General features: G+C 50.3%; 3 protein-coding genes across 3 annotated transcripts; 2 read left to right on the top strand and 1 right to left on the bottom strand.

The window, feature by feature from the left end:
• Positions 1-39343: 39343 nt before the first annotated feature.
• PRELID3B (PRELI domain containing 3B) lies at positions 39344-48586 on the top strand. Its single transcript, XM_037059991.1, has 6 exons — positions 39344-39459; positions 43106-43274; positions 44674-44763; positions 45164-45234; positions 45354-45456; positions 46840-48586. Exons 1-6 carry the CDS (start codon positions 39428-39430, stop codon positions 46957-46959), a joined length of 585 nt encoding a protein of 194 aa, XP_036915886.1. The 5' UTR covers positions 39344-39427; the 3' UTR covers positions 46960-48586.
• A 2162-nt stretch (positions 48587-50748) lies between these two features.
• Positions 50749-54713, top strand: ATP5F1E (ATP synthase F1 subunit epsilon). Its single transcript, XM_037059990.1, has 3 exons — positions 50749-50885; positions 53068-53194; positions 54563-54713. Exons 1-2 carry the CDS (start codon positions 50854-50856, stop codon positions 53189-53191), a joined length of 156 nt encoding a protein of 51 aa, XP_036915885.1. The 5' UTR covers positions 50749-50853; the 3' UTR covers positions 53192-53194; positions 54563-54713.
• A 5285-nt stretch (positions 54714-59998) lies between these two features.
• On the bottom strand, positions 59999-65103 carry TUBB1 (tubulin beta 1 class VI). The gene is made up of 4 exons (XM_037059988.1): positions 64946-65103; positions 62174-62282; positions 61405-61515; positions 59999-61311 (listed from the first exon to the last, which is right to left on the bottom strand). Exons 1-4 carry the CDS (start codon positions 65000-65002, stop codon positions 60233-60235), a joined length of 1356 nt encoding a protein of 451 aa, XP_036915883.1. The 5' UTR covers positions 65003-65103; the 3' UTR covers positions 59999-60232.
• Positions 65104-69710: the final 4607 nt, after the last annotated feature.

Below are 69710 nucleotides of genomic sequence, written 5' to 3'. Positions count from 1 at the left end.
CGATGACGCTCAGAGGAGGGGGGCCTTTGCCAGGGCTCAGGTCGTAGACAGGGGTGGAGCCCTGGCGAGCAGATTAGTGCCCTTATAAAAGAGGCCCCAGAGAGCTCCCTGACCCTGTCCGTCAGACGGGGACACGGTGGCCCACTGGTAGTCTGCAGCTCGGAGAGGGCTTTCAGCAGGACGTGGCCATACCGGCGCCTTGATCTGAAACTTCCAGCCTCCAGACCTGAGAGAAGTTCGCTGCTGCTGTTTACGAGTCACCGGGTTTGTGCTGCTTTATTATCACCACCCAATGGACTGTGACAGAGACTAGTGTCCAGCTCTGGCCCTTGAGCGAATCAAATTAGCCATTACACGTCCAGTGCCCAGAGCGGGTCTGCCACGGTGCGCTCCACACGAGGCTTACCTGCTGCTGTTACTCCACGTGGCGCAGCTTCCAAAGAGGCCCCTGTGACAGCTGGGGAACCGTCCACTGGGTTCCTATTAGAAGTTCTTGGTGCCCCCACCACGGGCAGTGGGTTTGAATGGTGACAAAAGCCAAAACCAGTCTGTGCTGGGGGACACGAGAAGGCGGTGAGGAAGGGAAGATCGCCAAGTTCATCGTGTGCCCCTGGTTCCTCCAAAGCTTAGATGCAAAGCACCGTCCAGCCACCCGCCTTCCCTGCACTGCCACTAACTGACCTGGCCACACGACCCACCACAGTCGTGCCCAATACCAGAGGTGACGCGAAGAGTGGACAGCACCAAGAAGTGCATGGAATAGGACAGCCAACACAGGGGCCTTGGGACCCGTCCCCATCGGGTCACAAGGGGAGGACATTAGGATGGGGAGTCGGACAGTGAAAGAGGGGGAGGAAGGAGAGAGAGGCGGGGAGAGAGGAATGGCCCCACCTGGCGAGTCATGGCTACCTGTGGCCTGAGAAAGGGTTTAATGACCTTAGAAATCACCGCCATGTGTTCATTTTTATTTGGAATTAATTTTACGCCTACACCAAAGTTGCAAGAACCGTGCAAATGGTTCCTGGTACCTTTTCTTATCCCAACCCACCAACTGCTTGCGTCGTGCTGCACTTATTCTTTGTCATTCCGTCTCCATCGGAAGCATTTGAGATAAAATTGCATATATCGCATCCCTTTATCCCTAAATACCTCAGGTCCATTTTCTAAGGAAAAGGACATTTTCTAATAGAGCAACAATACAAGTACCACCTTCAGAAAATTTTATGTCGCTCAAACACTCTGATCTACTCTACACTTAGGATCAGGTGAGAAATCAGGAAAGAACAGGTGCAGCTAGGGGGCGGGCGACTGCCGAGGCGTCGACTCACATGCTCCGGCCCGGCGTCTCAGCCAGCGACACCGCGCCCTTCACCCGCTTGTCCCGGGACAACTGTTTCTTCACTGACCTGAACATTTTGACTCTGGCGCTAAAGAGCCACCGGCCTGGTTCAAAAATGCCAGGAATCTCCTTTATGTGAAGGAGCAGGGATGCTAAGGAAGGCTCGAGAAGGTGGCAAGAGCCCACACAAGGTGTGACTGAGCACCTGGTGTTTGCCAACCGTAGTGAGAGCAGCAGGTGGCACCACCCAGCCCTGGGGGGCCTCTGTTCAGGGAGAGGGCGCTACCTGCTCCCCCACCTGACCTCTCTGTTCAGGTACCCTCCAGATAGTAGGGAAGCAAGACCAAAAAAGACTGGTCCCTGCCCAGGAAGAGGGGACAGTGGAATGGGGGTGGCAGACGTGCAAGCAGATGATAGCAACGTGGAGTGGTAAGTGACGGAAGACCCACACCCCTGCCTGCGGCGCCGCGGCGTGCTGCGGCCACAGCGTCTCTGGCCCTCAGAGACTCGGCCCCTGGCTGGGATCCCACAACATCACTTCTCTCACGACTTCCACCTCCACAGAACACTGACTTCTCATCCCAGAATCCAGAGGGGATTCTCCCTGTCCTCTCCCCAGCTGTGTGCCCCAACAGCCGGGTGAGCACCCCAACTTCTTCCTTCGGCCTGTTCTGGAAAACCCCTTCTCTGTATCAGTTTCATCTGGAGCAGGTTTTCTGAATTCCAGAGCTCTAGACCTATCCGTTGTACTTCCAACAAGGGGTGCAGTCATGATGGAAGCCCCTCCGTGGGGAGCAGTATCACAGGACACCTCGGGAACCACTTCAGCAAGGAGTCGGACAACTTCACAGGACAGTGCGGGCCTTCAGAGTGGAGAGAAGGAGTCCCAAAGTACAACACACAGGCAGTTGAAGCGAGTTCATAAGAGGGTGCATATTGCAGTCACTTTTTTAAAAAATAATTTTCCTTTGTCCTTTGAGAAATCCGGCAAGAACTATTTCTGCCTATGTCCTGCGTCGTTACAGGTTGCACGGGCGGTGACCGAGTGCCCTGGACCCCAGCGGGAGACTTCCCTCTGCCGTCCTCGTGGGCTGGGCCGTCAGTGGGGAAGCCGAGCCCGACACTCCCTGGTGGCCCTCCCAGAGGTCTCGACCCAAACAGTGTCTCCCTCGCAGCCAGGTGCCAGGAAAGAGTAAAGTCAAAATGAGACAATGTCAGCACTCAGTACAACCCACGCCGTGGACCTGGCACCGTGTGTGAGCTGCCCCACGGGGATCTGCTAGAGAGCTAACGTTTGCTGTGGAATGACAGAATTAACAAGCAGGTTGCCCCAGGAGGGAACTGCCTCTGAAAGGGCACAAGAGAAACTTGCTGGGGTGATGGATAGGTGACACCTTGATGGTGGCGGTGCCGACACAACATTTCCGTTAAACATCATGGCATGAATTTTATTGTATGGAAATTACACCTCCAGGAACCTGACTTTTTAAAAAGCGAAAAAAGTAATTAGGACATTACGAAGTGGAAAGACAATCTACAGAAAGCAGGAGGTTATTTGCAAATCACATACCTGATAAGAGTCCACTCTCCAAGATACATACAGAAGTCTCACAACACAACAACCCAACGACAACTGACTTTCGAATGGACAGTTCTACTCCAAAAGAGTTGAAACCAAAATGTGAGTGTGGATGTTCCTATCAGCACGAACACAAGAGCCAAAAGGCGCCAGTAGCCCCAGTGCCCAGGGACCAGTGGGTAAACCAAGTGTGACCAACACATGCAGCGGAATGGTATCGTCGACAAACCTCACAAACACACTGGGCTGAGAAGCCAGACACTCAAAAGTCACATAGCATATGATCCCCTTTATGTAAGATATCCAGAAGAAAAAATCCACGCAGACAGAATGCAGATGGGTGGTGGCCATGCCCGGAGGGCGGGGCAAATGAGGAGTGACTGGTTAATGGGCATGGAATTTCCTGGGCGTGGAGATAATGTCTCTCCGTGACCAGGGACCAGCTGCCCCATCGGCATAGCACATCCGCGAAACTCGGAGGCAGGCGTTCCTCCGCACTGCGCAGGCAGCCACCCAAGCTGCGTCTGCAGCCGAAACTGTCGTGTTCCACCGCAGCTCCCTTCAAATCCCTCTGGGCTGGAGCCCTGAGAAATTTTTTTTTTTTTTTGCAAGTTTCGTAATAGAAGGAACTAAAGAGCTTTAGAAATAAAAACTGTGTCTGCTGCCGGGCAGCCTACAGGGCTCAGGGAGCGCCCCAAAGCCCGCTGTCTAAGGTGGCAGGAGAGAAATGTGTTTACCGCCGGGACCAAGCCAGTCTCCAACCTGTTCGGGCGGCAGGTGACAGCAGCGGGGCGTGGGGGGGCGGGGGCGGGGGGACAGAAGGAGAAAGGTGGACGACCCTGGTCCCAGCTCCCCACTGTCTGCAGCAGAGGGGAAGATCAGAGCAAGAACAGCTTAGAATCGAGCCGCGAGGCCCAGAAGGGTGTTCACAGGTGACAGACAGACCGAAGTGAAGGAGAAGTCCAACAGCCCCGGGTGTAAGATCTGGGGTTGTTTTCTACCCCAGGGAACCGGGCAGCGGGGTCGAAGGTGCGCAGGCGCCGCTAGCTGCCGCCAGGGGACAGGCGCCGAATCGTCTCAGCATCAGACAGTCCTGCAGAGTAGCGAACAGGAAGACGGAGACCGGGGAGGTCAAGTCACTCACTCAAGCTCAAGGTCACGTGCAGTACCCGTGCAGCGAAGCTGGTCCAGGTTCCCCGAACTCCACCATCCACTCTCTTGTTTCCACCCACCATTTCCGGTGGAACAGTCTCACGGGCAATTCAGAGACCAAGGCCCGGTCTCCCCTGGACTCCAGATTTTTAAAATCTGTGCAGGTTGAAGACTACATGGGTCAAAATACTGGCTCCCAAATCTCGGGGACAGAACTGTCTCACTCTTCTTCCAGGGTCCGTCAGAGCATTTGGGGCCCGAGCTTGAGAAGGAACTGAGAGCCCCAGAGTCGACTGGTCGGTTTCAGGCTCGCTCTCTGATGATTCCGAGTGGGACCCTGAATCCAGAAATCTAAAGAGACTAGAACAACCCCTGGGAAAAAGCTTAGAAATGAGGCGCCCCCTGGTGGTCGTCTTGACCAGGACAACAGCCCATTCCAGAGCGTTCTACCCACCTACTGAGATGTCCCAAGTAATTCATTTCACGTTTTTGAAAAATTATGTCTTGATCATCAAAATTATTCTCATCTTAGCCTTTATACCTAAGGTCTTATATTTCAGAGAACATTTATTATATACTTATTTGCAATTGTACCCCAAGTTCAGAAGCCACTACTATGCACGTATAGAATTAAGATTTTAGCTCTTTATCATAAGTTTTTTACAAGGAAAAAAAAAAGCAAGAGAATAAAAGCCCATCTCCCACTCAGCACAGAACTTTTCAAGCTTTATTTAAATTAACATTGTCATGATGCCTTGGATGAGAAGTGATTATTTCAGAGAAGAGGGTGAAATATTCCGAGGAGGGTTAATCACTTCCTGTAAGTAAGTAATGTTATCTCAGCAGCCTCATGGTAGTCTTCAGCTCTGAATTAATATCTTATTATTTCTATTATCCATTGTAAATCCTATTTATTCTCTGCCTCATTTATTTTTATGAAAGTAACTTGCGGAGTATTTAGTTCAAGTGAATGATTTTGCTTATTTGCTTTTGAGCACTGTTCAGCCACAAGTTCTAAACTGCATAATTTATTTTGAGTGTAGAAAAGCAAAGAGAAGTAAAATTAATTAATTTGCCAATTTACTAGCATCAGTGGATCTTAATATACAGAAAGACTATCAGGATTCTTAAGGATCTTGTAAGCCAGGGGTCAACAAACTTTTCTATAAAGGGCCAGAGAGGAAATATTCTAGAGTTTGCACGCCAGAAAAGTCTCAGCCACAACCGCTAGACTCTACAGCGGCAGCACAAATGCTTCCAGAAATACCTTGTAAACAAATAGATGTGGCTGGGTTCCAATAAAACTTTATTGACAAAAACAAGCAGTGGGCCAGATTTGCTTAGAGGCCATTGATTGCTAACCCCTAATGTAGTGAACTGGTTTTCTCCTTTGCTGCCTTCCTTTTGCAAAACATTCTGCAACATCCACACTAAACCTAGTAATAGTATAACAATAATACAATTCTGTTCCTATGACACTAGTATTTATTTGGTTGTTCATTTTTAAAATAGTCATAAAGAAATGGATTCAACCTGAAAATTTTGATTGCATCCTGGTAAGTCACATCAGTTCTATACTTTGTCACATGGTACAAAAGTCACCTTTCTGTGCAGCATTGGTGGCAAAGTGGTGAGCACAGCTGCCTTCCAAAAGTCACCTTTCTAAATTAGCAGCAAAAATTTACCAGCCCATGGTTTTTTTTTTTTTTTGTTATTATTATCTGGCTAGCCTCCTAACATACGTTAAAATGATGAAAACATCAGTCTCTTCTACTTGTAGACATTCTTGCTCTCATTTATTATTTCAAAGTTTTAGACAAGCACATATTTTTCTATTTTCATCTGATGTCTGTCTTGTTCTATATCAAACCTCCTAAATAATTTCATGAATTTTATGAGAAGGCTCATACGCTTTCTGAATGACACACGCTTCCGTTACTTGACTTTCATTGCATGAGCGTGTCGAAGGAAGTGCCGTAAAATCACGTATTTATGCCGCTTGAAATTCGTTTCCCATCCATTTCGCTGCACCAGCAGTGAAGGGTCCTATTTTGAAAGCAGTTTGTGTAGCTGTATGTGGGTGTTTTGAAAATCGTCTAGAGAATAAGACGCCAAAAAAAATCAAGATTTGCGTCTTTCAGTTTCGTGTTTCATGTTTAGGTTAATGAATGTTTAGCTCAATCCTCATTCGGATAGAGGGTTTTGGTTCGATGCACCATACCGATCCCTCCTGACGAGTCGGAATGTCTTTATTTTGAACTTCCGTACTTCTGAGCGGCCCAACTTATTTCTGAGCCTCAGAGCGAAGCAGGGGTAGGGAAGGAATCTTGTGTACCAAGTGGGTTCATTTTTAAATGCCACGATGCATTCATTCTGCCGCAGGAAATCTCCATGCTCTCTCCTCTGTGACCAGACGGCCGCCTGATACAGCTGACCGCTGCTGGAGATCAAAAAGATACAGGCATAGAGGGTCTTTTTAAATCCTTTTTTCATGTATTGGGGTGACACTGGTTAATAAAATTATATAGGTTTCAAGTGCTCAACTGGGGTTCTCTTATTTCGATAGCTAATACTTCAATTGTGGAAGCAATTCGGACATGGAGTAAGAGAAGAAGGTGATTTACCCCTTTCGTGAATAAAACTTGATGTGTTAAGGCAGGTCCATACTCTCCCTTCATGTTAGAATTTTATTCCCAGCCCACGTCTATGACAGGCCCAGCTGACTGTGTGCCCCGTGGGTGTCCGAGTAGGAGGAAAGGGGTTCTAGGATGGATCGCTTTTTCACCTCTGCGCGGCGAGTATCGCCCGGTTTTCTAGACTGTGATGGGGAGGATCAATCAGTTGACCCAGGAGTCCACGGGCAGGTAAGAAGTCTAACAAGACGCTGGCTTTCGTCTTCAGGTCCCATTTATGTTGCAGTGACTGGAATCAATGTCACAACCGGCACACGCTGCAAACACTGCAAAGAGACACGGTAACGTTTCCCATCAAAGACGGGGCCACAGAAGACTCCACCGGCTGCCTTCCTCTGCTCCTCAGCCGTCAGAGCAAAGACTTCTCTGTGCTCCTTTGGAATGCCTTACAGTTATAGCTCGAGAGGAAACACATGTTGCCGTAAAAGGAGCATTAAGAGAATTTTAACCAGCCCTGGCTGATGTAGCTCAGTGGATTGAGCACGGGCCTGTGAAGCGAAGGGTTGCTGGTTCGATTCCCAGTCAGGGCACATGCATGGGTTACAGACCAGGTCCCCAGTGGGGGACACATGAGAGGCAACCACACATTGATGTTTCTCTCCAACTCTTTCTCCTTCTTGTCCTCTCTCTCTAAAAATAAAATATTTTTTAAAATTTTAATCAACATAAGTCAGGGTAGCTCGTTCTTTCTTTTCTTCTCTTTCTCTCTTTTTTTTTCTTCCCTCCTTCCTTCCTTCCACCCTTTCTAACATGGAAACTGTTAGGGGCACAGCTGCATGTCCACATGCCCTGGCTGTGCTGGACAGCTTCTTCAGACCACGGTCACTGCCACTGCCAACCTAGAGACCCTGCCAGGGACTCAGCCCTCTAGTCTCTGGGAAGGTCATTGGTTTCGGCTGAGAGATGGCACTGCCTCGCCAGTTTCCAGCCTTGCAGGTGAGTCAGTGAACGGTGCGTTTTCTTGAAACGTTAAGTGTTAAATGACTTTAACCAGAGCAATAACATCTGGTCTTCTCTCGCCAACGCCCTCACCTTCACAGTTTGCCACACCCCGGTGTATCATCTGTGCCCTCATTCATTTGGCATTTTTCCCATGGTGGATTTACTCATTTTCCCTAAACAGATGTGTGTTTAGAAGGAGCTTTATGAAACTACCTTGAATGGAAAAAACAGTGTCACCAGCCGGGAACAGAAAGCCACCTGGTGCGATGACTCAGTGACCATCAGGTGTGTGTGCCCGTCCCATGCACTCGGAAGCGTCCCGGCCCTCGGCCTCCCATCTGGCCTCGGGGCACGCTGCCTGGAGTTCACCCGAGATGAAGGCATCGGACAGGAATGGCCGGAACGCGTCCTTGGCGTGTTTCATGCCCCGGAGTCAGGACGGTCAGACCACGAGCCTGGCGCCCTCACCACGGCTCTGGGCCCAAAAGCCCCCGCTTTTCGCCCGTTCTTCTAGGAAAGCCTCTTCATTCACCTCCTCCTCACGCGCCTGGTTGTTCCTGGGTTCTGTGGCCTGCAGAGAGAAGCCGTTCCCGGCCCTTCGCACCGTCCCCTGGGCTCCCCAGCCTCTCTCTCTGCTCCTGTTGTCCTGGCCCAGAACTGTTCTTCCCCCGGTTCTCTGCCACATGCCCCCCACCCATTACTCCTGCAGAGAGGGGTCGGGCACGGTGACTTCATGGCCCAGAGGCTCTGCCCCGTCCCTCACCCTCTCCCACGCACCCCTTCCAGAATTGCAGGTGTTCCCAGGAAGGCTGAGATTACGAAACACCAGGGCTTCCGGGCCCCTGACTCCGTTTCGGCCCAAACCTCTCTTCAGCACTTGCCCCTGTGGGCCACGCCTTCCAGAAGCTTCTTCAGTGTGTGCCGAGCGCTCAGGAAGCCCCTCGTGCTCCCAATGCTGTCCCTCCTCCTTTCATCGTCCCCCCGATGGAGGAGGTCCCCAAGAACCGGCCCTGGTCCTCCTCCCCCTCCCACCTCCCCCTTGGTGAGCAGGTGCGATCTTGGGGTTTCACTGTGCAGGGCCCCCAAGGCATGTTGTTTACACCCCTGCAGCTCAAGGTGCTCGCCCATAACGTGGGGACGATATCGGTCCCCAGGTGGGTGGGCTGTTCCCAGGGGTGGACCACTCGGTGCAGGCCAAGCACTCAGAGCAGCGCTCAGAATTTGATAGACGTTCAGCTGATGGTAGCTCGTGTCCGCCTGCCGTTATGTGGGGCCCAAGTTTGCGTGAGCAATGCTCGACGGTGGGAGAGACCTTTCCAGATCCTTCCGGGCTGCTCCTCCTCAGGTGAATATTCAGCAGCCAGAGTGTCTGCCCTGAGCAGTTCCACACAGGGGGCCCCTCGGACCCCCGAGGGTGGGCCAGTAGCGCTGAGCAAACCGTGAGGACCACGGCTGGTGGTCCTCAAATCCTCATGGAGTGAGCAGCCTTCAGCTTTGCCGATAGAACAGGAAAGCAGATGGGATTTGGGGACCCTTCATGGCACCAGTAGTAACAACCTAGACACGGAACTGAATTGTAAATACCGACAGGACCTGAGAGTCGTGCTCAGTCTGCACAGGGAGAGACACCGAGAGGTTCAGAATGCATCAGAAGATCTCACTCTTCCAGTAATTCTGTCCCTTAGTAACGCCGTCGAGAGTCATGTGATTTCCCCGTTTTGTAAGTTTGCATTTTTAGCAAGTTTTCTGAACACATGACAATACAGATTTTTTTTTTCCATTTGAGTGGCTTTCTTCTCACAGCCATCAGAAATAAGAGTGGGAAAATTCTAAATAAAGCATACTTGATTTCACCCTCATTAAATGTATATACTTTGTATAGACTCTATGAATAAAAGAATGAGCTCTTATTAATGATTTTGAGTAAGTTATATTTTATTAAAGGGGTATTTAAATACAGCATGTGGTTTTATTTTCGCAACATGCTATTTCTTGTGAGCGTCTTTCCTCCGAGTGCATTCAAAAGTCACGAAATCTAATTGTGTTCCTGTAATCGCCTCAATATTATCTCAACTAAGAGGTTTAAGTCTTTGAGCAGTTTGGAGAGCCGAACTCGTGTGTCCAGCCTGCTATATTCGGTGTTTCCTCATGGGATACTGTTTCATGGGGCGTTGTTTGCTCAATAACACAAACGAGCCCGTGGGAGAGGTTTGCCCGGGTTATGGCGGGGTTCTGCGGGGGGACTGATCCTGACTTTTCCTTCCTATTTTCCTTATATTGCCTGTGCATTTTTTATTAACACAAATTATCTTAATACATGCTAGTTATGAGATATTTGGAGATACAGATGAGAAAAGAATGAAGTCACCCGTCACCACGGAATCCCCGCGATCGCCCTCCGCGGCTGTCAGCACCCTTGGCGTTTTCGTGTATTGTCAGAATGTACGTGTAATGTTCAGCAAGCACAACAGCGTGTCCTCACAGCCACCGTGTTCTCGTCTGCTTTTACATCTTTCCCGCTAAATAAATGGTGAACATTCCCCCTCTGCCCATAAGATATTCTTCTCCATCAGTATTTTTTTTTTATACTGAGGGATCATTCACGTAACAAAGTGTAACCATTAACCATTGTAAGGTGAGAGACTCAGTGGCGTTTCATACATTCACGATGCGTGCAGCCGCCACCTTCGTCTCGTTCCAGGGCATCTCCCTCCCGCACAAATACACCCTGGGTCCTTTAAGCAGTGTCCTCCCAGCCTCTGACAACTGCCACTCTGTCTCTGCCTCTGCGGATGCCCCTTTTCCGGAGGGTTCACCTGAAGAGCGTCGGACGGCATGCGACCCCTCGGCATCGGGCTTCTTTCACTCAGCGTGGTGTGTCTGTGGTTCGGCCACGTGGTAGGGTGCCTGTGTCAGAACTCGGTTCCTTTTCATGGCCGAATAATATTCCGCCACGTGGGTAGACCCCAGTGGTTTACGCCTCTGTCCGCGGGTGGCTGTTTGGGTCGTTTCCACCTACTGGTGACTGGGAACAGTCCTGCTGCGAACATTCGCGTCTTAGTAGCCAAGTCCCTGTTTTCGCTTCTTCGGGAGGCACACCTACAAGGGAAGCTATGGGGCTGTGCAATAATCCCTTGTTTAATGTTTTGAAGACCCGCCAAACTCTTTCCCACAGGGGCCAGCCTGCCGGGTCTGGAGTGGCCGTGGCCATCTCTCCTCGCTCGGACGGCGGACTATTCACAGTGCCCGTTCTTATAAACAGTGATGTCCTGACTACCTTCCTAGCACAACCTTTACTGAATTCATTATGACGTCTGGGACACGTGCCCTGAAAAGTGAATTTGTTGGGGCAGAAATAAAGCAAAGGCCCTGGACGTGTACTCACAAGTCACCTCCAAGAAATATTGATCCAGCTGGTATTTCCAGCCATACCTGACCTCTTTCTGGTAAGTCACTCGCTCCCACCAAAATACCAAAGAGGCTTTTACCCAAAACCACGACCTGCGTTACAACCTGTCAGGTACTTAGCTGACATAAATCTTTGTCATTTGTTTTCACATGTGGATTTTTTCTTCTTTTCTTGTCTTTCCTTTGTTGTTGTTGTTAAAAAGAAAACAAAAATAGGGTGCTTTAAAAGGGCCCGAGAGATTTAACTCTTTCGCAGTTGCCCATGGCAAGTGCCTCACCGAGGCTGCTCAGCCGGTCGATCACACGCAGCTCCTGTGTCGCTCAGGCCAGCCATTCAGCTACAGTGATGCCCCACTGCGCCGATTAAACGCTAAAACCGGGGATGGCATTTGCACAGTCAGATTCCCCTCCTTGAAACTGAATGGCTCCTATGCTGCGCAGACCACACGCGTGTGGCCGCCGGGGCACCGCTTTCTGAACCCGTTGTTAAGGGCAGACGGTTCCTGCACTTGCCACCGTGGGGCACGGAAACCCTTCTTTGGTGGCAATCTGAGTCTCCTCTGCGGGACGCAAAGTAAAATTATTCACGGAACTGATGATTTGTCTCGCTGTTTACCACATAAATGTCGTCTCGGGCGCCTTGCAAGTCCTACGTGTGATTAGGAATTCACGAAAAAAAATATTTCATGGGCAAGATAAACAGCAGCTTTCATTTTGTGAGTGTCTGTGTTCGTCATTTCTAGGAAATTATGAATAAATTACACAGCAGGCATTTGAATGTACCCACTTCCAGAAAAACTTAATAAGGGTGAATTGGTGGCATTTCTTTATTTCGGCGTGTTATTTTATCATAATAGCCTTCTGCGTTTCCAGAGCATGCCTCACAGACGGAGGACAGCACAAGTAACGCCAGACCCAATTTTTTTTTACAGGAAAGGGTAATTACAGCTTGAGGAGGGTGCAGAGGTCTCGCGTCAGCCGGACTATTTGGGAACATCAAAATAACTAATTCATGAAGCCGGGGAGAAAGTGGAAGATATTAATGAGGGGGACGTGGAGCCTGGATGCGTGGCTCTGACCATCACTATTATCTTAATGAACAAATCCTGTCTGTTCTGGGGAGAGAACTCTTGACTTAGTGCAAGAAAAACATAATGACTCATTAGTCACCCTGCCCGCCACACAAACACACACACACACTCTAAGGAGCCTGAGGAACGGCCGGGGCTGATTGGTAGCTCAGAACGCCACCAGGTAGAGGCACCACATTCTGCTGAAATTTGAGAAAACTTATCATACAGTTCATCACTCCCAACCACAGGGGCCTCATTAATAACCCTCTAGTTAATAAGTAATTTTCTGCTTTGGGTTCTAAAACACTTCTCTCTTTATTAACACAGAGATAAAGGACTCTGAGTTCTTTACACTTTGTCTCTATTAAACACTGCGAGTTTCCAGTAGCATACGTGGTTAATGGGGAATTTCTCACTTTGATTGCACAGTAACCTAAGCTGTTTCTGCTCACAAGAACCATTTAGATTTTCTTTTAGATAAATGCACTTAGAAAAGGCTCTTTAAATGTATTTAGAAAAGGCTCTTATGTTTTTGGAGAGTGTGTTCAATCTGTTTTAAAAACTAATGGTTAACAAAATCTAGATTTCTCCCTCTCTCTCGCTTCCTCCCGGGGCCCCTACCCCCTGCTTCCTCCTCTTCCTCCCCCACTCCCTCCTTTCTGATAATATCCTTCCTATCTTGGTGAAAGTCTCCACCGAGGGGTCCCTACCTCCCAGAAGAGAGCCAAGGCTGGGAGGCAGAAGCACGTCCCCACCCCCCACGTCCCAGCAGCCAGGATGCGGACACAGTGCTGGGCTCAGCCAGTGGCACTGTCCTCTCCATATTTTGAAATTCACGGAGACCCCCTAAAACAGGTGCACGCACAGGTTATCACGCAGGGTGGCAGCAGAGGGCGGAGCCCGGGGGTGGCACCGCTGGGGCACAGGCCACAGGTGCGTCTGGGGGACCCAGCCAGACCCCCTACAATGTACCCTTGCCATCTTAGTCCTCTGCTCCGCGGGTCCCGCTCACATTCCAAGCTTCTCATGGGTCCTGCGACCTGCTGGCACCCCCCCGGTAAATCCGTGTCCTCAGCAGCCCCCAGAACCCATTCCTGTCGCTGGGACTCAGAACTCTTGGTCTCTTGGCTTACACTTGAAATACAAATCTCGGGCTTGTCACCGACGGAGTCTGTTAGTAGAGAATACATCTGAAACCAAATTCAATCACTACGTGTTGAAGGCATTAGTCAGAGGGATGAAGACAGGCTAAAGACACCGCCGGTTTTTTTCTTCTTTGGGCCCAAAGTCCGGGGAAGGCACGCCCATCTGATGACACCACAGGGCAGCGGACACGCAGTCCTGGGAGAAAGGGGGCCAAGGCCCTTCCCCACAGACCCAGAAGGGCTCCATGGAGGAGAGGGGGCCCGCGCCGGGCCACAGCGCCCTGGCTTTGTCAGGGAGCATCACCGCGTTATCTCGTCGAGGGCAGTGATGGCCTGAGCCCCAGTGGAGAAGGTAGAGCAGAGACGCCAAGATCCGATGTCACCACGAGTAGAGCAGAGACGCCAAGATCCGTCACTGAAAGGCATCGCCAGGGGTGCGGTTAGAAATGTTTCCGGCGGGTTTAAAGGTCGCCCTGTCTCTGGGCGGGCTGATGGCAGGTTGGACCGCTGGCCCCTTCTTCCCATCAGCATGAACTTGACCCCACCACTCTCAGAACCCCCCACACCTGAGCATTCTGTGTTCATGATTTGCAGGCTCCAAAAAGTCAAAAACAGAAGTGAAAGAATCAGAAAGGTAAAACACACAAGTTTGAGTTTATTTATGACTGCCCTGTACTCTTGGACCATTAGGTGGTTGAAATAGTGAAAACAAGGAAAAGAGCAAGGTGAAAATGAAGGCGTTCCTCCACTTTCATTTTCTATAAAAAATCGGGGGATATTTGCAAATTGCTATTGTGGGTTACATGGGCCACGAGGAGGAATTCAATAACCTCTCAAAATTAAATACTCTGCATTTAAAATTCATTTGCTTGGAAAAACCTGAGATTTCTTTTGTATGGGTATTTTAAAAAGGAAAATGTGAAGTGTTTGCTTTAAAGAAATGTTGCCCCCACCACCACCAACTGAGAGCATGGGCGTGCAACTCCAGACACCGAGGATATGGGGAGGGGCCTGGGGACAGGAGTCTCCTTGCCATCGTCACAGAGACCTGCACCCCAACCAGGGGTCTCCTCCAGCTCCCCGTGTGTGCTGCCCACTTTACAGATGGCAAAGCCGGGGCTCAGAAGATGAAGGGAACCCCGACCGGTATGGCTCCCTGGATCAGAGCATTGCCCCGCAAAGTGAAAGGTCAGCGGTTTGATTCCCAGTCAGGGAATCCACCCCATTCAGTCCCAGGTGGGGGCACGTGCAAGGGGCAAACCATCACTGTTTCTCCCTCACACCGATGTTCCTCTCCCTGTCTTTCTCCCTCCCAGGAGGACAGCCCACCTGAGTGGTTGGAACACAGCACAGGAATAAGAGCCAGCCTGCGAACCTTGCCTGCATAAATCCATTCCTCTCTCTCTGCTCTCCTATACGTGAGGACAAATGCAAAGAGCCCTCAGTCTGTCTCTGAAGTTTGCTCCTTTGAAGCTGGGCTGCCGGAGTGAAATCTCCATCTTCCATCTTGGAACAGGGACCTGAACTGGAGGGGAGCTGACTTTTCACAAAGGTTTTATAAATTACTAAGTGTGAATCACTCTTAATTATTTAGGGCTCCACTTCTCTGTTCTGAAACCCTCTCATTGAACAGACACTGAAGTGAGGCATCCATTGTGTGATCCTCACTGCCAAAGGACAAATAACCCCAGTGTTTTCATTCCGAGACATTGACATTTTTAAGAAATACAGTATTCTTAAATTATCCCAAATGTCTTGAATGTACTTGGAGAATAAATGAGGCCATTTTCAAAATTACAGGAGAATAAAGAGTCCCGCTTTTTCATTAGAGCTTGACAATAGAGCTGCATTTAAAAAGATGTTTAAATGTACCCTGTAGCATTCTGTCAAAGTTAGGGAGGTAGTTCCGGTGTGCAGCTATCAGTCAGGGTTAGGTAACTGAGTGATTTATTTTGGGACAGACTGCTTGTCTCAGTGATTGCTAGCCCGATCATTGGTGACTGGCGATGGTCAGGACAGCTCTCTACATGGAATACCTACATCGGGGCAATTGTTGTCATTATGGAAACTCTGTTTGAAACTCCCTTGTCAGTGCTATTATGAGTCAGCCAAGCTGGATACTTTGTTTCAACAAGTGCTGTGAGTCATTTGAAATTATGTATCATTCATAAGCAGAAAACTTTTTAAATTGTTGTAACCCACCTACCTGTGACATTTTGATTCTCTATAGAGTGGGAAAAAAACAGTATACATTGTAATTTGGTGTCTATTTTTCAGGTAATTGACTTAATAAGTTGAAATGAAATCATGGGCCACCCATTTTGCATAAGAGATGTAGAATTAAGCAGTAACTTTCTGAAGTCGCATCAAAGTTCAGCCTGGTAATTCTGAAAGTTGCTTTTTTTTTTTTCCTCCTTGGTGTTTAAAAGCTGGGAGAATATCTGGCAAGTTTCCCTCTCTCAGAAGTGCTACTGAGTTGATCAGAATTAAGTGCATTTCGGATACATACTGAATTTTCAGTACGTGTTTAGGGGATGCATGCTACCTGGGGGGCGGGGGGCTACTGTGTGTCAGACGGTGGAGTGGACATTTCACGGGACCCTTCATTTCAGTGCATTTCGAGCTTCTTAACCTAAAGGATCGACACCCTGCGTCACCGAAACCGCATTGGTTTGGATTCTTATCTTTTAAGAATTCACAGGCTCAAATAATGGTGCCTTCTAGGCAGAGGCATGAGAGAAAGAAGGGCATTTTCTCCGCAGAATATTCCTAAACTGATCCGAGCTGCCTTCCGGTCGTTTCTGCAAGGTGGGAAGGTGCACACGACACTTTCATTCACTCTGCATCACTAAGTGACACGTTTACAGTTAGTGTCTCTGTGGTGTCGTCATCACCAACCCGAAGATCGGTCCCAGGCTTCTTACTGTCCATAACTTAAGGAATGAATGACTGGCCCCTCACGCTTGCCCCTTTGCGAACGTGTGCTGGCTCCCTGACCTAAGGGTTGCATTTTTGAGGCTCGTCTGTCCCTGCCCTGACCTTTCTCACCGGCCTCCCCGAGAAAAACATTTCAACAGCACCCCCGTGCACTCCACAGCCTGCTGTGAGATTCCACCGGTGCCCTGTTTTCTTTCAAGGCAGCCATGCAAAGCCACGTAGAAGACTAGGTCCTCCATGACCGAAACGTAAAAAAGTCCTCAAAGCCTGAAAACATCCTGTTTGGAAGAAGCTACTTAGTGAAATCAGAGAAAAAGACATTATTCTTCGGTTTGGTCAGGAAACACTTATGAAGCATTGTTCTGTACTGGGACCGCTGCCAGGCTGGGCCAGACGTGGACCCGTGGGGACACCCCACACTGTCCGGGAGGAAGAGTGGGGCTGGGAGCCAGTGGCCCCCGCGGTGATTAGCTGCGTGACCTCTCACCTGCACTTTGTTCAAGTCTCTCAGCTGGAAGAGTGGTGATAACCGAGCTCCAAAGCCAGTAACACCTTCACGCAGTATTGTTTAAAATACAAACGAATGCACAGAAGGAGTCATGGTGAACAAAAGCATCGCTATTTTAAATACAGGAGGGACACTGCTGGTTTTTCTTACAGCCACAGGGTCCGTCCAGCCTGGCTCTGGCCTGTCACCCAGAGACTGAAGTGGCTGAGCTGGTCGGGTATGACCCGCAGTTGCCGGTGGCCATTTTTGCCACCTTGTGAGGGCCGAGTAAGACTGAGACGAACAGTGACCAGGACAGACCCGAGCCACGCTCCAGTCCCCTCCTGCTTCAGCCAGCGTGGGCTGCCTTTCGGTCTCTCCCGGTCGGGAGCCAGGGACGGCTCGGGAGGGAAGCGGCTTCCCAGGGCCCACCACCCCTGTCTGACCAGATGGGAGCCCTTTCTCGTTGCCTTGGACGCCCCCCCAAACTTCTCTGGAGCATGTCAGTTTTCTCCTTTATTCTCTCTTTCTGAATCAACGTGGAAGGCAGTGGCCCCCACCCACTCCGCCTTCAACCCGCACCCCCGACCGTGGAGAGAGCCCAGGAGGCCTTTACAGTGGCCCCCAACAGCTCTTGGGAATTGTGACCTCATTAAATGTGGCTCCTTTGTAGTGACCTGGTGTCTTCTGCTTCCTCTGTAATTGTAAATACATATCCCCTTTACATTATGTGACAAATTACTTCTACGGATCGGCTGTGGCAGGAAGCAGGCTGCCATTTATCATATTTTCTGTGAGAAATGAGTTCTGAGTCCCCAAACCTCGTAAATAACCTTTGAGGATATGGCCCATTTGGGTTCGGGGGACTTCCCGTACATTCCAGCACTGCCGATTTTTATTTTGTCAGGCATCCATCCCACTGTCGTGAATTCACCGAGTCAGCAGGATTGAGCCCAGTTGCTAAAAGCACACGCCACTGGACGCGGCTCAGCTCCCGCCCTCAGGAAACCGGGGGACCGGCCAGGAGCTTGACCCTCAGAGCCCGCTCCCAGGACCGTGGGCTCTGGGCAGCTGCCCCCCACACCCCCTCCAACGGGGCCACGTGCAATCCTGCCGCTGCCCCCTTTCCGTCCATTTAGCCCTTGACCGTATCGTTTTCTGATTTTTGCAAGCAGGCTAAGGACAAATTCCATAAATTCACTGAGGTCAAAGTGTATGTCTCCATATATTTTTTCCCCATAGCACCAGAATCAGAACTGGGCATCTAGAAGGTTCTCTGTAAATCTTTCCTGTGATTATGAATTAGAGCCTGGTTTTTTGTTGTTGTCTTTTTTTTTAATGATAGTCGCGCTTTCAAGTGAAGCGCGACTGAACATGTATAAATCACATCATTTACGGCAGGATCCCAAAGCCCCTGGACTTATCTTTCATGCACATTGAGACGTTCCAATTGCCTTTCGTTAACAGCGTATACCTGTGTGGAACGCATGGCTTTCGCAGATGACACAGGCGGTTGATAAACTGTGAATAACTGATTGGGCCTCGCAGGCCAGGAGGAGCGATTGTCCGTCCACGAGGGCGATTTGTTTGCATCCAATGTCTTAACTGACACCTGTTTGGAAAGCAGGTTTGGCTCCCAAAACGAAACAGGGTTTGAAAGAGAGCCCGCAACACGTATCTCCTTGTTCTATTGTTTGAATCCAAAAGGGACGAGCTGGAAGCTCCCCGGTAGCCTGGGGTTCTGCGGGGCACGTCCACTGGAGAAACGTTGGTAGAAAGAAAATCACAGTCGTTCTTGCTTGCTCTTTGACGAGAAAGCCTCTTTGCAGAAATGATAATTCTGAATAGGAGGCTCCGTGAAGTTGGCTCGGGTGGGAGGGTAGCTGACAGTTCTTGATTCATTTGTTATTGGGAAAAATAAAGAGCGTGTCATACGCAGGGGGCTGGGGCGTGAACAGAGGGCAGGGTGCCATGGCTGAGCGGGGCGTCACCCGGCACCACACTGGGGCCCGTGGCACTCCCGGGGTCACTCCCAGGGACCCCAGATGAAAGGGAGGGAACGGTGTTTGCAGAAAAGGAGAAGCCAGTGATGGGAAGAGGACCTGAGCACCTTGCAGTGGAGAACATTTCCCACGGGTCTGTTGGTCTGCCGGGGCTCCCGTAGGCAAGCTCTCAAGAAGCCGAACCCCATTGTCTCACAGTTCTGGGGCTGCAAGTATAGGTCCAAGTGTGGTGGGCAGGGCAGCACTCCCTCTGAAGGCGTTAGGGAAGGGCCTGCCCAGCTGCCCCTGCTGGGCCGGCAGTCATTGACATTCCTTGGCTTGTTCTAGAAGCCTCACTCCCACCTCTGTCTTCATCTTCACACAGCTTCCCGTGTGTGTGCGTGCGCGCATGTGTCCCCAAGGTTCCCCTTATTATAAGGACACACTGGCCTAGGGCTTGCCCGAATGACCTCCTCCCCACTGGGTCACCCACAAAAACCCTCTCTAACCCCTTTCTAAATCATCCGTCCCCTCCTAATCGTCCACGATTAGGAGCATTGGTAACTTTCTCCCCAAAAGATTTCTGGGCTCTGAGATGTGCAGCTGATTGGGAAGCGGGAACAAAGAACAGTGCCGGCAAGACAATTTGGAGGCTGCACTGAGGCCTCCAGCAGCCCCTCAACCATGAAGAGCGGAGACTCGGTTGGAAGAAGCTCCGAGGGCTCAGGAAATTGAAACACTGTTGAAAACCAAGGAGGTAAATAAATACCCGGCCCCAGTCCCTACCTGCCCCTGAAGGGCCGCTCCCAGACACCTGTGTCTGGGACCAGCAGGAAGCTGACACCAGTGAGGGAATGGCCACCAGAAATCTTTTACGTGACCATTTTGCTTTGCAAGTTTGATATCTGGGTTGAGTCTCTAGTGAAAGCGATGAGTGAACAGTTTCCTCGCTTCTCGGGCGTCAGGGGTGAGAGATGGAGACAGCCCCCGTCTGGGGTCCGGTCCGGGCTGAGCATGGAGAATGAGTCAGATTGTCACAGGCTGACACCCTCAGCCCCGACTCTGCCTCCCACTTGCCAGGACAATTAGGAGAAGGGTGGCCGACTAAGGTGGCAGCCTGGACTGCAGGTAAGAATGTTAACAAATCTGTGTGAACGGACCCACCTGGACGGCTCGCTGTCTGGCATCCTGCCGAGACCGGAAATCAGCCCACCGCAGCATTCCAATAAAAATATCCTGATCTCGGTCATTTTACGTCATCCTCAGGGTTTCCAGTCAGCTGCCTCCTATTCTATGTGTAGCCAATTTCAGTACCTTAGGGAGACCATCGGGGGCCTGAACTACAATTCTCAGCAACTGAAACGTGAGATTGAGCAGCACAGCGTTTTTAATGGAATGGATAGAGATCAGACACTTTGGGGATAGTTTCACATGCAGATAAAAAATATCTCCTGAGAAACGGGTTTTCTCGGTCCTTTCTCGTTGAGGTATGACTTACAGAGAGTAGAGTGCCCAGATCCTAAAGGGACAGCCACACAAACCCTTCCTAACATCATTTCTTAGGTGGGGAGCAAGACCCGGAGGGCCATGTGACCCCTGACCCCAGAGCGTGCTGGGGACCACAGCCAGAGTGCCGTAAGCTTCTTGATATATTCTCGTTCATTTTTAAAAACTACATTTTTCCATCCATTCGGCCCACATTTGTCTCTATTTTCTTTAGCCTGGTAATCATCATTATTTTTGAAGAATTCTTTGGCTCACTCCAATTTCTGGACGACCTCTGGGTCTTCTTCTATGAAGTCTTGGATCTACTTGCTTAGTGGTTGTGTTTCTTGTCCCTCCTAATGTCAGGTGATCTTCAATTATATGCCAGACATCGTAGACAATGCATGGCAGTTTCTGGATTAGGCTATCTCCTTCTAAAGTGTGTCTTTTAAAACATTCCTGATTAGCATTTTGTCATCGCGAAGGGAAAAGCACTACTCCATCATCCAATCGGGATATTCAACTTATTTATCCTGAGCCCATCTCCTTATAACTTATCCTTTAGCAATATAAAGAGTTGGAATGTTTCATCTAATCCATCAAATTAATTGTTCAGAATAGTTTGGGGGGAAAACGCAAGGCTGTTCTTACAAGTATCTCGTTTTTAAACTATTCTAAGTCATTGCAGACTTTAAATCGGTTCAGTGTAATAACGGCCTGTTTATTACACATCTGTGCTCCCAAATTCTTTCAGAAGGAAAGAGCTCTGACCGCCTCTTCCTCAGGGTGGCTCAGAATGTGACTTCCCTCTAAGAAGGCACGAGATTTCACGTGAAAATGCAATTATCTCTTTCACCGCCCGCCCCCCCCCCCCCAGNGCTTCCCCGCCCGCCCCCCCCCCCCCCCAGACCATGACACGTTAAGTTGGTGGTAGAGGACTGGAGTCCTAATGTCAGTTACAGAGTCAGATTCTTTGCCATTCTTAATACCCACATAAATTTTCTTAAAAAATATTTAATGCAACCGAAATTCTTTTGTGGTCCATACTCGTACCCTTTTGTAATAGTTTGTATTTGTGCCACTCTGTGGCTGGATTTTTTTCTGAAACAACTTATGAGGCTTTATGGATATAAATTGTTGCCATTCTACTCCACAGCACAAAATGATACTGGGAGCTAGCCCTCCTTGCAACTCACTGATAGTGCTAAGCACAATGGGAGAAAATAAAACATGTTCGTCTGCTCTGTGCCTTTGCCAGTGTAACCCTGAAGTCTCCATTGATGTTGTTGTCATATGGATGAAATGTACATGAAATAAACCAGGAAAAATTATGTGTGCTACCCTCAGCTCCGAATTTATGGCAACGGCTTGATAATATATAATGACAAACAGCAGAAACTGAAATTAGCTTGTTTGTTCTTGTTACTGAGTTGCTTCAAATTACTTTTTTTAAGTAGGCTCTCCAGCTTCCTGTACTATTTATCATTTAAAAAAATTAGAGCTAATTTTATAAAAAGACTAAGATTAAAGACTATACTTTGAAGAAGTGCAGTGTTTAATTGTTGGCCTTGCTTGGCTCTTATAAATAGAACATTTTTATTCAGGAGGCGAATCCTATTTTTACACTTATTACCGCAAGCGTGTGAATCACCAAAAGAAAACAAAAAAAAAACAATTTCCGCAGGTGATTATTTTTATTATTAATATTACAGAATTAGTTTGAATTTAGAACTACTGATGTGATCCGAATAGTTATTTGGTATTTATTAAATGTCAGCTCTGTGTCCAGCTTTGGGAATGTTTAAATATGATTTTTGTGATTATATGCTTGCCTAGAATCAGTCACTGAAGAATTTAATCACCTCATCATAGAGATGTCAGGAAGACTTTCCGGAAAGGTGGCATCTGGAGCACTTAACTAATATATTTCTATTTTCCATCCAAGGGAGAAGAACAATTAGATTCATTAAAGCAGGTCCTGCGTAAGGCAGGTTGTATCCGGCCCATATGAATGAAGCAGCCCGGACAGTCCCGGCCAGGTGTGTTATGCAACAGAAAGCACACCTAACTCAGGTCCGCTTTTCTGGGCCCTTCACTCCGACAGCTCCCCCAAAGCGACAGGATCCGTCATCCGGACCCAGGACTGACACCCGGCCCTGAGTTTCTTCCAGTGAGGACACACCAGAGATGTGTTATTTGTCCCAAAGCAGGAAACGGACTCCCCACGGGCCCAGGGTCACTGCCCTGGGAGAGAGGCTAGTGACCAGGAGCAGGGGCCAGGTACCCCGGCCAGTCACTGTCCCCAGCAATGTTCTGCAGTTGCCTTGTTCGGAAACTGGGCAGGCCTCTCCCGACAGTTCTAAGGAGTTTCCGGATACGTAGAGCACCTGGGAGTCTCTTCTGTGGGGCCGCTCGGGCTCCTCCTCAGGCCAACTGTGAATTCCTTTCCAGGAGGCAATATCAGCTGCCACCCTCCATTAAGCACCCCCCACCCCAATCCACCGAATCATTCTGAGGCACAGAGGAACCTCACTATTTTTAAAGACTGGCTCGGGGCCTGACGTCAGGACTCCCCGACCTGCGCACATCTGCCAGGAGCCCAAGCCCTACCATCCTCGCCCTCCTCCTCCTCCTCCTCACCCCCCCTCGCCTCGGTGACTCATCCTGCTTCCTGGAGCAGTCACTCCACCCACACCCACACCGGCCGTGCTCCGGCCGGCTTCGTGCCTGTCTCCTGTCTCGGGAGAGGTGAGGATGGGCTGAAGCAATTTAGGAGACCATGTCGAGGAAGGAAGATAAGACAGCCCAGCCAACACTCCGGATAAATTACCCACGGAAAAGAAAACACTGTGAAATTGCAGAAGATGTCAGAGTCTGTGGCCTGGGAGTCAGGAGAGCTGTGAGAGGAATAGAGAAACATGGATTTATATTTTGGAGGGAAGCAAAGGGAAGGAGGAAGGCAGGGGGGAAAGACAAGCAGAGGCTCCCCGTTTGCCAGCTGGTTCTTGGAGGGTCCTCTCTCTGCCCAGCCCCTTTCCGGAGAGGGGCGGCCCCCAGAGCCCCGTTACCAGTCTGAGGGGTCTCCGCGGCCTTGCTTATCCTGCACTTGAGCCTGATGCAGGGCTGGCGGGGGCACTGGATCTGTACTTGTGCATAGCGCATGTCATCGTTCTAAAGTAATTTGCTTCCATTTGAGGCTTTTAGTGTAAAGGGAGGCAAAAGTCTCCTCCTATTGTTTGCCTTGGAAAATCTGCCGACTTCTGAACTCCCCCTTATCAGGGGCTGGGGCTTCTCTTACCGGCTTCCTCCGTTCCAACATTTTACCTTCCTGCTGGGGACCCAGGGGTGTCTTTACGCAAAATAATATCTTCTGTGAGTTCTCCGTCCACCCTCACTCTTGTTCCCCTGGGGAAAATCGCTTGTTTTTAATTGTCCTACACTTTGATTGATTTGCGTGGAGGTTACGCACGTGTAAATTTACTCTTTGTAAGTTACAGATACTGCAACGAAAAAATTAAAGGAAATTGCCTGGTTTTTTCTCTCTACACAGCGGCCATTTTCTTTCTCACTGTTATTGCTTTTTTATTGCTAACACGGTATTTTCCAATCACGAACGGGATTTTAAAAATTCACCCAGAGTCCCCCTCCCTGCCTGAACAAAAAGCGTGTTTCCCACCCCCTGCTTTCCCTTTGGACACACACGCAGTTGTCATTCTGAAGTACACACGTGCAGTTTTGTATGGCGTGTTTGTCGCCCGTGTCGGATTACCCCAAATACTTCTCTGTCTTTCATGATCCCCCTAATTGACCGTTTTAATAGCTGCCGAGTCTGCTGAGTAATTACAACGCCACTTGCTCAGTCACTCGCCTTGTGCAGGCCATTGAGTGACTTCAGGTTATTCCTTTAAGCCCGTCCTGGAAACATGTCTGCATGCATCCTGCCGGCCCGCGACGGACGGAGCGTGGAGTTGAACCCCTTGTCTGTGCAGAGAGCCCAGAGAGGGCGCACAGACGTGAAGTTTCCTGTGAGGGGCACCGGCGAGCTCTCCCCCAAACAGGCAGAACTGCGAGTGAACCCCAGCATGTCTCTCCTTGTCAACACATCTGTCATGAGGGCCCTAGGACAAGCTAGTCCTCGGACTCAGCTCTGGTGGGCACAGGATGCTGGGCTGGGCTTGCCTGGCTCACGCCAAGGTGGCCAATGCCAACCTATAGTTGCAACACCCTGGAACCACTGGACCCTGGTGGTTGAATGAACGAATGAATGAATGTGCACGTGCAATATCCAATTTCAATATGGCAACACGCTTGTGAGAGAGGTGCTATAATCCCCACGTTACAGATAAGAAAACTGAAGCCCGTGTACACAGGTCCAAAGCGCCTTTTCAGTTTGTATGAGCACGACTGAGTTTGATCCTCTCTGGAACCCACGGAGGAACACAGCCCAATCCCAGCTTGGCAAATGAGGCGACTGAGGAGCAGAGGGAATCTGAACAACTTTCCTGGGGATTGAAATCGGGACTCAAACCTGCAATCGATTACCCTGTTTATGCACTCACACTTCCGTCTGCCGTTTTCTCAAACGTGGGATGGTGGAGGAGGGAAGGAGAGACGTTTCCATCATTCTGTTTTTAGTATTGCCGACATGTTCCTTTCGCTTCTGCTCAAAGGGAAGTTATCGCCTGCAACACGCTCGGTCGCCAGGGTGACTGCAGCCATCCCAGCGCCTACGCATCATCTCGTTGACCGTTTCTGCCGCTGTGACCTGTCTTCGGGGCCCCTGTTGCCACATAGCGTTCCGTTGTCCTTTTCTTTTCTTAGCTTTTGTGAATTTGTAGGAAAGCCCAACATTTTTCCATCTGTTTGTTTAATCCCTGTTCTTTTGTACGTTGTCTACTTAGGAACTTTACCTCTTTGTTTATTGGACTTCCCATTTCATTGGTATATATTGAAGTGGCTTCTTCTTTAAATACTAACCCTTTGTCATATTTCATTCCCACCTCCCCCCCCAGACACTTGTGTCCTTCCTGATTTTCCTCATTTTCATTTTTATTTCTTTTTTAAAGATTTTATTTATTTATCTTTAGAGGGGAAGGGAAGGAGAGAAGTATCAATGTATGGTTGCCTCTCGTGCGTCCCCTGCTGGGAACTGGCCTGCAACCCAGGCATGTGCCCTGATCATTTTCATTTTTAAAAGTGGTATACCTATAGTCAAATGTTTGGTTCAGCCCTTAGAAAGTTGTATTGCTCTTCCAAATATCTGGTTAGAATCAAGTACCTGATGTCTGAAGGACTAATCCATCTGAAGTTCAACGTATTAGAACACGGAGACCTAATGTGAGCGTCCCAATTCCCTAATTTAAGCCACGGCTGGACTATCCACAGCCACCTGTCCACTGCCCCCTGGCGGAGACGCCCAGCATCTCTTCTCCCGCCCAAACCAGGCTGTTGTTAACACCTCAGACGTCATCATCCAGACTGTCAGCCAATGCTGGACATTAAATGATTCATCCATTCATCACGTTTTTGTGACGCTTTCTCACATGGTCACAATTTTCCTATCAATGGATTTATCTCCAGCTATTTTTCTGTTCTATTGATTGATTTTTCTATGCCACTTAGATAACCTTTTTTTGTTTGGATGGGTTTCTCTTTGTTTTGTTTTGGTTTGTTTTTGTTATTGTTTTCATTTTGGGGGGATAGTTTTGTTTCTTTTTTCCTTTTTTGTTCCTCTTTATCTTTCTTTTTTTTTGTAACCTTTGGAATTACTGTAGGTGTATAGCATACTTTTACAACTGGCATGATAGAATTAAATCTCTTTTTAAATGATTTTATTTATTTATCTTTAGAGGGGAAGGGAAGGAGAGAAGGAGAGAAATATCAATGCATGGTTGCCTCTCATGAGTGCCCTGCTGGGAACTGGCCTGCAAACCAGGCATGTGCCCTGACTGGGAATCGAACCTCGATCGTGTGGTTCGCACACCTGTACTCAATCCACTGAGCTACACCAGGCAGGGCAGAATGAAATCTTTGAAGGGGCAGGGCTCATAAAGAAAATATATTTCCTTTTGCAAAATTTACAAAAACACACGGTCATGAGAACACACTGCTAGAACTGCTTCCTAGACACCGGGGCGGTCCCCACACTGAGGACAGAGAGGCTGAAGCTTCGATGGCATCACAGGAAATCCACCTCCCCGGCTCGTTTATATTTTCTGATGGCCATTCTCTCCTGAGGAATATTCTAATTACTTACTTGGGTGGCTTTCATTTGTTTGCTCTGTTTAACGTCATCTAGGGACTCGCGTTGGACTTGAGGAGACTCCTCATCCCCCAAATATTTATTCTCTTCCAAAACGCCACGCTGCTCCGCACTATCTCATCTTCTATTGGACTTTCCGGGAGGTTTTGCGTTATTTTTCATGCCCCATCCCTTGTTCATTCCAAATAAGCCTGCAATTAATTTTCCTGTTAAAATTTCTTTCTTGATAGAATTAAATGAAATGTTAACCCTAGTGCATAAGAATGCCATCGATTTTAGACATTTCTTCTACATCTTGCAAGGTTTTGTAGTACATTTACGCTTTCTCCTGAAATTTAGTGTTTTGTCTCAGTAGGCCTGATATGCATTCTTCTTATGTCTGGATTTTGGTTCTTAATGTATTGAACCTATACCCCCAAACAGCATTAAATTAAGGCAGCATTTAATTCCATTTGAAGAAATGTTTCTAGGTTTTTTCATTGTCTCTTGATTTGGAAAATGTTTCTCATAATATATTAATAAAGTATACTTCTAGTCTTTTTAAAAAAATAATGTATCTCTGGAACACATGTTGAATTTTTCAAATTAATTTTTAGTTCTATGGAAATGACCATATAGAGATTTTTATTTAATTTATTAATGTGATATAAGACTTCGTGATTGAACCGTCCTTGCATTTCAGGGGTACATTTTACTTTGTAAGGCCATGCTCTTTGGATGGGTTTTATTTAGGATTTTCTCGTCTATCTTCATGACATTGGCTAGTTGTCTGGGTGTTTATCCTTATCAGAGGTGTGTCAGGTGTTTCTCTGTGAGGAGCACACTTTGTAACACAGTGTAACCTATTTCTTTACACATTTTTAAAATTCACTCTGATACAGAGCCTTTTCACTGAAATTGAAATAGTTCATTGATGACTTCTGACTTCTTTCTTCCATCAATCTCTAAAGATTTTCTTTGTCTTACGTCAATTTTAGGAATTTTTAATTTTTAGTGAAATTATCCACTTCTTTCAGAACTGCAAATACAGTGGCATACCTGTAGATATTTTTGCTAATACTTTTTATTACAATAAAGTTTCTACCTCTTTTCTGATTTCTGTTTTTATATGTTTTGGAGTTTTTCTTGATCAGCTCTCAGAACTTGGTCTATGTTATTAAAAATTCAAGAAATCAGCATTTGCTCTTTTGTATTTTAATTTATGCTTTCCAATTTATGACTTTATCTTTTTATTTCTTATATTGTACTTTTTCCTTCACTAAGATATTAAGTTAAATAATTTATTTACTTTATTTTTTAATTTTAACAATAAAACATTTAAAGCTCTTATTGATATTTTCTCTATGCTTTATTTTGACATGTGTATTAGTATTAGTATTTTCTAAGTTGTCTTATTGAGTTCTTGATTTTTGTCATTGTCCCAGTTGTTCTTTAGAAGATTATTTTAAAATATCAGAGTAAATTGAAATTTTGTTTGTTTATTCTTAAGCCTTTTAATGTCAACTTTTAATTGTATTTTGGTTAGAATGGAGCCTGTGAATGCTCTGATGAAGTTCACTTATTTAATTTTATAATTAACTAGCCAGTGACAAAAATTCGTGAGTGCCCTTAAGTAATTCTAAAGAAACTACATCTCATTTATAAACTACAGGGTGTTGTCTATTTTACTTGCCATGGTTTTGATGATGAGGAATTTAATAGTCCTGTATAACTGAATTTGTGTTAGTTTTTACTCAAAGCTATTCCATTCTTTGCTTTGTGTGTTTTATTGCTGTGTTATTTGGTGCATATAAATTCACCATGGTGATATCTGAAGGATGTACTGTTTACCTCTGTGTAACTACCCCCTTGTTTCACTTGCTATGTTCTGTCTCGAGTTCATTGGTGGGACTATGGCAACCTTTCCTTCCCTACACTCATCACCACTGCTACATCCTTGTAGAAACAACGTCGTGGGCTGTCTCTGCGGCCTTTAAAAGCATGTGGTTCACCAGCAGCACATGCTGAAATGCCTTCTATGGTCCCTTTCGAACCTCATAGTCTTTCAGTTCCACGTGGTGTTTTTCTTACTTGAGTGTCATTCTTTTTTCCTTCGGCGGAAGGTGTAAAACTGTGTACTGAATTTGATTTGCCTCCCTGATCGTGTTTGGAGCTGAGGTCTTCCTTTGTCTCCAGCCACTTGGTGGACGTTGCAGAGAAACTGGGAGGAAGAAGACCCTGCTGCCGGCTATGTCCTCATCCCCAGAAGGGCACAGCATTGCCTGATGAGATTTAGACACCCCCTGGGTTGCCAAACTCCCCTTCACATGTGCACACAGATGGCTCTCTGTTCCTGTTCAGCACGTGCTTTCTTGAATTCCGTAACTGTTCATTTGTCTTTTATCAAATGCCGATTCCTATTTTTTGAATGTCTTCATCTCAAGGCTTACCATTCCAGGACTGGACTGTAGCTTTCGTCTTCCATTTTTAAATACACCTTTCAAGTTTTTTTTTTTTTTATGCCGAAACTACTGTATACAAACCTCATTGTACTTTCCCTTCAACTCTTCTATACAGCTCTGGTTTTTGGTGGGTTTTTTTTTTTTTGGAAATTTCAATAAATCATAGCATCATGTCAGTTCTGTTTCATGGGGTAACTTGAGAAAATAATATCCCAATAGCAAATTCTTTCTTTAATGAATGCTTTATGAGGTGTCCCTTCTCTTAAGATTACTATCATTCTTTTTCCAGTTATAGCGTTAGTGTCCACATGGACGACTGAAATATCACCTCCATTTTTTAGTACTTTCTCCCCTATTCTGATGGGAAATTTGTCCTGTGTAAATAATAAGCACCATTTAAACTCTTCTTTATATAACACTTTTTAAAAATGGCACACTTACTTTTAACAACTAAGAATAAATAGCAATATTAAATTAACACGTGTTAAAACTCAAGTGTGTAACTGGTGGATTTGAGGCATTGTTTACCTACTAGTGGTGTGTGTGGAAATAAGAAATAAAAAATTATTGTGGTTTTTGAGCAAAAAGAGGGACACCAAGGAACTAGTAAACAGGATTCTAAAGCCGTAGATTAATAAATACGTGTTATTCTTCGTTAACGTTAGAATTTCCAGCATTGGTGCACCCCCTGCTGACTGAAGCCCAGACAAGTCTGTTTTAAAATATCATTTAATGTATGTCATAAAAATAAATTGATCACATTACTTAGGAAGAGTCTTGATTCATTTTCTCCCTCAGAAACGTCGCTGGATTTTCATCTGGGCTGTGGCATAACGTGACCCAATAACGTGGAGCTCAGAGCCACTCAACTTCTGAAAGAAATCTGTGTGTTGATTGACTAACACATTTACCAAGCGCCTACTGGGAACTTGGGCAGATGTCAAGAAGACCAACACACAATTCGTACACCTTCCGTTCTCACGAGGAACATGGACAAGGACACGGGAGCTTCTGGAACTCTCCTCCTCCCCCTCCCTCTACACACCTCACGTCACCCTTGGCAGAGCACACTACAGGGTCCAAACGGGCCACACGGAACTTTCACAGACCCCTCACACCCCCCGGGAGCTCCCCATTCTCCCTTAGAACTCCCCCCTTTCCCCTTCCTCTCCTTCGAAGACTACTTCCGGCCCTTCGTGACCCAGCTGGTAAATTGCCTTTGGGACCTTGAAGTTTTTACAGTGTTACATTGTCAAACACAATCCTGCCACGTGCATCTTAGTCCCAAGCCGTGACCCCTTTGTTACATCGGATACCTGCAACGAATCACACAGACCGAGAGGGACGTGCAGGGCCCCCAGCAGATACTGCTAAATTGCTTTCCAGAAAGATTGTATCAATGTGTACTTTATGCAGAAGTGTCTGAAAGTGCCTCGTGCGCCAACTCTGAGTGCAATCTATATTTTAATCACTGCTAATTGATCAGACCAAAGTGGTGTGCTGTTTGCGTTTGAATTTGTTGGCTCACCGGTACAGCTGAGTGGTTTTTTTTCCTCATGTCCATTAACCATTTACCCTTTTCCTACAGATTGTCTGTTAATGATATTTTTATTTTCTAAAGTGGTTTTAGTGGGGTTTTAATTGTTTAAATGTCTTCTTATATATAAAGAAAATTAACTCAATCCATCATATTTGTGGCAAATGGCTTCATATATTTTCTTTTTAATCTTGTTTTGATGTTTTCTACATTTGTGAGTCAGCGCAATTTATGAGGCTGAACCTGTATAAGTAATTAGATTTTTAATATTTATCTCTTTAGTTAATCTAGAATGGATTTAGGAGTACAGCCTGAGATAATACAATTTTCTGTTTTTTCCAAATGCTTAACGAAGTGCCCCAGAACCATTTATAATACTAACCCACCCTTTCCCCTTGACTTGAAATGCCGGTTTAAATCAAATGCTAAACTGTCATACATGCTAAGGTGAATTTTAAGGCTATTCATTTCTTTCCACCCGTGTTTGCTCAGTGTCACACTAACTACTATTGCTGGATAATGTGGTCATACCAAGTATTTTCTTTGCCTTTTCAAAAATTTCTTGGCTATTCTCACCTCTTTATTCTTCGCAATAAATATTAGAATCCCGTTGTGAAGTTCCAAAAGCATCCAATTGAGATTTTATTTGGGATTTCATTAAACCAATTTGGGAAGAAATGACAGCATTAAACATTCCATTGCCCCACTCAGGAGCACCTTCCTGACCAGGAGCACCTTCCTGTGGTCCAGCTCCCGTTTCGTTCATCTGAAAAATGTTGTGGTTCTCTTCACACAGATCCTGCACACCTTGTGTTAAGGTTTCTTCCCAGGTATTTATTTATATTTGGGATTATTTTAAATGAAATTTTTCCACTATTGCTTATCAGGGATCATTGTTGATATGAAAGAAAGCTATTGACTTTTGTATTTTCCAGTTAATTTTAAATAACACTTAAAAGATTTTATATTAGCATTTTAAATAAATCACAATTACCCAAAGTATGTTTTTAATAGATGCACCACCAATATTCCATGCTAATTAATCTCGTTAAATTCGTCAATATATAGCTGAATGTATTTGTGCTAAGACACCAGTTGGCTGATGTAAATATTTGCTAAAGCTATTTGGGGGTCTGTGGTCTTATTCAGAGACACAGTTGATGCTGTATGAAGAAATGAGAAGCCACAGAAATGACCTCTTACCACAGGCTTTCTCCATATTATTACTCTCCGGGGACGGACCAGTCACAGGAGGAAGAAGCCTGGATTTGTAGACTGCACTGCATTCAAAAGATCATCAGCCCACCTTGGCTGGTGTGGCTCAGTGGATTGAGCCCTGGCCTGCAAACCGGAAGGTCGCTGGTTCAATTCCCAATCAGGGCACATTCCTGGGTCGTGGGCTAGGTCCCCAGCAGGGGGCATGCGAGAGGCAACCGATTGACGTTTCTCTCATACATGATGTTTCTCTCCCTCTCTTTCTTCCTCCCTTCCCTTCCCTCTAAAAATAAATAAATAAAATCTTTTAAAAAAAATAAGCAGATCATCAACCCATAGTCCTGGTGCCTCTGTCTCCCCAGCAACTAGGTGTCTCCAGGTGTGGAACCTGAGACAGCCTCGCTATACTTCAGCCTGCAGTACTCAACCACTTTCCTCATTGGTTAATGAAACCCACAATCCAGGGGAGGGCGTGTTCTCGGTTAGAACCAACGCTTCGCTTCGCAGTCCTGGCCCTTAAGAAGATGTCTTACTTTCCTCTCTTCCCTGGCGGGTCCGGTGCGTGCATTTCTCATTGTGCTGGTGTAGAAGGAGAGTGGAAGGAGCAGGGTGGATGTGGGTACGCTTGGGTGTTAGATTTGCGACATAGGAGGAAAGCGATAGGCTGGCTGGCTGGTTGCCTCCTACTCAATCTGTCAGGCACTGTTTCTAATAGGGCCACACACTGGGGCACTAAGGACCTAGGGCTCGGCACTGTTTCCCTAGCCCTAGGACCCAGCACACAGCTGTTCCCCCAGATGAAGCCAGTTTGGGCTGCGGGCACACCCCTTCCTCTATATGTGCCCCACGATGCCATCCCAGCTTCCCTCTGCTCTGGCCTCCAAGACCAGTCTCCCTAGACCGGCCCACGGGGCACTGCTCCAACTTGGGCACCTGCTGGTCCTCTCCCAGGACCTTTGTGTTCTTTCTGGCTTTGGGACCTTCAGGCTCTGCCGCAAATTCCAAATTCTGGGGACCGTCCAGCTGCGCAAACCTGCCGCGCCATTGCGGACCCCCTCGACACAAAAGACGGGGTGTCTCCTAGTGCTGAGGCTGCGGCTTGGCCTCATTCCTTTATTCACTCCACAGGCACTCATGAGCAGGCGCCGTGTCCCGTGTCCAGCACCAGGCCTGGTCAGGGGCCCGCACAGCAGACCGGCCACATCTCCAAGTGGCCCTTTGTCCCAGGGCTCCCGCCAGAATGAAGAAGACCAAAATCCCAGATTCTTCTGGCCCCCAGGCTCCACCCACACTGAGTGCAGGGCGGAGGGGCAGGGCGGGGGAGGCGGTGTTTGGTTTGCTTCCCAGTCTCGAGCGACTGCGTTGGCTATGGCCTCATGGAAACGCCTCGTGGCCAATTTCGGACACCGTGGGGGCATCCAGACGTGCGCAGAGCCGTTTCTCAGTCGGGGAGCAGCCGTGGAGATGGAGAGGGCATGCTCCTTGCTTTGGTTTGGTTTGGTTTCTTTCGTTTTGAGTGGTTCTCTTCGGCAGGAGGCCCGAGAGCCCATGGGGGGAGCACTCTCCTGTCCACACCCGTGGGTCGTCTTTTCCTTCCCACCGCGACGCGCAGGTACATAAAGGTGTCTCCACAGAGCAGTGAGGCTGGGCACCCAGGATCCTCTCTGCCATGAACTGACCGAATCAGCCACTTAGGGAGAAACAGGCTCCCGGGGAAGCAGAGGAAGCGGTCCCTGCCGGGTGCACAGGTGCCCGTCGTCCAATATTGTTGGTTCCCGGGGCCGCAGGGAAGAACCCCTGAATGTTCCCCCCCGGCGCCGCATTCCGGAGCCTTCTGCCTGCGTGCTAAGTTGCTCAGTGTGCCCCACGGTGTCACACCGTCCTGGGTTGTGAGCCAGGTACCCAGTAGGGGGCATGTGAGAGGCAACTGTATGGGGGGGCTGGGACTGGGTGACGGAATCGTGTATTTTTTTAAAGGGCCACGCGAGTCTCTCCATGATGGTTCATGACTAGCAACCGACTTCCGACCTTCTGTGCTTGTTTGTGACATAATTTCTCAAACATCCGTAACGCATGTCACGGTTCTGCCGAATGGCCTTCCTCAGAAGACTGTGATAAAGCAGAGAGCTGACTCTACCCAAACCCTATGAGTAGAACCCAGCAACAACCCCACACTCCCCCTGCCACACACAGCGGCACAACCCGCCCACCTCCCTACGGGAGGAGTAAGGGTGGCCTGGCAGGTCTCGCGCCGAGATGTTGAGCATTTGGGTCCCTCTGGGGCTGGCCTGGCCACCTAGAGCCTGGGAAACCAGCAAGCACATCACATTGCCCAAGTTCCACGTGGGGGCCACACACCCACCCTGCCCCCTGGGCCCACACCACATCCAGTGGGGAGAGGGTGAGGCTGGGAGGCCCGAACGCCAATCTGCTTCCATGTTTTTGCTGTAAACAGGAGTGATCGTCCCTCCTTCCTCTGGTCCCAGGATGTTGCCCTGGCAAATGAGAGAATATAAGTACGTGCAAGGAGCAGCTTTGGAGAAGGACAAGGTATCCATCCATCCCGGGATCCTCCTGCTCACTGCTTATTGAGTGGGATGGACCCCAGGGCCTTGAAAGAGGGGACAGTTGGGCCTTTGAAACTTCAGGCAGCTGAATGCTCTCGGGAAGTGGGCGCGGGCCCTAACCGTTGTCCCCCTCCGTGTTCTCCATTGTTGGCCACCAAGGTGTTATATCCAAAAGGTCATCGAGATAAAGTCGTGCCAGAGTTGACCACCCAAAAAGGAGCTGTCTGAACTGGTCCCAGGCCACTAGGCAGCTGCATTTGTCATCCCCTGTCCCCAAAGTCCCCTGTGGATGAGGGTCCCAGAAAGGGAGCCCTTCCAAGGCCTGCTCTGTTTCTGGTTTGGTCTTTTGGTCTCCAGCCAGGAGAGAGCCAATTTTTCTCCAGCAAAATGGAGGAGACTGCCCAGCCCACAGAGAGCAAAGAGCCAGGCCCTGTCCCCCTTTTATAAACTTCGTGATGTGTCTCAGAAAAGGGGTGAAGCTCGGGGCAGAGTGTCACCTTCCTCTGTCAGGGTCCGGTGTGGTCAGAGAGACCAAAAATCCACAGTAACAAATGGGAACTAAGGGATTACAGAACTGTTCATCTTGGGGCACGTGGGCAAGGATGACACTTTTATTGTGCTGGTGAGAATCTGCGGCCAGTTTTTGTACCTCCGTGCCTGAGAGTGTGTGTGAGGGAGCTGTTCGCAGCAAAAGCTTTTAGCATGGAGAGAAAGTGGAGCTAATTTCGATATGGACTGCCTCTTATAGGAAGGCTGCTAATAAGACAAATTGATTTAGCTTTAAGAAATTACCCTTAATTTCTCAGGATAAGGAATTACTGGAATAGCCAAAGTCCTCTCCCCAGGGAAGAGATTCATTTCTTATGCCAGGAATTCAGGGATAACTGGGTTAGATACTTAGGTAAACAGAAAAATGAGACGGGGGAGATCAAGTTAATTGGAAATTCTGGACAATTACTCGAAATCTTCCATCACTAATGGGAACAAAATTGAATTTGACTAGAGATAGTTGTTAAATTAGAAGTAACACGAGATTCCTGAAACGGGAGGTCCCCTTTGCAGAAGGGGGCAGGCGGGCTCTGAGCAGCCCCGGCGCCCTGGTCCCTCCGTCCCCCCGGCCAGTGCAGCGGCCCAGAGAGGAGAAACCGTGGGATGTGGCCGGCCCGGTCAGGTCCCTCCTCTCTGGCTCACCCTGTGGCCGCACAGGCTCTGGCTCTCCACTTGGCGAGGGTTACCTGGTTCCCCCCTGGTGCACAGAGTCACCAGGGGGCTTCCCGACGCGCTTCAGGCCCCCTCCTCTCCTTCCACCTCAGGCCCAGCTGCCTCTCACCCTAAGTCCTTGTGAATCTTCTCCTAGCTGATCTTCCTATGCAGTCCCAGCCCTTGCGGTCTAAAAAAACCTCTCACTTTTTGTGCACAACCGGTGCCCAATAAGCCCCCCGAATCTACTTAAAACCAACACCAAAATCTCATAGTAAACCATGAAAAACAAAAATTGTGGCTGAGACTTCATCCTGATAAAGGAAATATAAAATGATGATAGTCAGCTTATTTACACATGCACACACACATATACATACATATGCATATTTGTAGTGATGCATATATATTATGACATGTTTATATAGTATGAGAGAGATATATACACATATATATACTCACACACAAAACTCAGGTTACACTGTAACTTTGTGCAACTTCTGATTACCTCGAATGAACCAAGCGCTTCGTTTTTGCCATCATTTCCCCACCAAACTGTAAAAAGCACTTACACAATGTGTTTGGATTTTGCAGCCCAAAGGTTTTGGACAGAGAACACTGCAGAAACATTCAAGGACCTGATGGGTCTGTCAGGGGGTCTCTCCCATGCTTAGCTAATCAGTCACTGACTCCAGACGCTGCCCAACGTCCCCCCCAGGAAATCACCCCATTTGAGAACGGCTGGTGCAGCGTCAGCTCCTTGGGGACAGGGATGGCCTGGAATAGGTGATCGTGGCTGTTTGCTGAATGAAAAAAAAAAATGAAGGGAACAAAGGCAAAAAGATCAGACAGGAGGAAGAACACGTTCTCTGAATCCAGAAGAAGTCCAGAGAGCACCAGTGAGAATACAAAGACACTTTAAAGAGCAGAGGAGGAAAGTTGGAGTCCGTGGTGAACTCAGAGATGAAGGTCACTGCCGAGAGGTTCGGAGGAAAGGCTGGGTTTGGAGTTTGAAGACGGTGAGTAGAAGTCAAAAGTAGCTACGAAGCTGGGGAATAGACCCCAAAGTCAGACATGTCCGCTACTAGAATCTGAAAGGTGGCTGGGAGCTTACTGTTTTCCATTCACAGTCCTTAGCATATATCAGGGGGAAAAATACTGATTTTCTATTGACAGAAAAAGTTTTATTTAAAGTGTATTTGTAAGAAGTGGATCTAAAAGATTAAGTAATAATGGAACGGGCGGTATGAAGGTCCAGCAAGTTGCATGTTGATGACCAAAGTCCAAAAAAAACGGGGCGGGGGCCCTGACTGACACCGGAGCAGCAGGGCTTGCTGCCTTCTCCTGCAGGCCTGATCCCGGTTGCACTCATGTGGGCCCTCTGCCCCAGGTGCTGCGGAGTGTGCCCTCACTTACCCACCCCTGGCCTCCCCGCTTCTGCCAAAGGCTTTGCTGTGGTTCTGAGAGATGCTCCGCCCACTGTCACGCACACAAGGGCCACAGGTCAGGCGCCGGTCTCTCTACTCTACACACCTAGGCTCATTCTAAATATCTTCTAGCTACTCCTTGATTGGGTTTTGGCTCCTCAGCCAGATGCAAAGGTCCTCACAGGTAGGAGCCACCCCTGCAATCTTCCCTCTCTGTCCCCAGGAAAGGGCGTGGGGATCTGGGGAATGTGAGTCATCCCAAGAACAAGGCCCATCAGAGCCAGTCACCTACTTAATTCCCAGCTAATGACCTGATAATGACGTCCCCGATTCTGTGGGAGGGAGTTTAGTGATCCGATGTGTTGGCATCTGAAAACCATTCATTCAATTCCTTTGGGTGTTTCTAAATGAGTCTCCAGGAGGTAATGTAGGTAAAGGTCTTGCTCTCCAAGTTCAAGTACCAAGTGTTAGTTTATCCACTTGGGGACACCCGGAAAAGATGTTCTGGTCCTGGATCTCCACCCCTCTGTGCCCCTACCCCCATCCCCCCAGATCCAGGAAGTAAAGTGGACTGATAGAGTATGGGTGGAAGAGAGGTGTCATTTAATTTTCATGACTTAAACACAAAAAGCCAAAAAAACAGAAATGTTGAACTGGGGTAGGGGAGTGAGGGAGGAGGAACAGGCAGAATAACATTCTTCAAAATAAACAGAAGGGGAATCCCTGGTGGTGCAGGCTTCTGGGAGGCCCAGGAATAGCAGGTACAGGCTGTTCTGTGCTCAGGGTTTCTGAACCCGGGTGTTAACACCCAGCAATATTAACCTCACGTCTTAATCAAGGCTGAAGCACGATCAGCAAGCCTTAAAGCATCACCTCACCCACCACCACCAAGAATTCACTCTAAGTACTGTAGGGTTCGTTTTTTTGTTTTTTGTTGTTTTTTTTTTAAGTCCTAGGCACCACAAATTGCACTTAGCAACTACCTAACCACATTATTTCCTTCCTAATGTAATTGTTCTGTTTCTTTCTATATAAAGAACTTCAGCTACTTTTTCTAAATATCCTCCCTCCCAAATTTACCTGCCTTTTATTTGTTTTTAACAAATGAGCTAAGAAAATGAGGTGGTGCTTCTCACTAGCTTCTAAGTAACCAGATGAAAAGATTTTCCTCCACAGCCATCTTTTTCAAAGGTCGGGTTTTCTGTTGAGGGCACAAGGTTGTGGAATGTGGTGGGGCAGGAGACGGGCCAGGGGAGGGAGGGCTTGTCCGGAGACCAGGGCCAGGTAGTCTGCCCACTAAACAAAATTCATCTGTGGATGTAACCCATGCCATCCATTCCCTCCTGCCCCCTCACGTTTTAGTCATTCACTCATTTATGCAACAAATTCGTATTATGTAGGTACATTATTATGTAGGAACCATCGAACAAGTCTGACAAGAGCCTCACCCTCCAAGGCTTACGGTCTTGTGGAGGCTGAACAGATAAACTAGATGCTGTCAGTAATTCACTCACCCCACAGCTAATTATTGATTATTGTGTTTTTCAATAAGTAATCATTGAGCCTTTATTATAGGCAAGGTACTGAGAACCATTTCTCAGCAAGACCGACAAGATCCTTGCCCTCAAGGGCTTAAATTGAGTGGCACTTAAACAGATAAACAAGATGACCTGAGAGTGGTAAGTGCTAAGAAAAAGACAAGCAGATGTTGTGATGGAGGAACTAGGTGTTGGGGGATCTGCCGGGGAAGGGTGATGGCGGAAGTCCTCCCTGTGGGTGACATCTGACTTAAAGCCAGGCCTGTGACGCTCTCCCAGCCGTCCATCGGCTCCCATGCTTCCTACCTACACCCCTCATTGGGGCATAAATCATACTGTCTGATGTTAGCTTCTCTTTGTTTGTCTTCTCACCCAGGGGTCATCATCTCTGGGAGGGCAGGTGGAACAAGCACAGAGCTGAACGACCAGCGAGCTGGATGGCTCTGGAGCCCCCAAAGCCCGGGATGAGAGGAGGCAGGAGCAGTTTTTCGTGGGGTGCCACGAACATCTGCCCGAGTGAACACTGCAGGCACTGTCCCTGTAATCGCGCTGACTGCAGCTGTCAGCAGGCCTCGCAACGCCAAGTGCGCTTGGACGGAGCGGGCATGCACAGAGCAGGCGGGCGAGGCGAGGGCACCCGGGTACACGCTGGGCCTGGCCCAACTCCGCACAGAGGTCAGCTCTCCCCGCGACGCCCGCGAGGGGGCGGGTCAGCGGCCGCGTGCCGCGCCTGCGCAGCAAAACGCCCGCGCCGGCAGCGCCAGACGCTGCCCCCGGAACTGCGCCGACGCGGTGCGCCCGGCGCTAAGGGGCGGGGTTTTGTTGCGCCGCGCGCAAGTCTGGGGCCAAACCCGGGCCGGGATAGGGCGCGGGCCAGTGCGTCGGGACGTCCCCGGCGTCGGGCCCGACGGCGCGTGCGCGCCGCGGGGTGGGCCGGGTGCCTAGGGGGCGGGGCGGGGGCCTGTGTGGCCTCTTTGCCTCTTTGCGCTGCCCGGACACCGCGCAGGCCGCCGGCACCATGAAGATCTGGACTTCGGAGCACGTCTTTGAGTACGTTTGGAGCGTGAGGCCGGCGGGTGGGCGCCGCGGGGCAACTGTGGTGCGCAGGAGGGCGGGTGGGGCCTGGAGTGGTGGCGAGGTCGAGGTGCCCCTCAGGAAGCTTCCAGACGTCTGGCCTAGTTGGGGAGCTGAGCCTGGGCCCCACGAGGTTTTGGGGCTTTCGCGCCGTCCTGGGCCCCGGGAATGGGCCCCCAGGGGACAGGGCCCCGACCTCCAGGCCCAGCCGACGCCCCGGCCGGGAGGGGACCAGAGGCGGGGCGTTTACGGCCTGCCCCCCGGGGTGGTGGGAGTGTCTCTGAGCACGAGGTCCTGGACGACATTCGCGGTACGAGCGACCCCTCGTTGGCTCCCCGGGGCTTCCGGGACCCGCGGGGTGCGGACCTGAGCATCCCAGAGTAAGTGTGGGCGTTGTGGAGCGCCCCGCCACCGTGTGGGTGGAGGCCCTTACGTCGGGAGGGCAGGCGACCAGGAAGCGAAACTCCGGCAGCTGGCAGCTCGTTGCCTTGAGGAACAGAGTGTCTTGGAAGAGGAGTTCAAGGTTCACCACTGGCTCCAACGGGCCGTGTGTCCTCGGGTCACCCGTTTCCGCCTGCGACGTGGAAGGCGATGGCCTCCGAGGCCACACTCGGTGACATCTCTGGCTTAGCACAAATGTGTAGTGATGGAAGTGAGTGGGCCGCGAGCCAATCGGATGTTGGGAATGGAATTCCCTTCTGGGTCTGTGATGCCACGTGCAGAAGCTACCCCCATCAGTCGGTGCCTAAATAGTTCATCAGTTGCCTTAGTGCTGCTGACTAATTCCTGTTCCTCCCAGTTTTGGAATGCCACCCCCTTCCGAGGCCGTGCTGGTTTATTTATACATGCATCCATTTCTGAGCTGTCTGCTCTCTTCCCCTGATCTTGTTCTAGCGACCACACCGGTTTAACTTTCATGGCTTTGTCATGTGTTTTAGTTCCACCACTCGGTTTTAAAAGAAGTCATAAGCTTTTTACCGACATGGTGATCTGGACACATTCAAGAGTCCACCGGGTCCTGGAACGTGCAGGAGGTTAGAATCACAGGGAAGCTTTTTTTCCTAGTTTATTATGCCCCTGGCAGGGAAGACCCTAAATTTGTGAGGTGGTCTGCAGCCGGGTCCCATGTCAGCTGTTGGGATCCCAGGTGGTTTCTTCCTTGTGATCCACTTGTGGTTTAAATGCTCTCATTGCGGGCACTGCTGTCATGCAGACGTTCTTCTCCGTCTTCTAACACCGTGCCCTGGCTTGGCCCCAGCCCCTGCCCCGTCTCCACTCTCTGCCCTTTTTTCTTCCACCTCTGGCCCTCTTCTTCCCCCTCAGTGCAAGCGTTCAGTAAGGTTCCGTTGCTGGCTTTGTCTAGCATTTCATCAGTGATTCGTGGTCTTGTCCTTTTTCTCCTTTTGTCACAGATGTCCCTGAGATGTGAGGAAAGTGCTGGGACCCCCGTCCCAGAGGTAGACATGTTCAGATAAAAGCTGTCCACGTCCTGGTGAGGAAGGCCCAGTCCCGACGCTCCCCAGATAAGGGGGGTCCCAGCTGACACGTACACACTTAGGGCACCGGGATCTGCACCTTGGGCTCCGACCCGTCTTTGAACTTCACGTCCTTACTGCCGGGTCCTATCAGATCGCTACTCACATGTCCCCGGGCTCTTTGGCCTTAGCGTAGCTGAAGTGGAGATCTCTGCCTCCCCTCAGAAGTCTTCAACACTTCCCTCTGTGCCCCGTCTTAAGGCCATTACTGCCGGACAGTGACATCTAAGGCGTCATTCCGGGGCTTTCTCACGCTGGTCTCCACACGTCCTCCCGAGGCCTGGATGTGGTTCGCATCTAGCCGAGGCCACACGTTGACTCCTTCAGCGGCTCTGCGTACCCGGGCCTTGCCCCAGGCTCTGCCCTGTGGGTTGGCAGAGAGTCGCCGCCTCGGTGGGGTTGACAGTATCTCCCGCCTCATGTCCTAGGTGAGGAGGCCGGCTCTCCAGGCTGCCCTTCAGCCCTGCCTTCAGGTGTCGTCCAGTGTAAGGTCCTGCCACCTACCTGCACTGGTACAGTTCAGATGAACTGCAGGGAGACTGTCCATCCTAGTAGGCCTCTTGTGCAACATTCGAGCTCGCTTCGTCTCATAAAGAGTCTTAGTTGAAGAAGCTAGGTCGACAGCAGCTCTGAGAGAAGGACTCGATCACAAATGTTGCACAATTTCACCTTTTTTTTTTTTTAAGATTTTATTTATTTATTTATTTTTAGAGGGGAAGGAGAGAGGGAGAGAAACATCAATGTATGGTTGCCTTTTGTGCATCCCCTGCTGGTAGTTGGCCTGCAAGGAACCGGTTTGCAACCCAGGCATGTGCCCTGACTGGGAATCGAACCGCGATCGTCTGGTTCGCAGGCCCGCACTCAATCCACTGAGCTACGCCAGCCAGGGCCAATTTCACTTTTTGAGGGGCTGGGGCAGCACCCGGTGCCGGGCAGCCCACCGACCATGGAGAGCAACCTGGTGGAAATGGGAAAGGGCTCGTTTGCTCCTCACTCGGATCGTTCCCTGGGAACAGCCAGTGCCCAGTGGGACACTCCAGCTTGGAGGGACCGTTCGGGGCAGGGAAGCCGCTCCGCTTGTGCGCCTGCTTTCACGACTGGAGAAAGGCCTGAGGGTAAAACCAGAGTGGGGCTTGCTATATAACACTGCAGCAGAAACGGAGGCCTTACCCTGTGCTCACCGGGCTGTCCAGGGCTCGGGTCTGGATGGTGTTGAGATTTCCTTCTGTCGACACGAAGCGGTTGTCAGGCTCTGTTCTCTGCACAGTGGCCGCCTGCCCTGTGCCGCGTGGTTAGCAGGAGCGCTCACGAGAAGGACGCCTTCGTGCAGCGTCTCCTTCACAGAAGTCGTAGGTGAACAAGCAGGCGTTTGAGTGACCCCGGCACGTGTGGTGTTTCGGGAGAGGTTGCGGCTGCAGGTTGCGTTTGGGTCCTAGACAGTAAGCAGCTGCTCATTACGTGAAGAAAGGATGTTAGAAAATAGTGTATCGGGAGCATCTTAAAGACATTTTATTTTATTGAGTGATCTTTACAAAACAAATCAACATTATTCCTTAGAGCGAGGCAATGGATAAAGAATGGAGGGGTCCCTGTTATTACCTTGATACAGAGAAAAATACAATTTTAATATGGCATTTAATGTTTGAATCTCTAATCATTGTACGAATTTACAGTGCATGTAAGTTACTGTACTCGTGTTACTTTATAGCTTCGGAGAATTCTTCAGACAAAAGAACGAGTGGTATAATAACATGTTTGCTTTTTAAGTGCATTTGTATGAATTTGGGCCTTAGAAAAGATTTACATGTGGACGTAGACATGGGTACTGGGGAAGATTGTTTAAGAAATCGCACTGTGGTGCTCCGTGGCTCTTTCAGTCTTTATAGAAATTCATTGTACATATAACTTATATGCTGATACACACAGATGTGTGAAATGTAGATCAAGCCCTCGAAATCATCTTTCACTCAGTGCCTCAGAAAATAATTTTCCCTGGGGGAACTTGGCTTGTGGAGAATCAGTTGATGGGCTGCAGGGCCGGCCTCGTTTGTGCGCCCGTGGCTGAGTGCGTGTTACGCTCTGTGCAGCCACCCCTGGGAGACCGTGACCACAGCCGCGATGCAGAAATACCCGAACCCCATGAACCCCAGCGTGGTTGGAGTGGATGTGCTGGACAGACATGTGGATCCTTCTGGAAAGCTGCACAGCCACAGGCTTCTCAGCACAGAGTGGGGCCTGCCTTCCATTGTGAAATCCGTAAGTGTGGCTTTATCCCTGCAGAAATGTGACTGCTGGAGAGAAGTTTCTAAACCGCATTATAATTTCAAATAGGTGGTGGGAGCAGACTCTGAATGTCATTTCTGCATCAGTTCAAATTGTATTATAATAAACTCGAGTTAGGAGTGTATAATGAGTTGGAAATATTATTACAGTCTTCATGAGGCACCTATAAAACTTTCTGAGGGAAGCTAGCTACTGCTCGGTGACCTGGGAAGAGTTGGGTTCTGCCTTTCCTGCTCTCGCCAGCACCTTACACCAGGTGTGGGATTTGGAACCAGGGGCCTGGGGGGTTGTCTGCGGACAGTCATGTGGCCAGCAGGGGTGTGTACCCATGAAGGGAGTGGCATGGTCTTGGACTTGGCTGTTGCCACATTTGTGCTGAGGCCTGGTACTCCTTCCCCTACGTTTATTTTTTTTAATATTTTTACTTATTTATCTTTAGAGGGGAAGGGAAGGAGAGAGGGAGAGAAATATCAGTGTATGGTTGCCTCTCGTGGGTCCCCTGGTGGGAACTGGCTTGCAACCCAGGCATGTGCCCTGACTGGGAATCAAACTGCGGTTGTTTGGTTCTCCGGCCCGCGCTCAGTCCACTGAGCTACACCAGCCAGGGCTCTCCTTCCCTTACGTTTAAAAACATAATTCTCTTCGGTTACAGTGAAACAGGCTTTAGTGATTCAATTTAACCAGCAAGAGACTGGAGTGCCAGTTTAGAGTGGGGGAGAACTTTGTATGGTGAGTGGACCCAGTTGGCAATAGAGGCTCCCTTTCTAGAAGGGTGGTCCACTCGGAAAACGGAAGTGCACAGTTTCCAACGGGAGGGTCCTGTGTGCCCCCTTTGAACAGGCCATGACGTCAGGCGGTGGGAGCGCAGGCCTGGGCAGGACCGGGGACTGGCTTGGGGTCGGAGCACAGGCTGTGGCTCTCTGGCCGCGGCGACCTTCACAAGATGCTCCTCTTCCGCCTGTCGTGGCGCCCTGCCCCTGGGATGGCTCTGAGCACAGAGTCACTGGTGCTCCTGACCTCTCCTCCTTCCAGACGCCATGGTTCCCCAGACTCCCCGCGTCCCCTGTTTCAGACGCAGTGTCCCTCGCCACAGTGCAGGCTCAGCGTCCTGCCTTTGCCGCAGCCGGTTCTGGTGGGCTGCCTGGGCGGGGGTGCGGGGAGCATTGTGTGGGGTCCCGTCTCCCCCTAGACTGTGAGCTCCTTCCGCTCTCAGATGGGCCTCCTGTCTGCCCTCTGTCTGGTGGCTCAGGTTTCTTGGTTTTCATGAAACATTTTTTATTCAAGGCTTTAACACATTTACTTTCAAATAAAATATTGATATGCTTGTTAAGAAATCCTCCTCTTCTGATTACTAGTTGTGGGTGTTTTTTAGCTTATTGGTGCAGCAAGAACCAAAACATACGTGCAAGAACATTCTGTAGTTGATCCTGTAGAGAAAACAATGGAGCTTCAGTCCACGAATGTGAGTTTCAGCTTCCTTTTGTGTCTGTTGCAAACTGTTTGGCCTACGTTTTTGTGTAGCTCTCCGGGGGTGGTTAGGGAACCCGGGCCTGATGCGGTGCTGCCTCGCCCATTGCGGGCTGGCCTCGCCCCTACTACTGCTGGGGACAGCAGCCACCACGGCAGGCTTGGACGCTGTGCATGTCATTGTTCTCGTGACACGTGTTCAAGTTGATTATTTTTTAATGAAAATAAGCAGTGAATAGTGAAATTGAAATGCCTATTGACACTGTAGTATCAAAGTGGTTTATTTGTTCTTCTGTATATTTAGCTAGAAAGATTTAGGCTTGTAAATTGATTCTGAAAGTGTTTTTCATCTTGGTTTCCAAAATGATTTATTGTTTTCTCTTTAATTTTTATAGATTTCATTTACAAATATGGTTTCAGTAGATGAGAGACTTACATATAAACCACATCCTCAGAACCCAGAAAAGTAAGTAAAAAAAGTTTTAACAAACTTATTTTACAGATGTTTTCATTCTTTTCCCAAATAGTTCTTCAGGACATGAAAGTGAGGTCATTCTGAGGTTGTGTGAATGTGCTTTGTTCCAGGACTGTTTTGACTCAAGAAGCCATCATCTCTGTGAAGGGGGTCAGCCTCAGCAGCTACCTGGAAGGGCTGATGGCAAATACGATCTCTTCGAATGCTAACAAGGTATGTGAGACTGCCTCAGCCCGGGCTCTTATTCCTGGGCCCCGTTCTCGGGAGAGCTGAGTGCTGAGCCTGCGTTTGTCCTCACCCGCTGACTGTCGGGACACAGTGAGAACCCACAGGCAGCTGCCTGCCAGGCTCTGGGGCCCAGCATGCCTTGGTGTTCATGCCCAAGCTCTAACTCGTACCAGCCTTTCAACCTTGGGCCATTAAGCTAACCCTCTGTGCCTCAGCTTACCACCCGGGAAGTGGAGACTGACTGCCCATCTTGCGGGGTCAGGCTGAAGAGCCGTGAGATAGCAAAAGGTACAAGGCCCAGGGCCCAGCACGTGGGGTGTGCTCGGTGACATGCCACCACGTGTCATTATTTAAAGCACCGATTCTCAGCCTTGGCCAGTATCGTCCCCCTGTCCCAGATCCATTGTCGACATTTTTTTCCTAATTGCCCCGCCCCATGTAGTGATTTAACACAACAGATAGGTAGACAGACAGACAGATATGCTTTATACGTAAAAAGAGTTTTTCACCACCACCACCCAGCTAATTTTTGCCCCATTGAGAACATGTGATTTAAAACTAAGTTTAGACAAAAGGATGCTTAGTGCAGTGCTTTATGACACATTCGGTGCAATCATTCAGCAGTCAGAAGGTACTCATAGACGCCTCCTCTGTGCCAGGCCGAGTGCTAGGCTAGGCTGGGGAGTCAGCGGGAAGGACAGACATGTGGCCCTGCCCTTGCGGAGCTAAGGAAGGCACCATTAATCGCACAGCGTATCGTTAGGAAAAGTACAGAAAGGTATGAGAGTGCTTCTGAGTGTCCACGGAGTGGCGTGCCTGCCGAGTTTGGAGTGAGGGCAGATGGGGTGTGAGGGAAGTGCAAGGAGCATTTTGGACAGGACCTGAATGTGCAAAGACCCCTGAGACAGGGACAATGAAATGCTGCCTTTTCTTTTCTCCCAGGAACTGCGCCGAGTGCCAGGAGAAGGTGGTCCAAGGGGCCAGGGCCAGAGCTTTCAGGGTGTGGGCTGAATCTTTAGTTTAGACCTTGTATAGGGTTTTCGTTTAAAATAGGAACATAACAGAAAAAGGGGCTTGACCTCACCTCCAAAAAGGGGACTGCTCTAGTCACCGTCATTTAATTAGAGACTCTTGCGGAAACATCTTTTGCATACAAAATAAAAATCAGTTTGTAGATCAAGCCATTTGTTCAAGGCATTTGATATTTAGTGAATCACATTAGGAAGAAGAGGCAAAGACAAAAACCACCGACCCTGCAGAGGCTTAGTTGTGCTTGGCAATGCTCCTCGCTACCTCCTGGCGTGCTGTTCATTCGATGCCTGCCCCTGTTCTCACTCGGTGACATTAAGCGTGTTGGATTTTTTTAAGGGCCGAGAAGCAATGGAGTGGGTGATACACAAACTGAATGCCGAGATTGAGGAACTGGCGGCTTCGGCCAGAGGCAGCATAAGGACCCCGATGGTGGCGGCAGCGTTGGCAGAGAAATGATGGAGGTTCATGTGCAACACCCAGTCTCCGGGTCCCAACTAGCTGGCATTATATTTATTCATTATTTAAAAAATACATCTAAAATAAAGGAAAAAATATAGCTATATTTTAGGTAGAATTTTTTAAGAAGCTGAAGAAAGGCTATGTGACTCAATGAAAACAGCGACACAGGGTTTCTGAATAAAAGGGGACATCTGAAATTGTTAGTGTCGTGTGGAATGACTGGTCTTGAAGATTCCAGTATTCATGCGAAAATTTTAGTTTTTGAAAAGTGCTTGGAAATTGGTGTTGGCATATTAAGTCTCCTCCGTGTGGAATTCAAAGCTCTGCACGCTCCGGAGCTCTGCCAGGCTTTGCACCGGCCCCGGGACAAAGCAGAGCCGCCTCGCAGCAGCCCCAGTCAGGCCGCTGTGGTCAGCTCCAGGAGGGTCTCCTGTTCACGGGGAGAATGGGGTCATTCTAAAAGAGATATTAAATGTGCATAACATAACTTGCTCTGCTCTAAACCACCGTTAAACATCAGTGTTTTAATTTGGCACTTAAATGACACTTTCAGAGTGAAAATTACCACTCAAGTATAAACCCAACAAAAGTAGGGTTTGTTCTGTTAAAGAGTACTGCATTGATTTGTCAAAGTTTTGTGACTTCGCGAAGTCATTCCCTCCCTGGATTTGTACTTCGTGAGTTAGTGTTCTGTGTCGTGGGCTGGTGATGTTAACTGGAAAATAAAGCCGTTGCCAGAATTCTGCAGCGCTCTAAACTTACACAGAAGCACAGCTGTTCACATCTCAGCATTTCACATTTGCCTAACTTATAAATTGCCACGTGTCAAAGTCAAGGTTCTGTAATTGCTAAAGCATGGTATGTCAGGTTATTTGAATATAATTACTTTTTGAAGTAATTGTGACCGCAAAACATCTTTTTTACATGAGGAGCTGTACATCATTTGAAATTACTCAAATGATGTCTTGATCTGAGGCAGAAATCCCAGTCTTAATGTTTATAATGACATCGTGCCACCGCAGGGGCTGGGGGCGGCGCTGACCTCGCGACCCGCAGCGTGGCCCGCCTTGCGGCTTTGCTTTATGAGGAATCCTCATTCGGGTGCCAAAGGCCAGCCGCGCTCCAAAAACCATCCAATGAATGTATTTCATTTGGTATTTTGTAGCAGTTAATTATCAACCAGTAAAAATATCTTTCATATTTGCAATTGTTGCTTAGAGAGTATTTTTGTTAAACGGTGATTAGCGCTTGCCTTTATTTTACAATGCTTAATGTGATAAACTTCTAGTCAGGTTCCCTATGAAAAGAAACCAGGTAACATGTACATAAATCACAGAAATAGTATACCAAACTATGGAAAAGTTAGTGATTCTCTACTTAAAATATTGTTTAGCTTAAGATTTCTTAGGGCATTTGTAAAAACAAGTGAAATTCAATAACATATTTTATTATTTTTTTGTAACCAGAGATGGTTTTTACAGTTGAAATAACTTTTCAGCTAAACAGAACATTGCTAAATACTGATACTTAATAAAAAGAGTTGCCTTGTTTAATTTCTGTAAATTATACTTGTTCTGAGAAAAGTGTAATGAATGCCCAGATGATAAAAAGATTTAACAAACTTCATTTTGTTTGCTTTTTTTTTTTACTCTGATCTAACGATAACAGTCTCTAAAAGTTTTTTGGTTTGGGGTTTGTTTTTTTTCTGTGTAGTTACTCCTTTTAGTTAAATACCTGGTAGTTTGTGGCTTTGCCGGATACGGTGTAAATGCACAGTAAGCACATACGTTTCAGAGGGCTTGGGCCAGAGCGTCTTAATCTACTTGATACTAAAATTGGATCTTACACAAATTAAGAACCTTTCTTGTTAATAAAAACTTCCTTTTAACTGTGGTTTTTCCTTATTATTATCTTATAAGATTTTACTTATTTTTAGAGAGAGGGGAAGGGAGGGAGAAAGAGACAGAAACACTACCTCTCACATGGCCCCAATCAGGGACCTCGCTTGCAACCCAGGTATTGTTACAGGGTGCAGCTGGGGTGGGGGGGGGCGCAAAAAGGGATTTGGAATGGGGTCCGGAACTCAAGGTGTCTAGGAAATATTGGAGAGACATACAAGGTGTCCTCACCCCCCCCCCCCAGGTGTGAGTTGGGGGAAGGGCCACATGGAGCAGGAACATGCAGGGCTGTTTTGTACAGCCACAGCCTTGCAGCTAATCCATGGCCTGGTCATTTAACATATCTATAGCCTTTGGTGGGTCACTTGGATATGATAAATAGCTGTGGCCATGCTTGGAGTTAGGGGGATGGAAGTCACTCCCACCCCCAAGATGTAACGGGGGGGGGGGGGGAGACAGGTCCCCCGAGTTACAGCTCCTGCATAGGAGCTCGGAGAGGATTGGCTCCAGGACATGGGGCCATACCTGCCCAGACTCACCATGGCAGCCCAGTAAACTTGGAATAATACAGGAATGCTGGCAGGTGTAACTGATTGTAGGAGGAGTTGGAAATGGGGGTACAGAGGAAGATTGGCACGGGGATTTAAACCCAGACACTTAAACCCAGCCATTGTGGAGAGAGCCACGGGCTTTTGGCAGAGTGCAGACCCCCTCTTGGCTTGGCCAGGGAAAGAGATCCACGTGGTTTTAGCTGAGTGCAGACCCCTGCAGCTTTAGTAAAAGACCACATGACTTTGGGGCATTCCCTTTGGCCACCTGGCCTGGAAAACAGGTACAAAGAACTCTGGCCAGTAGACCATGAGAAGGTGCCACATGGCTTTGGATTAATTAGAGATCCTGTCTGGACTGTGACACAGCAGACAGTGGCAGGGGCCTGGATCCCAGACTTTTGCCTGGTTTCCTAAGTTAAGGTACCCTCAAATTAGGTCAGGGGGAGAAGGGTGCACCTGCGGACATCCTAAAGGGCTTTGATATTTTAATGAAGACGTTATGTCACTACTTTGTATAGCATTAAGTTAATTTCCTTTCCTTTTCCCAAATCTCTGGCATTGAGAGATGTCTTTCCAAGCGGGCTGTCTTTCCACATAACGAGTGGACCTAACGACCCTTGGCCCCTACTTGTTCTGTAATAGTATCTTTCCTGACCCAGAATTAAACCGGCGACCTTTTGGTTTGAAGGCTGGTGCTCAGTCCACTGGGCCACACCAACCAGGGCTAATTATTATCTTTTTTGAATGTGAAGAGCAAAGTGAACACTTCCCCCACTAAATAACACTTAATTGCCCTGGGCTCTAACCCCGCTCTGCTGCTGGGTTGAGGCACCTTCCCCAAACTTGACGCGCCTACGCAGAAGTTCCCATGTCTCTGGAGGTCTCCCAACCCAGGCCTGATTCCCTGTTTGTATCCCCGGCCTTCCCAGCCCTTCACGTGGTACAGCCCTGGCACGCAGCACGAGGTTCTAAGGCCTTGGAAGATGTTAAGCCCTCTCCCTTGTTAACTGCAACTCTGGTGTTCTCAATGCCACATCAGGACCCCATTGGGTGCTCCGCGACACCGGCTTCAGTTGTGGCTTCGCCTCTCGGGCCCCTAAAGCCCCGCGACTCGAGTCCCCTCCAGCACATCTCCCACCCCTCTCGGGGCGCCCGAGTACTATGGGGGGACACGAGTGGCCGGCCGGCCGGCACGCCGGAGATTGGCACTTGCGGTCCGAGCTGCGCGCCCTCATTGGCTCTCGGCGTTGTGGGGGAGTTCCGCGACAGGGCAGTAGGGGCTGTCCGATTGGGCCGGGCGGGGCCGAGGCGACAGGATTGGCAGGTCCGTAGTCCCGCCCCTTCCGCTTCTCAGGCCTGACCTTCCGGCAGCTGGGTCACCCGTTGAACCGACATTGACTCGTCCTCGCGATTCGGTCCGACAAGCCCCCTCTCGCGACATCATGGTGGCCTACTGGCGACAGGCTGGACTCAGGTAGGCCCAGGCCTCGGGAGGGGCGCAGGGCGGCCCGGGGTCGGAGGTCACGAGGGCGCGGCGGGGGTCGGCGGGCGAGCGCGCCAAGATGGCGGCCGTGCGGGAGGGGGAGACAGCTCAGCCAGAGGTGCAGGCGCGCTCGTGGGTTCTGTGCGCGCCAGACGCCGCGTGCCTGCCTGCCTGCTTCGGGGTGCAGATCTGCACCTGGTGCGACGCTGCCGAAGCCGTGAGAGTACACCCGCGACACTGTCCCAGAGAGAGCGGTTCCCAGGCCCAGGGCCTTTGCCCTTTTCCTGACACTTCGTTGTAAAAGTGACAGGTGATGTAACACCTGGGAATTACAAGGACTGGGGAGAGTTCTCCCGAGGTGACCACTGTCAGCGTCGTCCGATATTTTCAGTGTCACAATGGGGCCATTCGTAAGGGTGCACAGTGTTGATTTCATTTTGCATTAACTCCTGTTGCTCTTACCTGCAGAGAGCCCTGCGCACAGGTGGTCGTGGCTCATGGAAGCGCAAATGCGCCACCCATTAGAGACATAGCATCTAGTGTGACAGAAAGACATCAGTTCAGGTTTCTTGGTTCCGTCCCACCTGTTATCCAGTTGAGAGGGCATAGTGCCTTGCTCCAGGTGCCACGCCTTCTTACCTGCCTGAGCGAAGGAGCACCGTCTAGTGGTGGGGTTCTGCGGTGGAGGCCTGGGAGACACCTGAGCAACCCAGTGTTTCCAGCTCCTGAGGTCACGCAACATTTTGCAGCATTGGGAGGAGGATAGTTCCACGAACGGATTCCATTTATTAAGCACCTACTATGTGAGGGACACGGTGACGCATGCTTTTCACCCTTTGTCTCTCCTCCTCCCCCCGCCCACTTGTGGGGCAAGTATAATTATCCATCTGTTTTAGTCTATTGTTTCTCTGGGTGAATAAACGAGCTGAAAAGATTGAACAGCCTGAAGGTCACCCAATTAGTAAGAGTGGAAGCAGGCATCGGAACGCCTACCTTTTGGCCAAAAAAAATAAAAACCCAAACCTGAAACATGTGAAAATAGACAGCAGCCCCCTTCCTGTTTTCAAAAAGTGTAAAAAGTGAGCTGCCATCTTGTGGAAAGTAAGATGTTGATGGGGGTCCGTCCACCAAACAGGAAGCAGGCTGTTAGGTATTTTGCTAGAATTGATGATGTTCTCACAGGACATTTTGGTTTAATTTGGAAACATTGATGGGGAGGGGTTTTTAATTATTTATTTATTTATCTTTAGAGAGGAAAGGAAGGAAAGAAGGAGAGAAACATCAATGTATGGTTGCCTCTCTTGAGTCCCCTGCTGGGAACTGGCCTGCAACCCAGGCATGTGCCCTGACTGGGAATCGAACCGCAATCGTGTGGTTTGCAGGCCCGCGCTCAATCCACTGAGCTACACCAGCCAGGGCTATGGGAGGTATTTTTAATGGCAGACTTGTGAAACAGAATCCAGTATTCTCAGGAAAATCTTTTAATACTTAATCAGAAAAAGAACTTTTCATTCAAAATAGGTTTTCTTTTTTAATATATATATATATATATATTTATAAGAATAATACAAGAAGCTTTAGGTAGAGAAATGAAAGAATCCCTCCTGTTACAGACCCCATTAACACTTTGGTCTATTTTCTTTCCTGTCCTGCGGGATTTTTTAAAACTATCTGTGTAGGTTTTTTAGTTTAAATTAATATGCATTAAAGAGGAAAAGCAGTATAAAGTAGAAGAACCAAAGACCACCCATCCTAACACCAAGAATCTGGTCCATTTCTTCCTAGTCTTTATCTTTATGCAGATTCTTTTTGGCATTAAGTCATTTCTATATCCAGTTATATAATAATGTACAATCAAACCAAAATTTAAAATATGTGAATTAGCCCTGGCTGGTGTGGCTCAGTGGACTGAGCACTGACCTGCGAAGGAAAGGGTCGCTAGTTTGATTACCAGTCAGGCACATGCCTGGGTCGTGAGTGGGCCAGGTCCCCATTTTGGGGCACACGAAGGCAACCACACGTTGAGGTTTCTCTCCCTCTTTCTCCCTCCCTTTTACTTTCTCTAAAGAAATGAAAAACTAAAATCTAAAATATATGATTTAAAAACCAGCTGCACAACCAGTCTGGCTGGATCATTGTAATGAAGTGCATATCGTTTCTCGTTTTCTCCCAGCTACATCCGATACTCGCAGATCTGTGCGAAGGCAGTGAGGGACGCGCTGAAAACGGAATTCAGAGCGAGTGCTGAGAAGACTTCCGGCAGCAGCGTTAAAATTGTGAAAGTGAAGAAGGAATAATGTGTAAGTTCTGACTGATTTGGAAGAGTTGCATCTTCATTATCTTCAAAAAATCTGAAGTACTTCTAGTGTTGGATTTGGGGCATTTTTTGGTCAGTCAGTACACGGAGAAGTTAGTGGGATAATAACTTGAAGCACGCGGCCCTGTGGCATGATCAAAGGATGTCGTTGAGGCCCTGACAGGCAGAAGTAATTGGCACATTGATTTTTCAGCTCATTTAGCAATGCCTGAGTAGAGCGCCATCTTACTTTAATTAAACTTGTTTCACTTGCACAAAGTCAGATAACTTGGAGGATAAACTCTCATTTTTGTAATTGCCGTTGGAGTTACATAACAGTTCAGGAGCATGAAAAATGACAGTTCTTGGTGGTTTTGTCTCCCCCACACCTGCCAGTGTTCTCACAAATCACCCCCTGAATGGAAGGGCTGTAGGGACAGGCCAGGGTCCTGCCACGTGTCTTGCAGGAGCACCCGCGGGACCCTGCGGGGAGAGCCGCCAGGCCGAGTGCAGCATGCTCTCTGAGCACGCGGCCCTCTCCTTGCAAGGGTGCTGGCGACCTAGAGTGACATTCTATACTGTGTGAGACCTTCGGTGGGACTTCTGTGCTTCAAACTACTGAAGTGATTTGATCTCCAAATCACTTTTTTGACAGTTATTTCAAAGATAAGGCGGGCAAATTACCAGAGAGATGTTTTTCAGATTTACTTTTCTTGCTTTGCTTTTTAACAAGCTTCAGACCTGCAGTAGCAGAGAAACATAATAAATATTAATCCTTTGGCAGCTTGTGCTTATGAGCAATTTTACTTATTGGAACTGTCTCCCCTAAGCACTTTTCATTTTCATTTTGAATTAGTAAATATTTTATTATGAGTCTGGAAATGCGGTGTTTTGAATTCAGTCCTATTTCTAGGGGCTCTCTGTCTAATCTCATAACTCTGAGCGATGGGCCCGCTTCTGGGGCAGGTTGTTTTGTCTGAAACGAGGGGCGCACTGAGACGACCCCAGCCCGTCTCTGCAGCACCGCCTCGCCTCGCCCTGCGATCACCCCGGCCAGGAAAGGCGTCCGGCTCCGACAGCAAAGGGCGGAGCACTCTCCACATGTCACTGCTTGGCCCCTGCCCTGGCAGCACTGGGGGATTCTAGGGTCTTTAAAGGCGACGAAGGTGATTGCTAGGCGAGTGTTGGGTTTCACTGAGCAGGGAAACGGGCCTGTTCAGCCGAGGCCCTGTTGGGAGCCCAGGTTCCTCACTGGCTGAGCAAGCGGAAGCCACACTTGGAAAATTCATTGTAAAGATGTTCTCTTCTCCGTTCACGTGGGCTTTTTAAGAAAACAGGACTAGCAACTTTTGCATTTTCTCTTTCCTCCTAGACCCCGGTTAAAGCGTGAACGCTGCTCCGTTTTCAAGGTGAAGATGTGTGGGCACGTGCTGTGGCAGACTGAAGGCAGCCTTGCTCCGTGGGGGGGACACCTGTCCCTGGGTAGGTGGACAGTGCCAATAAATTGAAGTGTGGTTCACTCATGCTGGTGGTGTTGGTTTCCTTCGCACCTCCTTCTTTCCGATGGGGGATCTGCGCAGCTGCGGGTGGTGGCCGCGGGGGTCATTAGGTGAGAGAAGAGGGTTTGGTGCTGAGTGACCAAAGAGACCCAGAAGACGGTTTGGGGTGTCTCAACCAGAAAGCTCTCTTTTCCACCAGGTGACCTGGCTGAGTCAGGCTCTGTCGTGGGCCCTCGTGGCCCCTTGTCTTTGATTTGCAGGAGTCGAGTGAGAGCCTCTTGTCCCCTGGTGTGCCCCCTCTTGTGTGTCCCCTGGTGCGCCCCTGTGCAGGCAGCGGTCCCCCGAGGCGGCGCTGCTCGGCCCGTTGGCCAATGAGAATGATTACTAAACCCTGATCAGAGGGGAAATACTGAATTGGGGTATTCATTTCTTCCTGTGCACTTCAGACCTGTGGAGAAAAACTTAACGTTGGAATTGAAGCCCTGGAAGCCGCCCGTGGTGTTGGGTAGATGGGTGTCCGTCATCCTGGGGCGTCGCGCACAGGGAACGAGGCAGAGCCGTCCAGTAAGCGGCTGGTCGGGCTGAAGGTCGAGCTGCAGTTAGGATCCGAGGTTCCTGCCTGCTGTCCAGGCCGGGTTGCAGGAGAGGAGGCCTTTGCAAGGTGCTTCATTCGGTCATTAAGCATTCGCAGGTGAGGGATCCTTGCAAATGTTTTATCTTTCTTTGAAACTTGGAGGCGCTTGGCTGAGTAGAACCCCATTGCAAAGCGAACTACTTGATTTTAACTGTTTTCAGAGAACAGAGAAATAAATTTGAACAGGAAATGTTGAAACACTGTTCAGCCCCCGCACCGGGCCTGGGCCCAGTTCTCGCCGTGGTACTTAAGCCGATAGTCATTGTCGGGGCCACTTAGCAGTGCTAAGGAGCCCAGAAATGCCTTTGTTCTGTGCTCACCGAGACGACTTCCTGCCCCTTTGACACTTGACCTGTGAGTTTTATTTCATTCTCAGCACAGGGCCTGCCGGGAGAGGCAGCAGAGTGGGAGGGCCCGGCGCCGGGCAGCCGGGCGGGCTTCAGGAGCACTTGGCCTGGGGGTGTTGCTCACCGTTCGGAAGTCCAGGGCCCTGGGTGGTCAGCGATGAAGGCACCCGGAGTTTCACACTCACAGAAGTCGGTGAATCACCGGGCCGCGGGGCCCTTTTGAGAACCTGAGTGACCGATAGGCAGAGGGCTGAATAGTAATTAGAAGCTGTTTGTTCGGGAGGCAGACGTGAGACTTAGGGACAGGGCTTGTGACCTGGCAAGGATTAGAGGAACTGAGGCTGTTTCTCTGATTAAAAAGTGCCCTGAACTGATACCCGACGAGAAAACCTCTGCGCCCCGCTCCACTGGGCAGCTGGCAGGACTGTCCCGACTACCCGGACCCCGGTCAGGTCTCCCCGGGGGTGCTCAGTCACTGGTTTGGGTTGCCGGGGGGTGTCGAGAACCCTTGGTTCTTACAGACTTCTCGGCGTGAATGGAAGGCGCTGGGCAGGCTCTGCAGCTCTGACTTGGCTGCGTCCACCTCTGAGAGACCAGTGTCCCGTAGTAACCACACCGCCGCAGAAATCGGCCCTTCGGGACCAGAGGGGACGGGTTCCTTTTGGTTTCTACGTTTGGGGTTTTGTTATTTTTCTTAACTGTCCTTACCACATGAGAGAGGAGGCTGGTGAGGTGCACTTTGAAATATTTTTAACTAAATCGGTCTGGCTGATTAGACTTTAAGAAAAGGAATATTATTTAGTCTGAAATAAAGCAGTTGGGCCTTTAAAATTGAGTTTCCTTGTACTTTAATGGTTACTACTGAGCAAACAAAAATCTTTATAGTCATGTAAATCAGAATTTTTTCCCCTTTTCTCTGGCGACTCTCCCCCTGCACTCCCGTCTGTGCCCAGGAGACTGTGTGCGAACATGCGAGCCTTCAGCTCCATAAGGATGGGGGTAACTGTATTCACCGGCACCGTAGCCTGGACACCCTTCTGGTCCTGACTCTTCCTGTTCAGCAACCTCACAGCGGAAGCACTCCCACGGGGGCAGCCCTAGCTCATCCCATCGTGGCTCCGTGGCGTTCCGTGGTGTGGGCCCGTCGGCGCCCACCAGCCATCACCTGCTCTAAACAGCCGCTTCGTTTCCTTCCTCAGCGGTAGGGGTGGTGGGGCCGTAAACGCACTTGCACGTCTGTCCTTTTGAACTCTCACACTCTGAGAACGGGCTGCAGTAGTCGGAACCTCATCAAAGTGGGGTTTTGAAGTGGATGCTAGCACACTGCTTCCGAAGGCCCTGAACAGTCTGCCCCACCACCAGGACAAGGTGCAGGTTTCCTTGACGTTTCTGTTGACAACGGCGTCCATCTTCTCCATCATCTTTCCTGTGAGTTCGCATCGTTTTCTATATATTAGGTCTCTCGGATCTTGGCTTTTCTACAAATTGCCTATTAATATCTTTTTGCACATTTTCCTGTTAGGTTATTTTTTATTTTTGTATGAATTTGTAAGAGGTCTCTCTCTATATATTTTTAAATATATTCTATTGATTATGCTGTTACACTCGTCCCATTTCCCCCCTCCGCCCTGCACACCCCCTCCCACCGGCATTCCCCCCCCTTTAGCTCATGTCCATGGGATGTACATATAAGTGGTTTCTACATTTCCTATACTACTATTGCCCTCCCCTGCCTATTTACTACCTACCGTCTATGCTACTTGGTCCCTACGCCTTTTCTCCATCTCTCCCCCGCCCACTCCCCTGTTGCTAACTCTCCATGGGATCTCCATTTCTATGGTTCTGTTCCTGTTCTAGCTGTTTGCTTAGTTTGTTTTTGTTTTCATTTTAGGTATGGTTGTTAATAGCTGTGAGTTTGCTGTCCTTGCACTGTTCATATTTTTTATCCTCTTTTTCTTAGATAAGTCCCTTTAACATTTCATATAATAAGGGCTTGGTGATGATGAACTCCTTGAATTTGACCTTATCTGAGAAGCACTTTATCTGCCCTTCCATTGTAAATGAAAGCTTTGCTGGATAGAGCCATCTTGGATGTGGGTCCTTGCATTTCATGACTTCAAATACTTCTTTCCAGCCCCTTCCTGCCTGCAAGGTCTCTTTTGAGAAATCAGCTGACAGTCTGATGGGAACTTCTTTGTAGGTGACTCTCTCTTTTTCTCTTGCTGCTTTTAACATTCTGGCCTCTTTAATCTTGGCTAATGTAATTATGATGTGCTTTGGTGTGTTCCTTCTCGGGTCCAACTTCTTTGGGGCTCTCTGAGCTTCCAGGACTTCCTGGAAGTCTATTTCCTTTGCCAGATTGGAGAAGTTCTCCTTCATTATTTGTTCAAATAAAATTTCAGTTTCTTGCTCCTCCTCTTCTCTTTCTGGCACCCTATGATTCAGATGTTGGAACATTTAAAGATGTCCTGGAGGTTCCTAAGCCTCTCCTCACTTTTTAAAAATTCATTCTGTTCAGGTTGAATGTTTCTTTCTTCCTTCTGGTCCACACCATTGATTTGAGTCCCAGTTCCCTTTCCATCGCTATTGGTTTCCTGGACATCTCCCTTCATTTCAATTAGTTTAGCCTTCATATGTTCCTCTGATTTGTGACTATACTCAGCCAATTCTGTGAGCATCCTGATTACCCGTGTTTTGAACTGTGCATCCAATAGGTTGATTATCTCTTTGTCACTTAGTTGTATTTTTCCTGGAGCTTTGCTCTGTTCTTTCATTTGGGCCATTTTTTTGTCTCAGTGCTCTTGTTATATAGTGTTTCCTTTTTAATTTGGATTTATATCCTTCCTGCATCCATTGAATTGCATTTTTAAGTTTTTTTAAAGGCTTTTATTTATTTTAGAGAAGGGAAGGGAGGGAGAAAGGGAGGGGAACATCAGTGTGTGGTTGCCTCTTGCGCACCCCCTCCCCAGGACCTGGCCTGCAGTCTAGGCATGTCCCTGGACTGGGAATTGAACTGGTGACCCTTTGGTTCACAAGCTGGCACTCGAGCCACTGAACCACACCAGCCAGGGCTGTTTGCCTTTTTAGATTTGAGAAGGAAAGTACTGGAGGAAGCATGTGTATACATTCTTATGTAATCGCCGGTCTGCTCAGCATCTAAGGAAGTCAGGGGCTTCAAAGTAAGAATGTGCAGGTGCAGTTTCTTATTAACTGTTACTCTTTTTAGTGATTCTTGAACCACAAGTAGAAAGTGTTTAAAACTTTTTTGTTTCACTTTGTAAATAGAGGTTTGCCACCATGCCCACAGCAGCACATGAACGTTCTGGCAGTTTTAGTCCTTCCCCCCAGATGCCTGCAGGAAAAGTGAAGTTCCTCAGAATGGGCTCCTTCGTCCACCTGCCTGCTGCCTTATTATTGCAGATCAGGAAAGTCGGTCAGAGACAAGGCCCTGGGGGCCCGGCAAGTCAGTGTTCCCTGCAGTGAGGGTCAGTGCCCTCCCGATCGGTTGTCCCTGGGCAAAGCAGGGCGGAGCCCAGTGCTAATTGTGGAGGGGGTCGGGATAGGTAAGCTGTAAGGAAGGGGCTATGGGCGACTCCACTGCCCTGTGGTGGACTGGGTCCCGCAGTGATGGGAGCAGAGTAAAACCGTGTGGTGGTTAAAGCTGGGTCATCGTCCCAACACGTGTGGCAGCGTCTGCAAATGCATTTGTACAGTGAAAGCTCCCTAATACAATGGCATCCTCCGTGATTGACAAGGACACTGCAGTGGCCGCCACTCACTTGCTCTCCACGTGGGAGGGGACAGACCGCCCAGGGTGGCCTGGATGAGGCAAACCAAGAGGCGGGTAGGTGAGGTTCCAGGGCCCACACGAGTAAGACACAACGCGCCAAATGAGCCACTGGGGAGCCGGGCACTCGGAACTCCGAGGGGAGGACGGGAAGGCAGGGATTTGCCTGTCGGTTTGGTTGCATAGGGTTGGGGGCTATGTCTATGAGGGGAGGGCGGCACTTTCCCTCCCTCCCTCCCTCCCCCGTCCTCAGGCTGTGGGCGCACTGTGCCTACAGGCTACACACTGCCCTCCTGGGCATTGCCTCACCTGCCTGTGGCTGCCCCCACGCCAGCCAGTCACCCGGCCTTTCTAGAAGCCAGCGAGCACCAGAAAGGTGTGATACTGAGCAGAGTCCTGCTGGCCCAGGCCGGGAGTCAGGAGTCCAGGCAGTCTCAGCACTGCCACCCACGCGGTAACGCCTCCCCATGCAGGCAGGTGCTGCCCGCGGGCCCAGTCCCGCACTCCACGAACACACGGGAAACATCTGGAAACCAAGGGGTGCTTTGCCACAAATTCACTTTACTGTTAGAAGGCGTGCGTACATTGTGCGCGGGACATGAGCGCGCGCAGAGGGCCCTCCTGCCTACCAGCCGGGTCCCTGCCCGTGGCCCCACGTCCCAGCTGAGCGGGAGCGGCCGGCGGGTTCGGCGGGCTGAGCCGTGAGCGAGCGGGCGTGGGGTGGCCGCTGGACGCACCTGCGTGCGGAGAGACTGCGTCTGTGCCTGCGCCCTGGTTAACCATCCGTGTTTCCTGCTCCCGTCTCGGCCTCGCCCGCAACCTCCTCATCTTCCTCCCGAGCCCCTTCGGCGTCTTGAAACTGCTGGTACTCGGACACCAGGTCGTGGACGTTTCCCTCGGCCTCCACGAACTCGCCGACGTCCATGCCCTCGCCGGTGTACCAGTGCACGAAGGCCTTCCTGCGGAACATGGCCGAGAAGTGCTCCGACACCCGTGTGAACAGCTCCTGGATGGCCGTGTTGTTGCCGATGAAGGTGGCGGCCATGTTCAGCCCCCGGGGCGGGATGTCGCAGACGGCCACCTTGACGTTGTTGGGGATCCACTCCACGAAGCTGCTGCTGTCCCTGGTCTGCACGGCGAGCAGCTGCTCGTCCACCTCCTTGGTGGACATCTTGCCCCGGAAGATACAGGCCACTGTCAGGTAGCGGCCGCGCCGGGGGTCGCAGGCGGCCATGGTGTTGCGGGCGTCGAACATCTGCTGGGTGAGCTCCGCCACCGAGAGGGCCCGGTACTGCTGGCTGCCCTGCGCCGTGAGCGGCGCGAAGCCCGGCATGAAGAAGTGCAGGCGCGGGAAGGGCACCATGTTCACGGCCAGCTTGCGCAGGTCGGCGTTGAGCTGGCCCGGGAAGCGCAGGGAGGTGGTGATGCCGCTCATGGTCAGCGACACCAGGTGGTTGAGGTCGCCGTAGGCGGGCGTGGGCAGCCGCAGCGTGCGGAGGCAGATGTCGTAGAGCGCCTCGTTGTCGATGCAGAAGCAGGCGTCGGCGTTCTGGATCAGCTGGTGGGCCGACAGCACGGCGTTGTAGGGCTCCACCACCGTGTCCGACACCTTGGGCGAGGGCATGACGCTGAAGGAGTTGAGGATGCGGTCGGGGAACTCCTCCCGGATCTTGTTCAGCAGCAGCGTGCCCAGGCCCGAGCCCGTGCCCCCGCCCAGCGAGTGCACCAGCTGGAAGCCTTGCAGGCAGTCGCAGGCCTCGCTCTCCGCCCGCACCACGTCCAGCACGCTCTCCAGCAGCTCCGCGCCCTCCGTGTAGTGGCCCTTGGCCCAGTTGTTGCCGGCCCCGGAGTTCCCTGCGGCAGAGGGGCGGTGGTCACCCCGCCGCCACTTGGAGTGTGTGTGTGGGGGGCGGGGAGCGGGACGCCCCGGGAGGCGGAGAGACCTACCGTGGACGAAGCTGTCGGGCTGGAAGAGGGCTCCCAGCCTGCTGGACCGGATGCTGTCCATGGTCCCCGGTTCCAGGTCCACCAAGACGGCTCGGGGCACGTACTTCCTACCTGCGCGGAAAAACCGGGAGTCAGCAAGCTGTTGTTTTTCTGCAAGTTAGTGTTCCAGCAAAATTGCCCTGGCTGGTGTAGCTCAGTGGATTGAGCACCCCCCAATGAGGGCCTGCGAACCAGAGGATCGTGGTTCGATTCCCAGTCTGGGCACATGCCTGGGTTGCAGGCCAGTTCCCAGTGGGGGACCCATGAGAGGCAACCATACATTGATATTCTCTCCCTCTCTCCTTCCCTTCCCCACTAAAGATAAATAAATAAAATCTTTAAAAAAAATAGAACCTTGTGACATGGGGCCTAAAAGAAAAGGAAAAAGGGTGTCTTTGGTAGAAAGAGACTGAAAGTACATCCTGACCCTGCAAATCTGTAAGATACCCTAGAAATTCTTTTTTTGTTACTCGGCGGTGCTGTGCGGCAAGTGACAGTCTGTTCCGGTTGGAAACGCTTCTGGTTTTCATTTAAAAACCAAGAAAGGAGGGTTGGTGCTTGTACTGCTCGCGTGGAGACGGGTGCCCCCATTCGGCGGCTTCTTTGAACAGGGCGTAGGGGCCCGTAACCCGGGATTCTGCCGCTCTGCCTGCGCACCGCTCCCGTGACTGCTTGTGCCCCACCCCCACCCCGGACTGGTGGCCGCTGACGGCCCCGGGCAGCGTCCTACCGTGGGCCTCGTTGTAGTACACGCTGATCCTCTCCAGCTGCAGGGCGCAGTCCCCGCCGTAGCTGCCCACCGCGTCGATCCCGTGCTCCTCGCCAATCACCTCCCAGAACTGAAAGCAGACGCGGGTGCTCAGTGTGCAGAGGGACCCCGAGGAAGGCTGCGTTGGCTCTGGCGAGCCCCCGGTGGAGCAGGAAGATGGGCGGAGGCCTGTTTTCCCGGGTCTGCATGACCGTCCCTCCCCAGACGCGCTGTTTGTGCTTTTCATCCGTGTTCTCCTGGTGGCGCCACTCCCTTGCTGCCCCTGCCGCCCACCCCCACCCCCAGCTCCTAAAGGGAACTGGCAACACATGCTAGTACACTAGACTTGGCCCTGTCACATCCGGGCTCTTGCACACACGGGAGCAGTTGGTTCCCATTAGAAGTTCCCCTCAGACAAGGTGGCTGTCATCTCTCTGTGCGGTGCTTCAAGCAGGTCGAGTCTGCGCTCCGGCGTGGAGACAGGCCGGGCCCTTAGCTTCACCACGATATCTCCTTTCACTGTGGACATGGTTTTCCTGCAGCTCACCCAGACCCCAGGACCGGGACCTCCACGCCCAGGGCAGGCCGTGTGCCTTTGGGGGGTCGGGTGTGCACCCAGCTCAAAACCACACGCCCTTGTTCTCTGGTAGCTGTTTGAAACATACCACACTTCCAACCACGTGCACAGTGTTTGTTGTCAATAACAGAGCTGTGTGCCAAGCTCTGGTGCCGGAAACAATTACTCAGCTGCTTTTCACTGCCCTGGAAGCACATAGTCCCATGCAATGAGAATATGTCCATTTATGTTAAAGTCCTCCAGGGCTTTTTCCTGGGACATATCTTGTAAATGCTGATTCTGCTCCAGCCGTGGTCTTATTTACAGTAAATTGTCAGCACTGTTGAGGGTGTGGAAGAATACATAAGTATGAGTTTTGCAGCACCGCAAGTTAAATGTAACTAGTTCAAGTTCTTAGGGCCCTGAGCAGGACGCAGCTGCCGGGGCCCTAACCATTAGACCACACCGCTCTGCAATGGAAGCTGAGACCCAGTCCATCTAGAGCCATGGCCCTCCTCACTGTCCTCTGTCCGTGTTATCTTCGGAGTGGGGGCGCTCAGGCCTCCCACCTCCCTGTGCGCCTTAGTTTGGTGCATCTTATCACTGGCCCGGAGGGGGGCGACCTCCCTCCCAGCGGCCGTGTTTCCTGCCCCAGGAGTTCTCCCCTGCGTGGAAAGACCGGTTTGGGCCCAGGGGCATCCTTCGGGAGGACGGCCAACAGTGGGAAAAGACCCCAGTGCCGGTGGGTGGAGCTGCCGATGCACAAAGCGTCCGTCCGTCTGTCCCATGGGATATCATTACTCAGCCTTAAGACAGGAAGGAGACTCTGATACCTGTTACGGCGTGGACGAGCCTGGAGAACATTGCGCTCAGTGACACGAGCCAGGCACAAAAGGACAAATTCTGTAGATGCCACTTACGTGAGGGGCCTAGAGGGGTCAGATGGATAGAGACAGAGCAGGAAGGGGGTGCCAGGCGCTGAGGGAAGAAGAATGGGGTGAGCAGGTTTAATGGGGGCAGTGTCAGTTTTGCCGGGTACCCCGAGTGATAAACTTGGACATGGCGAAGATGGTAAATTTCATGCTTTGTTTTGCCACACTTTTTTAAAATTAAAAGATAGTTTTAATACAGTTCATACTTGTAAAAGTCATTTTAAAATAGCAATGAGAACAATGAGATACTGTAGCATTGGTCATCTTAAAATGAGGGTTGGAGCCCTGGCCAGGTAGCTCAGTTGGTTAGTCATCCCAACGCGGCGAGGTTGTGGGTTCATCCCCAGTCAGGGCACATACAGTGAACACGTAAGTAAGTGGAACAACAAATGGATGTTTCTCTCCTCTGCTCTCCTCTCCTCTCTCTCTTTTTCCCTCTCCCTCTCTCTCTCTAGAATCAAGAACTAAAACTCCTTAAAAGTTAGGATCGGAGGCACTGAGTTCTGTCCATCGGTTTTCTTAGTGTTAGTCGAACTAACCGGGTCCTTCGTGGGAAAGTTAAGGGGCAGGAGAAACACTCATGTCTATTCTAGAGGGAGCATGTTAATGCGTTTTGCTGCCATGCACGAAACTTCTGGGTTCTCCTCTTTACTTCTGTATTGCACATTAAATGGAATAGCAAGCCCNTCCTTAAAAGTTAGGATCGGAGGCACTGAGTTCTGTCCATCGGTTTTCTTAGTGTTAGTCGAACTAACCGGGTCCTTCGTGGGAAAGTTAAGGGGCAGGAGAAACACTCATGTCTATTCTAGAGGGAGCATGTTAATGCATTTTGCTGCCATGCACGAAACTTCTGGGTTCTCCTCTTTACTTCTGTATTGCACATTAAATGGAATAGCAAGCCCTTGATCTTTTCTGGCTTTCTAACATAAATTCGGGAGAAAGGGGAAAGAGAGCTTCCTGATGGGGCATCAAAAGTTACCCAACAAACGTGAGGAAACTGGAGACAAGTTACTGTTTGGAGATACGAAACGTTCATTGCTGCAGATGAAGTCAGGATGGTCGATGTGTGGGTCATACGCCTGGGACTCCATGGGTTGAACTAACCCTGTGAGCCTTGGCTATTGCCTGTGTCTTTTTAATTAAAGGCGTTAGTGATCAAATACCCAATAACCACATGAAGTCAGCTCGGCCCTCCGCGGCAGTGTCTCGGCCGGCGGGGCCTGGAGGCCACAGCAGAGCTGGTGCCGGGAACCCAAGTCTCCTTACCTTGGCTCCGATCTGGTTGCCGCACTGGCCAATCTGAATGTGCACGATTTCTCGCATCCTTGCTTGTGCCCAAGTGCAAGGTCTTCACGGAACCTGCAGCCTCTGGGACAGCCTCTTTCACCGTGTGAGCCCAGCACCACTCTGGCCCGGGCGGCGGTGGGGCGGCTGACCCAGCCACCCTGCCAGGGGCCTGAAGGCGTGTCCAGCCCTGAGGCCCAGCCCCCAGCCTCTGTGCTCTCTGCTGTCATCCTAGTGAAGGCAGTGGTTTGTCTCTCTCCGGACACCAAAGATTGCCTGGTCATTTCCTAGAGTTCACGGCCAAAGGCTGCCTTTGTGCTCTGTGTCTAGAGATCCAGTTCAAGGTATGGGCCTGCCGTGAGGGACTCTGGGCACCGGTGGGTTAGGCACCTGGTGTGACAACCGAACCGAGGCTCCTAGCTCCCTGGGGTGAGCGGAACCACCTCCCCAGAACCGCCCCGTCCACGCCAGTGGTATTATTAGAAATCCTTTTGTTAAAACTTGACAAATGAGACCACACATGATGTCCCAGAGCATGAAGTGACTTCACAACAGCCACACAACCAGCAGGGTGTCACCCCTGAGCCCTGGATAAGAACCCACCATGGCTCCCATGGTCTTCTGCCAAGGAGCGGTCCCAAAGCCCCCGGTGGCACAGGGGGACTTCAGAGGGCCTTCCTGGCTGGGAGGGGACGAGAAGGCATGTCCACCAGGACCATGGGCCCATGGCCTGCGCCCACGCTTGCCCACCACGCTGTTGGCTCCCTTCTTCCAGCCTCCACTCCCTCCGCACACTGCTCTGTCCGCGCAGCTTCCTGTCCAGGCCTGGGCCTGCCTGTCCCTTCAGGGCCCCCCTGGCCCCATGCTCCGTTGTCCCCTTCGCTCTTGTTCCCCTGTCCGGGAGACTTAGGCCTCACCATCTGTTTCCTTGAGCAGATCCTGGGTTCCCTGAGAGCCACATGGACTCGCAACCGCATGTCACTAAGGCCCAGCCCGAGCGCTCCACCCAGGGGGACACAGAGGTGCAAACCCGCTTGGCCAGGTCCTCGGCTTGCTTCCCTGGACTCCTGGCAAACCACCTGCAAAACCAGGCCCAGGCCCCACCACCTACTCCCCACGGCCAGCCCCGCCCAGCAGCACCGAGCTCCAGAGGCCCGGAGCCCCCAACACGCCGCAGGCATCCTCAGCAAGCACCCCCTCCCTGACGCCTCTCTGCAGCATCTGCCTGGTACCCCAAGGCCAAGGCGGGCCCCCATTCACTGACCAGCCACCGACAGGGACCTGCCGTATATGCCAGACACGCCCATTGGGAGCTGGGAGTTCTGGGACGGAGGAGACAGGTAGGGACAGCCCCTGAGGTCACCGACTTCTCCGAGGAGGTGACTGGTTTAGGAAGACATAATCCCCCAGGACATGGGCACAAAAGAGGACTGAACTGGACTCAGAGTCGCTGGTCTCTGCCCTCCCTGCCTCTGACCAGATGGGCGACATCAGCTGTGGGGTCTGTCCTGCCTCCCGAGTCCCATCCTGACCCTCAGCTCCTAAACCCGGTGCCCTTTCTGCCTGGGGAGGCTCAAGACGTGAGGTCAGTGGTGCAGGCAGGAAAGTCAGTACCGACAGACTTCGATGGGGAATAGCGTCGGGCTCCAGAGGCATCCGTCCATGGGACGGAGGAGCCGGGCTGGGCTCTGAAAGGGAAAAGGGCTTTGTCCCCAGGGCCCACGCCAGGGCTGCCGCTGTCTGCCACCGTCCGGAAGAGCACTGTGGGACACTGGGTCAGGTGCTGGGCTGGGGAGAACTTGCTGTGAAGGGCACAGCTAGGACAGGGACAGTACACCTGGGTTGCATAATAACACTGTATCCACGTTAGAGTTCCCTCCGGCACTGCACAGGATCAGGGCCGGGCTTATGCAAACGCAGATCCCCTTTTCAGGAGATACTGTGACGCATCAGAGGTGGAGCCACCAGGGCGGCAACTTAGTGGCCAAGTTTTAGGCAACCCAGTAGCAATGTGGTGCAGGGAAAGAGATGAGCCAGTGTGGCCCAGTATGGCCCAGCGTTGACAATGGTAACTCCTGGGGCGTCCCCGCTACCACGGTGCAGGATTAGTATTCTGCTAACACTTCTCGAGTTTGGAATTTATTTCTACCCAAATCGGCAGGACCGCAGGCCTCGCAGACAAGGCCTCACTGCTGCTTCTGGTTCAAACCCTGCCACCCCCAATGGTGAAGAGAATAAATTCGAGACGAAAAAATTCGCAGGTGCCTAACAGTACTTTTCACAAAAAGGATGTCCCCCCACCCACCTGCCCTCCCTAGTTGCCCCCACCACCACTCATCTGACTCCCACAGAGCCCCAGGGCAGCTCCCCAGTCGTCTGCCTTCCTGGGACTCTGTGACCTTCCCTATGACCTTCCTCGAAGCCCATGGGTCACAGACACCCCCTCCCTCAGCCCCAGCACTCCACTTCTCCGTGTTTGCTAGTTACTTCTAGGCCTGCCTATCTCCCCCAGCCTGGGAACTGCCGCTCTTGTCACCTCTGAGTGCCCCAACAGGCAGGTTGGGGACAGGGCCTCAGCAAATGTTTGCCCAGCAGGCACACACCTGGCAAGTGTGAGGGGCCATGCCAGGCACGGCAGGTGTTCCTAACAGGCCGTGATGTATGTATTCCAAGTATGTCCTCTTGGAGGGCGGGGCTGAGGCCCGAGGCCCTTTCCACCATCCCAAAGAGGTGGTGTCTGCTAAACGTGCAAACTGTTCTCAGAGGCAGGCACGTCCAAAGAGGTCTGTTGGTGGAGTAGCTGCAGCTGCCCCTAGGGGAGGGGTGGGGAGGGGTGGGGAGGGGTGTTAGATCCTCCCAGGCTCATTCTTTGCAGTGCAAACAGGCGCTTGGTGGCCGCCTCGCCCTGCAGCGCATTCCTCTTGGCCATCCCCATTTGCTCAGGGAGGGGGAAGCCAGGCTTCCAGATAAGTACCTACAAGGTTTTCCTGTCCATGGGACAGTCGGCAAAGAGAGGCCCCCTGTTCTGTTGATTCGCGGCCCCGCGGGCAGTGTTTGCCCAGGCTGAGTCTGGGAAGATGCCGCTGTGGGGGTGGGGCAGTGGGTGAGGGCAGATGCCATCTGCTCCCTGGACCTGCATTTTCTCAGTGGCAGCTGGGGGGGCAGGCCCAGGTTTGCTGCAAGGACTATGTGCCTTCGCAGACCACGTGCCCAAGGCGGCTTCACAACGTGGAGGCTGGAAGCTGTGGTTCACTGTACCGATGTGGTACCTTCCTTCTCCAGGTAGTGAGCACCTACCATGCACCACACTGAGCTCGTCGTGGGCGCAGAGGGCTGGCTATCTGAGTTCGAAGGGTCTGGGTAGAGTGCCGTGGGAGGCCACGAACAGGTCTGAGAAGTGCCCACTCTGTCTGCATCGCTTCATCCTTCTGGTGGAGGTGGCTGTGTCCCTGAGGAGAAGGCTGTCCTCGGACGGCCAAGTCAGTAAAGCCAGCGCAGTGGTGAGTACACAGTATCTTCTCAGACCTACAGTAGTGGCCCTTTCCTGGGACACAGGTGAGCCCTGCAGCCAGGAATTAAAGGTGGCTATCTGTGATGGAGGGCAGTACTTTTGTCCCCTGCAGAAGGGCCGAGGCAACAGCGGGTTTGCAGTGACTGAGCTGGAGCTCAGAGCTTCAGAGCGTCAGAGGGCAGGGGGCAGAGGGCAGAGGGCAGGGGGCAGGAGCAAAAGCATCCCTGAGCACGCGTGGTAGGTGACACCGCCACACAACGACAATGCCCGCTGCCTGAAGACACTGACGTGACCAAGTAGGACCCGCCGGCCCTCAGTTGAAACACACTCTCCTCCGGCCTCCGTCAGGGTTCAGGAGGAGACGCCGTGGTAGCCGGCCTTTTCCTGGATGTCACTTGGGTCTATTATGGGAACAGAAGTAAGATGATAAGAAAAACCAAGTGTCATCCAGAACCCCCAAATCGCCTGCATCCAGACTTCCCCCGGGAGCTGTCCCCCAGGGCTCAGAAGGGGCGCCCCCACCTCCATCTGACAAATGAAATGTAATTAGGAAAAAAACAGCACTCAGAGAATCCATTGATTCCATCCGCCCCAATCTCCCCCTTCCACGTACATTGAAGTTCCTTGAATAACTCAGAGAAGATTGTTGAATTATAGTGTTTGCATGTGGTTCAGAAGCAGAAATTTTTCCAAATGTCTTCGCAAGAAAATGACATCTGAGGAGCCATTATGAGTGACTCAGCGGGTGTGGGTAGACCACCAGATGAACCGAGCTCCACTCTCTGTCCTCTGCTGTGGCGTGTGTTCTCCTACGTGTGGAAGAAAGTTCTGGGAAGAAGAGGTAATTATAAAGGAAAAGGAGCTAGGAGAGCCTCGCTGTGTCCCCCCTAAGTCAGGCTGCCTGGCTTCGTGGAGGGGTTTTAGACCTTGTTCCCGAGCCGAAATGCCCCTTTGTACCTGTGCCACGGTGCCCCCAGGGGGGCTGCTCTGCGCGCCCCTCCGCCCTGCAGCCCAGCAGTGGAAGCCCTCAGCTATCCCCTCGGGCACCGTGGGAATCGGAGGGCTGGGCAGGGCCGTCTCTGATGTGAGGGGCGCTCGCTCCTGCCGGACCCCCGAGACTCTGAAGGGCCCATTAACCCTCCCCTCCTCGGGCTCCCGCCTCCCAAGCTTCTGACAAGGGACGTCCTGCAGCAGAAACAGATAAGCACGATAGCGTCAGCCCCCTGGAGCTGACAA

This window comes from Sturnira hondurensis, unplaced genomic scaffold (genome assembly GCF_014824575.4).
Source record: "Sturnira hondurensis isolate 20B ecotype Veracruz unplaced genomic scaffold, ASM1482457v3 Scaffold0011378, whole genome shotgun sequence".
NCBI lineage: Eukaryota > Metazoa > Chordata > Mammalia > Chiroptera > Phyllostomidae > Sturnira > Sturnira hondurensis.
Note: the sequence above shows the minus strand (reverse complement) of the source record. Positions and strands in the feature narration are given on the sequence as shown.

What these genes read in the sequence shown, in the direction of transcription:
- TUBB1 (XM_037059988.1), bottom strand. Translation starts at nt 65,002, where the DNA reads ATGCGAGAAATCGTGCACATTCAGATTGGCCAGTGCGGCAACCAGATC. An exon ending in GCAACCAGATCGGAGCCAAG is followed by an intron (nt 62,283 to 64,945) that starts GTAAGGAGACTT and finishes GTCTGCTTTCAG; the next exon opens with TTCTGGGAGGTGATTGGCGA. An exon ending in GTACTACAACGAGGCCCACG is followed by an intron (nt 61,516 to 62,173) that starts GTAGGACGCTGC and finishes TTTTCCGCGCAG; the next exon opens with GTAGGAAGTACGTGCCCCGA.
- ATP5F1E (XM_037059990.1), top strand. Translation starts at nt 50,854, where the DNA reads ATGGTGGCCTACTGGCGACAGGCTGGACTCAG. An exon ending in TGGCGACAGGCTGGACTCAG is followed by an intron (nt 50,886 to 53,067) that starts GTAGGCCCAGGC and finishes GTTTTCTCCCAG; the next exon opens with CTACATCCGATACTCGCAGA.
- PRELID3B (XM_037059991.1), top strand. Translation starts at nt 39,428, where the DNA reads ATGAAGATCTGGACTTCGGAGCACGTCTTTGA. An exon ending in TGGAGCTTCAGTCCACGAAT is followed by an intron (nt 44,764 to 45,163) that starts GTGAGTTTCAGC and finishes TAATTTTTATAG; the next exon opens with ATTTCATTTACAAATATGGT. An exon ending in CATCCTCAGAACCCAGAAAA is followed by an intron (nt 45,235 to 45,353) that starts GTAAGTAAAAAA and finishes GCTTTGTTCCAG; the next exon opens with GACTGTTTTGACTCAAGAAG.